The 65,000-nt window shown below is 40.1% G+C and overlaps 1 protein-coding gene and 3 pseudogenes across 1 annotated transcript; 2 read left to right on the forward strand and 2 right to left on the reverse strand.

Annotated features, from left to right (window-relative positions):
- Positions 1-22,394: 22,394 nt before the first annotated feature.
- On the forward strand, positions 22,395-30,539 carry LOC144514107 (Na(+)/citrate cotransporter-like). Its single transcript, XM_078245301.1, has 12 exons — positions 22,395-22,654; positions 23,581-23,709; positions 23,796-23,932; positions 24,181-24,401; positions 24,525-24,705; positions 24,800-24,922; positions 25,065-25,277; positions 25,405-25,511; positions 25,630-25,751; positions 26,501-26,662; positions 27,752-27,889; positions 28,859-30,539. The coding sequence occupies exons 1-12, from the start codon at positions 22,556-22,558 to the stop codon at positions 28,982-28,984; spliced, it is 1,758 nt and encodes a 585-aa protein (XP_078101427.1). The 5' UTR covers positions 22,395-22,555; the 3' UTR covers positions 28,985-30,539.
- Positions 30,540-34,749: 4,210 nt separating this feature from the next.
- On the forward strand, positions 34,750-43,442 carry LOC144512274 (multidrug and toxin extrusion protein 1-like; annotated as a pseudogene).
- A 60-nt stretch (positions 43,443-43,502) lies between these two features.
- Positions 43,503-52,246, reverse strand: LOC144513540 (multidrug and toxin extrusion protein 1-like; annotated as a pseudogene).
- Positions 52,247-55,332: 3,086 nt separating this feature from the next.
- LOC144513556 (multidrug and toxin extrusion protein 1-like) lies at positions 55,333-60,105 on the reverse strand (annotated as a pseudogene).
- Between the last annotated feature and the right edge of the window lie 4,895 nt (positions 60,106-65,000).

The raw sequence follows: 65,000 nt of genomic DNA on the forward strand, positions 1-65,000 counted from the left end.
TTTGACCTAAACCTAACCATGGTCTTTCTGACCTAACCTTAACCTATGATCTATTGATCTAATTTGGATTTAAGGCCTTTTGGCCTAAACCTAATGTATACCTACATCTAATCATGGTCTTTTTGACCTAACCTTAACCTATGATAAAGTCAACAATTAATTTGTTATTCGCTTGAGATATATAATTCTTTATATACGGTAACACTTGCGTTATACAATTTTTCAAAAATGTTTTTTCTTTACAAATTGTGATACTTTCGTGCCAAACAATATAATTGTGCCAAACTATTTTTTTAAATAGATACTAATATACTTCAAACTGACTGTAATCTAGGATAAACTTTGAATTGGCTATAGGACACACTCCAGGGTTTGATCAACCTTGGTGGGCCGCCCTTGGAGGTGGGTGTATAGAAGGTAATGGCCGAAACACCTGATGATTCCAAGGTTCTCTACTGATGATGTGTCCTACAATTTAGCATTCAATTGTATTGATAATATAAAATATAGTCCAAAATCCAGATATGAAACTGAAACACTGAATATCCTGACACTGTCAGCTTGGCTGCGGTGAAGAGTTTACCTCTGTTTCTCCTGTGTTTTCAGGTCGGGCTAAAAAAACTTTGTTGTTTAAATTAATCGAAATAATCACTCCGTCGTGTCCAGTCTCTTATTAGATTCAAAGGGAATGTTCAGGACGTGGTCAGCTTTGCTGCCGCGAAGAGTTTTTCTCTATTTCCCAGGACATTCCCAACTCAACTTTAACAAAATAGGAAACACAGTAGGAATTAGGGTTAACCTCACTTACGGTTTATGCGCGTCGCTCATCTTTATAACTAGTCTCTATTACAGTCAGTCCGAACACCCCTCCTTCCCTCCCCCATCCATCCCTCTCTCTCTCTCTTTCTTTCTTCCTGGCTGTTCTAGCTTTCCCTCTTTTGGGCATGCACCCATTGGCTTTCCCGCCTTCCTCCCTGGCCGTTCTGACGTCTCCCACTCTGTGGGAGCGCCAGGCGGTTATGGGATTATGGGGAGCTGTGAGCTGTTGTTTTTCCGTCTCCCCCCTGCCCATTCCGACGTATCCTGCTTAGGTAGGTGCGGCGGTTGGTTATGGGAGGCGGAAGGCTCCTGATGATGCATACTCTCTCTCTCCCCACCTTCTCCAGACAGAGGGATGGGTCTTTCTCTCCCCCACCTCCTCCAGACAGAGGGATGGGTCTCTCTTTCTTCCTCCCCACCTCCTCCAGACAGAGGGATGGGTCTCGCTTCCTCCCCTTTTCCAGACAGAGGGATGGGTCTCTCTTTCTTCCTCCCCACCTCCTCCATACAGAGGGATGGGTTTTCCTCTCTCCCCCCTCTCACCCCACCATCCCTTTCCTCCAGCAGGAATACCTCACCTCTCTCCTTTTCTCTATCCCTCCTTTAGACAAAGAATTCACCGCTTTTCATTTATTGGGTACAGCGGTCTTTAGAGGGGGAAAACTCTGACATGCGGCGGCCCGTGCACACTTTTAGTCTCCATTTCAACCACGTAGTTGTTGGACGCGTGGGGAGGCTTCTGGGATCCGAACACACCTAACCCATGAGGGTAAAGCAGGCCTTGACTCAGGCTGTGTTCAGCAGGGGAGAAGAACTCCTGACCTTGACTGGGAATATTGTCAAGCGATGGAGGGAGCACTTTAAGGAACTGCTGAACACGACCAACACGTCTCAAGGTGCAGCGGGGGGGTGGGAGATTATCAAGTCTGGAGACCTCAGAATTGCTTCTCTGCTCTTTGCAGATGATGTGATTCTGTTGGCTGCATTGGACACACTGGGGCATTTCGCAGTCGAGTGCCAAGCGGTCGAGATGAGAGTCAGCGCCTCCAAGTCTCAGGTTGTGATTCTCTGCCGGAAAGCAGAGGATTGCTTCCACTGGGTTGGGAGTGAGTTGCTGCGCCAAGCGATACATTTCAAGTTAGCATATTTCAAACAGTGCTACTTGTTTAAATTCGACAACCACCACACTACTGAAACTTTGGAAAAGAGTGCTACGATTTGCAGTGTCTGAGTGCCACGCAAATGCAGGGTCGCAAGGAGCGGCGTCCGCCGGTAACGCTGACGCGCGCAGAAGCGCGAGGGCCTGTCCATCACTGCTTGCAGCTTTCATTTTTTTTTATTTTGAGGTTTCACTGACTTATTGTTTTTATTCAGACAAAATCTATACCTCTCTTTCTTTGTTCTACACACAACTAGGCCAGTCAGTCAACTTGCTCCGCCAAGCTACCCCTGCCAATACAACCTTAACACACCCATCAGCTGCACCTACCCCATCAAAACGAGCCGTCCTCCGACCTGGAGAAATAACATTATTGGTCTCTATGTGCAGCTGGTGGTGAGACGGCAGTGAGACGAGTGTTTAGGGACCATCTACAAACTACAACACTGACACAAAACTATCTATTAATTTAATGATTAAAAAAGGTAGTGTCTCCATATTTTTGTGTCGGTGTTGTAGTTTGTAGATGGTCCCTAAACACGTCGGGTCTGACTGAATGCCGTCTCACCGCCAGCTGCTCATAGAGACCAATAATGTTATTTCTCCAGGTCGGGGGACGGCTCGTTTTGATGAAAATGAGTTTGTAGCTCGTTGTTAACCTTACTACGTTAGGAAAGATGCGTTGTTTGTGATTTAATAACATTTCGCTATAGATAATTGATCCCAGAAGTTCGAATCTGTGAATATCTTTCTAATTTTGCTTACATTTATAAAACCGAAAGCACAGATTATGAATCTGTGCGTACGGTTTATAAAACCGAGAGCACGGATTATGAATCTGTGCGCACAGTTTAGTTTTTTTTTATCAGATGACCCCAGGGGGGCTACGTAGTTTTGCTACTCTAAACTTAAACTCACTCCGGCTGCAGCTAACAATGTTTTCATCATGGATTATTGTCTGGATAAATGGATGAGTTGTTTGGTCTCTCAAATGTTGATCACTGTTTCCCAAAGCCCAAGGTGACTCAAAGGTCTTGTTTTGTCCACAACTCAAAGATATTCAGTTTCCTGTCCCAGAGGAGAGAAGAGACTAGAAAATATTCACAAGCTAACATCACACAAGTTTACCTGTTTTTAATTCAAACGGATTAATGGATTATCCAAATAGTTGAGATGATTCTAAGAGTTGAATGTTTGCAGCTTTCTTCCTAAAGTAGAAACCCCTGATGGTGTCATTGAAATGGTGCACTTCTCCATGTGCTCTGGTTAATAATGCAGCTGCGTCGTTTGGCCACATGAGGACGCTGTTGTCCAGAGTTAGCAGAGTTACAGCAGCAGAAGGTCAACGGTTCGATCCCCAGCTGCAGCTAAGATGGATGTCAGAGAAAGGTTGTTAACAGAGACATGAGAACTGGAAAACAGTGGAAGGTTTAGCAAACCATGTAGAAATATATAGCTGTAGAACACCAACTACAGCAATGTGTAAAATAAATATGTAAAATAAGTACCTTAGCACAGGGACAAGTGGTGAGTGCAACCACTTTGTCACAACCCCCTGCAGTACTACAAAGTACCCTAGTACTCGTATGTTACCCTGTTTGAGAAACACTGCCTTGGAGGAAAGGGCTCAGACTAACTGCTGGACATGCTGTTTATGTTTCTGAGCTGGGTCAGTCTGTTTCTCCTCAGAAAAAAGAGCAAGAATAACCGACATACACATACTTTATTTTTAAATGAAACTGTCTCTGTTCTCTTTCTGGCTAACCACAAACCATCCTTTTTATCTTTGAAAATTAACTCAAACATTTCATCAATTCAATAATCTAAAAATAAGAAAGCTATTAAAAGCATCAACCTATATATGTTGATGAAGTGGTTTCTGTTATTTGTGTTCTGATTGGTGCTCTGCCGGTTGCTGAATGTTCTTTCAAAAAAGGAGAAAAAATATCCATAATGCTCAATCAATATCAGGATCTTCCTTTGTGACCCTCGACCAATCACATTCAGTTGCTCTTTGGCCTTTGAAACCATGAAGCGCAGTCAGCGCTGGAAGAAGTATTCAGATTACTGCAGTAAAAGTATTAATACCACATTGTAAAAATACTCTGTTACAAGTCCTGGATTGAAGGTAAAAGTGTGTAAGGGGAATGTAGTTAAAGTATTAGTTAAAGTATTAAAACATTTATGAGATCAGACCATGCCTCTATTTTTTAATTTACCAAATTGTTTTTTAGTCTTTGGACGGAATTATTTTTGGATTAATTTAATAACACTTTTCACCTCAGCCTTCATCACATATAGCAGAAATCTCCTGTTAAAAGGTTAAACTAAAAAGAAAACTGTTAACATGATTTCTCAGAAATTAGTAGTTGAAAATGGTGTTTTGACTATTTTAACTGCTTGACTAGTGTAACCAACTGATCTCTAACCTGAGTTCCTAAACATTAGGTGAGGCTCTCTTTCATAATTAATTACCTGGACCATCCATGAGCTTTACATTTCACTTAAAAATTGTCTTCTTTAAATTTCACGGGACAAATAAACAAATTGAGCTCAACCAGCAGACTTTCAAATTATCAGTTTAAATCTTTATTTGGCATTGCAGGTGCAGCGGGCAGCTGGGGGGGGTGGCAGTGGAGCTTGGCGGGGCAGGTTGGTGGTGGGGGGAGTGTGGCAGGCAGGTTGGAGGTGTGTGTGTGTGTGTGTGTGTGTGTGGGGGGGGGGGGGTCTGTCTGTAACTACTGAGAAAACAAGGAGCATATTACATTGAACCAATTTATGTAGAACCCAATATGTAATCAGAGTAATGGAAAAGTGTAATGATTGACTCCAATTAACACAAAACTCATAGAATAGCTTTTTTCCTTCTGAGGGTGGAACTACCTTTTGAGCAGTGGCAGGTCAGGTCAGCCTGTCGGCGGCATGTTTGGCTCTCCCAATCCCTCTCTGAAGAGGCTAGGGTTCCTCTGAGCCTAAAAACTTTTTTTTAAATTGGCCAGTTCGGAACACACTTTTCTCATCTGCAAAACATTAAATAATACCTAACCCTGACAATCTGTATGAAGTGAAAGCTTTAGTTTCAGCATTGACACATGCGACTAGTGCCAACACCACTGAGACTCAAAGAGAAAACAAAGAGATGGAATTTAACATAACTTTGCACGTGTGCCATTACCTGGGATAAAACAAAGTAGACATGTTTAGGTCCTTTAAAATTCCCAGGCTCGCTCTCTCTCTCTCACACTCCCTCACACACACTCACACACATGATTTAGTTTTAAAATGGTCTTTATGATTTTACCAGCAGCAAATGTACATTCTTACAGTGGACAAAAATAGAAGGCCCGATTCAACGCAGTCTGTAAAAAGGGACTATAGTCTTTACCCTGAGTGAGGCGGGGAAGGGGGTAGCAGCACCCGATCTCGACCGCCCTCTAGACCAGCACCACCTTGCGTCCTGTCCTCGGTCCAGCTCCGCCGTCCAAGCCAGCCACTGCACGTCGTTTTGTGCACCCAACGGTGCCTCCGCGGGTCCTGCACCACCCCCAGTCTCCTTCACAACTCTTTCTCCAACTCCCCGGTTGCTCTCCCCCACCGTAACATTTCTCCCTCCTCGATATCAACCAGTCATTATTAACGCTTTTCCATTACATGGTACCTGCTTGACTCGCCTCGACTCGCCTTTTTTGGTTTTCCATTACAAAAAAAAGTACCCAATACCTGCAAGCAGGTACTTTTTTTTAGAACCACCTTAGTCAAGGTTCCAAGTGAGCTGAGCCGATACCAAAAGGTGACGTGAAAGCGACAGACGGGGCTGTCCTGAACAAACCTGGCCTGATGTTTCTACTTGTGCGCTGGTGTGTGCGTCAAGCTGGCATAGATGACCAGCCACGCTGAGGCGGTACTAAAATCTGCAGGCGAGTCGAGCAGGTACCATGTAATGGAAAAACGCCATATGAGATGCATTACCGGTGTGCTGGAGCGCGTCCTCATGCCCATCCAGTATCTCCCCTGATTAGGAGATGTGCCTCAGGTGTGCTGGGAGGAGTCCTCAGTGTCTGTGTCAGGCAAGCGAAACACCACACAATAAAACAAAACACCCCACTATGTTCAATAAAAATAGGAAAACACTAAGTAGGCAAGTAATTCAATGTGTTGTAGTAGTAGTACAAGGGAGATGGAAGTAATAATACTACTACTAATAATAATAACAATAATAATAATAATAAGATAGAAGACAATAAAGTAAAAAATAAATTATACTGATATTGACCTGCTGATTTTAGTGTTTGTTTAGTGCCCAATACAAATCGCAATACTAACATTTAATAAAGATTGGGAATATGGTAACTTGTATCTGCTTAATAAGCAGAATGTACTGTATGTTATGATTTTGTTACATTTAGAGGTGTTTGTAAAGAGCTGGGAGCAAATGCGTGCATTTAAAATTGTAAAAACATCAAATGATTGGTTAACCTGGCTTCCCTCTGCCTCTGTTAATATAGTAATAATAGTGATGATGAACTCTCGTACACAAACACACACACTGCTCAGCCTGCCAAAATAATGTAAACACATAAGAAAGATGCATGAAACCCACCAATGTTTAAGAAACAAGTCCATTTTAATATACATCTAGAAATAATTAAATAAAAAACTTTAACAATACATAAATACAAAAAACATTTAAATGAGGTAGAAAGTCATTTTAAATTTATAACACAATAGACAGTGTAGTAGCCAGCAATGTAATGGCCCCGAGAGGGTCCACAATGTCTCGGAGTGTGTCTGTTTTCAAACCAAAAACAGGATCTCAATTACAGCTGCCAACACATACAATCTGTATATCTCAGACAAATACAGAACCGTGTATACCCACACGTATACTTACTCTGGCACAGGACAGGATTTACATGGCGTGGCATTCATCTTCCGTTTGATAACATTTCTGTCGGTGTCCATCTTGTTCTTGCGAGCAGTGAGTTGGTAAATACTGCGTACAAGACCTTGGGTAGCTTCCTGACCTCCTAAAGAAAATAACATTTGCATTACATTTACAAAACTACAATAGCCGTCCTTCCTGTAAAATCCTTCCTGAATTTGGTATTAAAAGCATGGATTAAATCATTGGATTCTCCTGCTCCAAATTGCCTAAACACCATGCATCATTATATAAAAAAAATAAATTAAAAAAATTTAAAAAAAAGCAACAGCCAATCAGAATAGGCCATACTGAATTTAAAAATAGTCTAAATTATGTATATCAAATTGAAATATATAATAAAGTATTTGTAAGTGAAGTTAACATGGAGGAGGAGCAGTTTTCTCCTGTTTGGAGAGGAACTGTAACTTCATGAAATCTACCTGCTCACTCAGCCCTGTTCACCCGGCGGGGAAATCTAATCTAAATCTTTGTCTATATATATATATATATATAAAAATCAGTTATCCACAGAACAAACTATAGAACTATATAAATATAGAAGAGAACTATAGAACTACAGAAGTATAGAGAGCCAAAGTCACGCCATTCTACTTCCGGCCAATGGGACCACTCTTTCTAAATAATATGAACAAGAGTCAATGGAGAGAGAATTTTTTTTATCCCGTTTGAATTGAGCTATGGATTACAAAAATGATGTTCGTCAATTGAAGTCTCAGTTCATTGTTAAACTGTTGAAGTATAAGACTGTGAAAATACGTAATTAGACAGACTACACACTTCAAAGTCTCATGGATGACGTATCTCTGAAGCTACGATGTCTGTATTGTAACGGGGATGTAACGTTACTCAAATGAGCAGAGGATCTTGCCTGTTCTTTTGCTTATCCTGACACACACAGAGACACAGACAGAGACACAGACACACACACACAGGACCAGGTGTACGTACATTTGTGAATGTAGCGTTATCAGCGCCATGGCCAACAAGAGGAAGTGCACACTGTGATACTTCAGCTTATGTCGTATTTACCAAACCTGCAGTTCATTGGGTAATCAGTGCCTTTCTCCGCCCACTATACCATAGTTGCAGCTGACCCGGTGGTACTGCTCCGCACCCTGCTATGCCCTGTTACACCCTGCTATGCTCTGCTGTGCCCTGCTACGTCCTGTAACGCCATGCAGTTCCCTGCTATGCCATGAACTACTACAACTACTATTTCTGGTCATTATTCCATTATCTTTATTGTGACTATTATTGCCACTGTTCATCACACCCCCAACCGGCACCATCAGACACCATCTACCAAGAGCCTGGGTCTGTCCCAGGTTTCTTCCTAAAAGGAAGTTTTTCTCACCACCCAAGGTTTCTTCCTAAAAAAAAGTTCTTCCTCGCCACTGTCGCATTAAATGCTTGCTCTTGGGGAATTACTGAAATTGTTGGGTCTTTGTAAATTATAGAGTGTGACGGCTGAGTGCAGACTGCAATATTCCCACTGCTGATGCTATGACTGTTTGAAATGATCCTGATGCCAATATTTGTAATGTAGCGAGGAGTTTAACAACTGCTGGAATGGAATGTGAACGCTGAGTCTGAGATATGATGTCATCTTTGATTTCTTCCAGTAACTAATATTGCATGACTGCTTAATCTGTAACACTTAATGATTTTGTGTTCACTCAACTGAAAAAGTGTGATCCTTGTTCAGCTCGTCTCCTTGACCTATGTCTTCGTCTTACTCAGATTACTGCTGCCATTTCACCAGGAGGCATATGCCAGGAAACCCACTTCCTGGTTTACACCTGCTTTTAAGAGGCGGAGAGTTTTCACTGCAAAATAGAGGCGCGCTTTCACGGGCGGTTTTTGTACATACCACGGAATACATAATTAGGCCTACTTCACGCTTCCCCTCCCATCTCTTTATGGGGAAAAACTCCCACTTTCCCCTTCAACCTCCTGTGAATGCATATGCATGACACGGAAAAGCGCAATTTGCCATTTTCAGTTCCCGTGACAGGCAGTCTGCGCTTTTACCTCAGTTGCAAAACAAAAATGCCTGAAGTGGGCGCAAAAGCGTTAGTACATCTGGCCCAAGAATGACATCCTGTTGTCTGTTGAACTTCTTCTATCAGATAGGTTTAGTGTTAATCTTCTTCTGGAACTCCTTCTGTGTGACTCAATAACAAAGAAACACATTAAATACATAACTGAACAGAGGGTTAGGGTTAGTGCTTTGCTTTCCTCTTTACACACTAACCTAACACACATGCATACACATGGACAGATCAGCTGATGACCACCCCCAGGAAGAATCAGTGAGATTTGACACATTAAATATTTCAAAAATAGTGTAATTTATTAATACAATAAAACAGTATACTCCTCATGAATCATAAAACATCTCTCTCTCTCTCTCAATAATCTGTCCTGTGCTTTAATTTGAAGAGGTCTATCATGAGTTTTTGTCTGCCAATGCAGAATGAAAATTCTCGTTAAAGTTTGCATTATGGGCAACGTTTATCTAGGCTACTTTAAGGACACAAATGCACAAGCACAAGGTTTGATGAACCTAAGGTGGTGTTTTCTTATTATTAAGAGGTAGGCTAATATAGCCTTATAATAATAAAGCGGTGAGAACATCATCAGTCAAGACTCAGACCCACACACTTAGCCAAACTAATGCAATCATACAGTGTAGCATGCCTACTTCTATTATAGTTGTCATCAACAGTTTGTCCACCACTTGTTTATGGCTCAGTTTTATCAAGGGGCTAGGTGTTTTAAGGGGAGTTGTGCTTACAGCAGGTTGTACCCTCACTCCCTCATCTCTGTCCCTCTCCTCCTGAGTCTCCTCACTGTGCATGCCACTGTAGCCGACACCACTACCATCAGCCACGGGAGCACACCCGACACTGCATGCAGGCAGAAATCCCAAAGAGGGTGCTGTTTAAAGATATGATGTCCTCTTCATTGTCTTGGTTAACGTTATCCTCACCTAGCGCCACTTCACAGCTATCTGCTTGGCTGTCTTTTTCGCTTTTTTCTTTTATTTGAGCCACTTTGGTTAACTTTGTTTCATTTCCGACCCGTCTTGCTTCGTCTCTGTATGTGTACTTCCCATAGACAGTATAAAATGGACACAGCGACCCCATAGACTCTGGACTGTGCTTTGGACGGAGACCAGTCGGTACTTCCCAGTCCTCCTGTCACTGTGTGTTAATCTTTCGCGTCGTGAACCGTTATGGACTAGTCCATTTCATTGTCAAAGTAGGGGGTGTATGTGTAGGTACAGATAACCATGAACTGGACATTTTAATTAACTACTACCTCAACGTTCAACGTATAAGTGTTTTGGGCCAGCCCAGTGTCAACAGAAAAAACAATGGGCCACTGATCTAGGCCTACCACTTTTATGCGCCGGTTCATGGGCCCGACCGAAAAAAGAAAACGTGTAACAAGTATACAGGTTTATTGATTGAAGAACTACTGATTGACAATAATTTGGAAGTTAAATAAATTATATTATACTTTAAAGAGCAGTTGTTTGTGATTATTTGTGTATATGTTGTAGTAACAGTTGGTTGAACAGGTCAGTGCTCCAATTTCACCTTTCCGTTCACGTTATAAATATGAGATCAATTAATTAAGGTGTGTATGAGGAGGTAATAGGGCGGTGGAAGGAGCACTTTGAGGAACTCCTAAATCCGACTAATACACCCTCTATGGTAGAGGCAGAGCTGGAGGATGAGGGGGGGATTGGCATCAATTTCCCTGGTGGAGGTTGCTGAGGTAGTTAAACAACTCCACAGTGGCAAAGCCCCAGGAATTGATGAGATCCGTCCACAAATGCTTAAAGCTCTGGGTGTGGAGAGGTTGTCTTGGTTGACACGCCTCTTCAACATTGCATGGAAGTCTGGGACGGTGCCTAAGGAGTGGCAGACCGGGTTGGTGGTTCCCCTTTTTAAAAAGGGGGACCAGAGGGTGTGTGCCAATTACAGGGGTATCACACTTCTCAGCCTCCCCGGTAAAGTCTACTCCAAGGTGCTGGAAAGGAGGGTGCGGTCGATAGTCGAATCTCAGGTTGAAGAGGAACAATGCGGATTCCGTCCTGGTCGTGGAACAACGGACCAGATCTTTACTCTCGCAAGGATCCTGGAGGGAGCCTGGGAGTATGCCCAACCACTCTACATGTGTTTTGTGGATCTGGAGAAGGCGTATGACCGGGTGCCCCAGGAGATACTGTGGGAGGTGCTGCGGGAGTACGGGGTGAGGGGGTCCCTTCTCAGGGCCATCCAATCTCTGTACGACCAAAGCGAGAGCTGTGTCCGGGTTCTCGGCAGTAAGTCGGACTCGTTTCAGGTGAGAGTTGGCCTCCGCCAGGGCTGCGCTTTGTCACCAATCCTGTTTGTAGTATTTATGGGCAGGATATCGAGGCGTAGTCGGGGTGGAGAGGGGTTGCAGTTCGGTGGGCTGGGGATCTCGTCGCTGCTTTTTGCAGATGATGTGGTCCTGATGGCATCATCAGCCTGTGACCTTCAGCACTCACTGGATCGGTTTGCAGCCGAGTGTGAAGCGGCTGGGATGAGGATCAGCACCTCTAAATCGGAGGCCATGGTTCTCAGCAGGAAACCGATGGAGTGCCTTCTCCAGGTAGGGAATGAGTCCTTACCCCAAGTGAAGGAGTTCAAGTACCTTGGGGTCTTGTTCGCGAGTGAGGGGACAATGGAGCGGGAGATTGGTCGGAGAATCGGCACAGCGGGTGCGGTATTACATTCAATTTATCGCACCGTTGTGACGAAAAGAGAACTGAGCCAGAAGGCAAAGCTCTCAATCTACCGGTCAGTTTTTGTTCCTACCCTCACCTATGGTCATGAAGGCTGGGTCATGACCGAAAGAACAAGATCCAGGGTACAAGCGGCCGAAATGGGTTTCATCAGGAGGTAGAAGAAGTCCTGGGTCCCTGGGGAAGACCCAGGACTAGGTGGAGGGATTATATCTTCAACCTGGCCTGGGAACGCCTCGGGATCCCCCAGTCGGAGCTGGTTAATGTGGCTCGGGAAAGGGAAGTTTGGGGTCCCCTGCTGGAGCTGCTACCCCGCGACCCGACCCCGGATAAGCGGACGAAGATGGATGGATGGATCAAATTATAACAAGAGTTATCTCTACATTTTTTATCTATATTTTTATTTATATAATAAAAATCATAGTATATATAGTATGTCGAAAAAAGTGATTAAAAGACCATAGTATACATACATATACACACCCACACACATACATATATATATATATATATATATATACACACACACACACACATACATCCATGGATGGATGGATATATATACACACACACATACATACATATATATATATACACACACACACACACATATACACACACATATACATATACATATACATATATATATATATATATATATATATATATATATATTTTTTTATTTATTCATTTATTTATTTATTTATCACTAAGCTGATTCACATACTAAGGCTCCTCACCTTTCCATTGATGCCCAACATGTCCATATCTACTATTGAATTAGGGACATATTTCAGCTGAAATATCAAGATTTTGACTATTTTATTGCAACAATTCCTAACTTTGCACTGACCCCTAATTGCCAAATATGTTTTCCCATTGACTGTGTCACCTGATTCATTAGGGATAGCTTTAGGGCATTAGGCTGGTCCTAGGGGGACCCAAACCGAAAAAGTTACATAGTGTTGCTTTAACTTCCTTGAAGGCGGGTACTCTGTTGAAGTTTAAAACTATTGGATCTGCCCAGAGCCACTCTGGATCTGCCATAACCAATCACTAACGTTTGGTCGTGACGTCGGCTTAGCATCGCTAGCATTAGCCTTAGCCAACTCCTTCACCACTAACGGCGCGAGCTGGAAAATCTAACTGTTCCTAAACCCCGTGGGGAGGAGGGCCACAACATCATGGCCACCAACAAAACTCAGCAAAAGTTGTTCTTACTCAGGCTTTAACTTCTGGATATTCGCCAGCGTTGCCACAACGGACTGAATGGCTTCGCTTGCATCTTTCTCTGCCGCCATTATAGAACTACAACTCAAACTAGCGCACAACCTCAACGTCATCGTTCTCAGCCACTCCCTCGGTTTGCTGATTGGACCGGTAAAGATTTGGCTGGAGAAAACCTGCGAATATACCGCAAACCCAGACGTAGTACTGAAGGAAAATGAAAATTGAGCAGAAGTACGTAGGAGGGCGGAGCCAGGCTATCAGCACATGATGTAGGGGGTGGATTGTCCTAATTTGGGTCACTGCCCGATATGCGGCACCTCAGAAAATGTACTGGCTTAACATGATCTGGTATGGGCCATTTCTAGATTTTCCTTCCTCAACATTGCACTGTGCCTACTTCCGAGGGCACTGTTCCCAACCAATTTTGGCCTACCATCAAATGCCTGAGCTCTTTAGAAAGCTGAGACCCTGTAGTTTCTTACGAAACGTTAATAAATTAATGTGTGATGTACTGGCACAGAGGTACAGAGGCTAGAATATTGTTTATTCTTTCCAGCTGACCACATTTCAGCCCAGTCAGTTGAGAAACACAACTGAGGCTTAGCACCAGGTGTGTATAAAAGTAGATCAATATAGAAGAAAAGATGAGTAGATTACACAGTTATTTGTAAATGTATGTCCATGTGTTTGGCAAGATGCCCTACGGACACTTCCAATAAGACTTTTGGTTACCCAAAATGCATACTGACAATAAAAGGTAACCTACCAATACCATCTCCCGACGTAAACTCTCCGTGAAGTAATACAGCTTTTTCATCAACGGGATCGTCGACAAAAGGACATGACATGTTTGAGAAAAAAACGTTTTATAATCTGCCTAACAATAAGTTTTATTTATTAAGTGTTTATTCATGCAGATAACTGACTGATACAGACTGAATGAATGAATGAATGAGGAAATGAGTGAGAATAAACCTCGAGTTTCTCTCAGTCTCCTCCCTCTGACACTGTATGAGAGGGAGGAGACTGAGAGAAACTCGAGGTTTCTTGAAGAAAACCTGCTCCCGACCAGGTTAGGTTCACAGACTCAGTTACCATAGTAACTGACTGAGGTTAAGTTACCTCTCTTTCTGAAACGGGAAACCCAGAGTTTCCCTCATCGTTTCGTCTGAAACGGACCCCTGTTCTTGCCGCTGGAGCAAGGCTGGTGTCGTGAAGCTTTGCACATGTGCATTTCTGCCAAAATAGCAACAGCCAATAAGGGAAATGACTATTCAATAAAGTCTATATCATAACACATATAAATATATATTTAAGTTCTTGTAAGTCAGCTTATGACAGAAATAAACAGTTTTACTACACAGAAGTTAGGTTAACATATAGGTGGAGGAATAGTTTTCTCCAATAAACACAAATAAACTCATTAAATATTTCAGAGCCATTTTCAGAACAATATAACCATACACTATATTAACTCAAGATTCTCTCTTTTACCGAAACAACAAAATGCAGCAGACAGGTGAAGGACTGAACAACAATGAGCAGGTAACGCTGATTGATTAATGAGCTGATTGCTGACTGAACTCAACCTGTTGTTTAAACTGGACACCAACAGTCAAACTCACCGGAACCGGCTTTGTTAGTCTCTTCAGAGTCTCACCACTCAGCGGCTCCGGTTTGGTTCCAATAATCCGGTAACTCAAGGAGGGAGAAGTGGAAATGTTTGTCTGCTCTACAGCTGCTAGCCTCAGCTGCTCTCTAAACTACAGGCTGGGAGGGGCGGGGCTACAGAGGCCTAGAGGAGGGTGCTATGGAGGAAGAGGGGCGGGGCTACTGATGCTGATAGGGGGCGTGGCTACAGAGGGGGGGTTGATCTCAAGTTTAATTAAAATATATTAAAATATAGTATGTCGTAAAAGTAAAAAAAAAAAAGCAGTACATGGAAAAGTCTGTACATGCCATAAATTGCACATACAACATAGTTTCCCTTCCAAAAAAAATTTCACTAAGTAAAAAAAATTAAATACAAATGTGTATTAATTTATTGTTTCTGTTATTATATTCCTGTATTTACTTCATTTTGCTCTGGTAGCAAGAAGGTTTGAACCCAACACAGGTACCTTTCATATCATATTTGACTTCTTTGTTTTGGGTTTTAGAAGTTAGAATTCACTATATATATTCCTCTTAATATCAATATAATTATGCACCATTCATCAAAATAAAAGATAATATCTAAATCCTAATGTCGGCTCCAACATTAGGGGAGGACTCTGAAGAAGCTTTCAGGCTTCCTTCCTCTCCTGCACTCAAGTAGCTTTTTATAAGTTATCATGTTAACTTCTTGGTTGCAGGAACCATTGCACCAGGCATTAAGGATCTTCCACTTAATCTTCTCAAAGAGCTGCAACTACAACATTTATTTTTATCATGTATTAATGTGTGGATTATTGTCTGAATGAATGGATGAGTTGTTTGGTCTCTAAAATGTGGATCAGTGTTTCCCAAAAAGCCCAAGATGATGTCCCCACATGTCTTGTTCTGTCCACAACTCAAAGAACTTCAGTTTCCTGTCCCAGAGGAGAGAAGACACTAGAACATATTCACATTTAACAAGCTGACATCACACAAGTTCACCTGTTTTCAATGAAAAAATTACTTACATGCAAAGTGTGTAATTGCAGACGGTCCTTAGCATATGTTAAGTTAATGTATATTTCTGCGTGATTTAGCGTGCCTGTGGTTGGTTTGGTGGGTTGTGTCGTCCTCCATCTCCACCTCTGTCCCAGTGATTACTAAATGTTAACCCCTCCCTGGTTTGTCATTAATCACATCTGAAACTCAGCTGGCGCCGAGTGATGACTGATGTTTTTTCCTCTGCTGTAAACGTGGAAGATGGAAAACCTCCTAAAAGATTAAAGAGTGGCAGCTTTAATCTTAAGCTTTAGGAGGGGCTGGTTGTGTATTTGTCAACAGAATAAACAGATCGACAGAGAGATCTCTCTGTCACAGTATCTTGTTTGAAGAAACTCCAACACAACGCAGAAGTTTGTCAAGATGAGAATAATTAAGTGTTTATGTTTCCAGTACTACCACTTCATAAAGGAGACACCTGAAACCAAACCAGGAGCCTCTATAGCCCAAACCTGAGGACTGTGGGGCTGTTGAAGAAGAAAACCATCCTCTTTAAGAAGCAGACCTGAGGACTGTTGAAGAAGAAAACCATCCCGTTTAAGAATCACAGGCCAACTGCTTTACAAATCAGAATCAAAATGGGATGTTGAATCATTTAAATCTTTCTGTTCTCTTGTAAAATAGTCTTATTTTTAAAGGCTGTAGAAAGTGAACTGGCTTTCCTGCAATGTGAACACTAGATGTCACTGTTCATCAAGGATAACCCACCGTCATGTTCAAGCTAACTGACTGCAGGAGACTTCTGTCTTTAGGTCTCCTCACATGCAAACTCCATACTGTTTCAATGGAATCACAAGTTGACAAGAATCCTGGGACACTTGACAATTAATCACTTGTGTAGTTTATTTTAAAAGTACTCTTAACAGAGTTTGGAGCAAACTGGAGTTCACTTGGACATCCAGATGTTGGGTTAGGGTTAGAGTGGGTTAGAGTTAGGGTGGGTTAGGGTCAGAGTGGGTTAGGGTCTGTCACAGCATGTTCTAAAACAAAGCCAGGAAAACACACAAAAAGGAGACAAAAATGTAAAAACAGAAAACAGAAAAAGAGGCCTGAAATATTCAATGAAACAAGATCTAGATGAGACACGTTGACGTGTGTTGTGTATTGTAAGCATATACTCTTAATAGAGTTTTGAAGATGAACTGTAATATTATCATACAGGAGAGTGGAGAGGGAAACACTGCCAGTTCCATGAAATCCACTTCAGATTATTGACCTTTTCAAAGCTAAATATACATTTGTATTAAAGAGCAATTTACCAAGCTAAACACGTGAACAAAATTGGCTCTCCCAGCTGCATGAACATGTCTAATGATTACTATTATTATCATCCCATAAATGGACAGAGTAAGGATGAAAATGTTACTTTTGCATCCAGTTGAGGGCATGTTTCTGTATCTTTTAGCTAAAAGTTTGTTAACTACCGTTAACACAAAGATGACTTTGTGTCTCTGAGACATTCTCCAGACTTTTCTTTCTGACTCATAATATGGCAGAAGATTTTATTAATAAAGATAATGTGTTACCTAGGAATGAATCCCATATTCTGTAATCTTCAACTCAAAGTAAACTGTTTACTGAACGGCAGCCAGCCCCTATCATCTACCATGGTCAACACTACGTCTGCTTTTATTGTTGTCAACAGCACTGGAAGAAGTATTCAGATCCTGTACTGCAGTAAAAGTACTAATACCCCACTGTAACTATACTCAGTTACAGTAAAAGTCCTGCATTGAAAATTTTACTTCAGAAAAAGTCTGTAAGTATCATCAGAAAAATGTAGTTAAAGTATTAAAACAGTGTAGAAAGTGTAAAGGATCCAAACAGTTGTGTGTTTAATGGTCTCATCATTTCATCAGGGGCCCGTTTCAGGAAGGAGGTTTAACAAACTCTGAGTCTAACCCTGAACTCTGAGTCTAACCCTGAACTCTGAGTTGATTTACCCTGAGATGGAAACTGGATGAACTGGAAACTGGATGGAAACAGACTAAAGATGGAGTTTTTGGTTCCAGAACATCTGATTAGAGGTGGTTCAATCAACTCAGAGCAGGTTCACTCAGAGTTAAGCGTGTGCACCACCACTATAAAAAGGCAGCATGAATGGAGCCATGATACTATGATTCACCATGGCAACAACCATAAACAAACGGGTCGGCGGAAATACTCATGCGCATACACAACGACTTAAAAAAAACAACACAGCGGCTGCTGCAAGAGAGAGAGAATTTGAGTGGGAAAAAAATTGCTGCAAGAGTAAATGCCATTCCAATATAGTGTATTAATATAATATAATAAGTATAACAATACTGGTGAAATGGTATTGAACCTATAAACTATTTCATTTCGGTGCAATCCTGCAGGTGAAAAAGTCCTACGCCTACTACTCCCATTCTGAGGCTGCAGCACAATCATTAACAGAATTATAATTCATAATCTTTTATTTCAAGGGTTTACATCATTCACCTGCAATCCTGTGGAACTCCTTTTTAATGTCTCTTACTGGTTTGTGTCCAGGGAACACTACAACAACGTTTAAAACACGTTTCAGAGCGAGTCACACTCTTCTGACGGCGCTTTGCTATACAGTGGCTTTACTAATATGCTCCGCATCAACAATGTTGTAAAGAAAACTGCCGTTTGCAAAAACAGACATAATGTGACACAAAGAATGTGCTGGGATGTAGAGCATATTGATGATGGGTGACGTTAGTGATATGAGGATGGATAAGGTTATGTAGGATACATAACTGATAGACTGGGAAGAAAAACGATACCACTCAAATAGGTAGTTATCTGGAAATGAAAATACATCTATAGTCAGGCCTCAATATCATCTCCAGACATATGTTTAACTCCCTGAGAAGTAATCCAGCTTCTTCATCAACGGGATCCTCAACACAAGGACATGCCATGTTTTGAGAAAAAAAAACGTTTTATAGTCTGCCTAACACGGTTAATAAACCAACCCTGTTTTTTTTATTCATGTAGATAACAAACTGGTCTAAAATGCGCCTGATACAGACTGACTGAATGAATGAGGAAATGAAAGAGCGCTGTGTCAGAGGGAGGAGACTGAGAGAAGAAAACCTGCTCCCGACCAGGTTAGGTTCACAGACTCAGTTACCATAGTAACTGACTCTGAGGTTAAGTTACCATAGTAACTAACTCTGAGGTTAAGTTCCCTCTCTTTCTGAAACTTGCTGGAGTACCCCCTCTCTCTCAGGATTGATTAACCTCCCTTTCTGTTTCCCTCATCGCAGGGTTAACAGACTCCTGCTTTCTGAAATGGACCCCTGGACTTGTAGGCCGTTATATTGTTGGCTAGTTTCATTTCTAATAAAATATCAGATTTTATAAACTAAATGTGTTTTGTGTGCAGTAATCGTAATGTGTAAAGTCAATAGTAACTAAAGCTGTAACAGATTAATATAGTGGAGTAAAAAGTACAATATTTCTCTCTGTTTATGTCTTGTAAACCAATAGAAGGCAGGTCCGTCACACATTAGGCCCATATAAGGCCGTCAATATGTCACCTGAGGGACAACAAAGATTGTTTATTGTGAGGAGAGATCACTCGAAGTCAGAATAGTAAGATGTGACCAAAGATCGTCTATTACCATTCTAAACCGTTCTACAGAGAAGAATGACATCATTGTTTTGAGTTTTGGTGTAAGTTTGGGCCTTTTTTGAAGAAATGTAAAGAGTTTGTCCTTTATATGAGTTACAATGTTGACTGTGCACAACAGGGTTGATGTTTTAAAAAGCTTTTTTAGAAAATAAAACCAGACGGACCATGAGTTGTCAAAAATACCTAAGGGTGCAGAGGGTTAACCATTGGTAAAAAAAAAAAGAGTCTATAGCTATGAATGTTGAAATTCCACACTGGGTTGTAGACTCACAATTACAGGGACAAAATGTAAAGTGTTTCTCATCTCAGCATACCGCCAATGCAGCATAATTACTGTTAGCACTTTTATAGAAAGGATACAGCCAAAAACATGACATTCCTTGGCTCAGCATTTTTTATGTCTTCTCTTAGTTCTGCTCTTAGTAGTTTTATAGTACTGCCAGGCACAATGACTGTTATGGCCCAAAGCACAGTGTTGGTTTTGGTTTAAAGCATTCACTGCAAATAGTGTACATTTAGAGTACATAACAATAGGGCGGACACAATAAAGCATACATTGAATTATATTTAAATTATATAGAGTATCACTCCAATAAATACTATTTGTACTTTTGTATAGTGTCATATCACTCAAAATATTTTTTACTGTCATCTTATAAAAGCACTAGAAGAGAAACATAGTTCTCTATCTCTATCTCTAAGTTTGCCATGAAATGAAAACCAAACAACACAGAAACCACAGGGTTACATTTGATGCAAACATAGTTGTGTGACTTACACAATACAGAAAACCACAAAATATGAAGACTGCTGATAAAGAAATGTATTTATATTGAATTTACTGTCATACATTTGAGAAAGCCAGGCTTTCCTCTGGCATGAGGGGGGATTACATTGATTGTTACCAAACATACTATTACCAAAAACACACAAATCACTTTGGCTGGGCATTCATGCACCCTGTGGGTTTCCTATAATGTTTACATAATCATGCAAACAAAGCAATACATTTATTAATACCCACAAATAAAGTCAATCTAATAGATTTACCTCTGGGGAAGTGGTGGCCATTTGCCGACATGCCCAACATAGTTCTCCCAATTTGCCTTTTAGTTAGTGACCTATTCTTAAATCGGACTGAAACTAACAAACTCACAGTGATAGTTTATGTGTTCTGGGAGACACAGGCATTTGAAAGGCTGTAAAGATGTTTCTTTTTGGTGAAGGGTAGATGGGCAGAAGTATTCAGGTCAGCAGAAACACACAGAAGAATGTGTAATTACTTAATTTAATGTACAGAATACAGGCATTTTGAAATTGCAGCTACACATTTTTAAGGTGGGTGCTCTCGGCTCTCAGGAAGCAACATGCTGCTTAAAGGCTTATCTCCCTGTCTCAATTCAATTTTGCTTAACTCTACAGAAACTGTCATTGTGTCATTAAGGCAGGCCCGCTATCAGGGGGGTTTACAGCATGCAAAGGTCTATGGTGCTGAAACGGTGTGGATAAATTAGGGACCAATTTGGAAAATGTGTCCCCCTGTTCATAATTTCTAATGGCAGGCCTGCATTAAGGTTACATAATGGAGCGTTATTATATTAAAGGTGCTCTAAGCGATGTTGGGTGAGGGCACTTCTTGTTGACGTTTGAAGTATTTTCAATATAACGAGGGTAGCTCGCCCCTCCCTCCTCCTCATCCCGTCCCCTCCCCCTCCCTTCCGTGCTTCCGCGCACTAATCCCCCAACCCCCACCCCCAAATCCTTCTTGTCGGTTATTGGCCGGAACGCTAGAAGACTGTTTGTTATGTTTGGTGGTGCAGGTTGGCCAGTTTGTTTTTGTTGGGGTTTGTGGAGCCCGGGCTGATGTTTTTACAGTGTATTCAGGGGACAGGCAGCTAGCGGATAGTGAGGAGATGTTTTTTATAGTGTGTTCAGGGGACAGGCAGCTAGCAGATAGTGAGGAGATGTTTTTTACAGTGTGTTCAGGGGACAGGCAGCTAGCAGATAGTGAGGAGATGTTTTTTACAGTGTGTTCAGGGGACAGGCAGCTAGCGGATAGTGAGGAGATGTTTTTTACAGTGTGTTCAGGGGACAGGCAGCTAGCAGATAGTGAGGAGATGTTTTTACAGTGTATTCAGGGGACAGGCAGCTAGCAGATAGTAAGGAGATGTTTTTTACAGTGTGTTCAGGGGACAGGCAGCTAGCGGATAGTGAGGAGATGTTTGCTGTATGTGACAAAAAATGTTGTAGCCTAAAAAATGTGTGACATCGCTTAGAGTACCATTAATATCCACCTTGGAGTGGCTACCATGCTTGACACCAACCAATTGATTTTGATATTTAATATATCAACAATCTTTACATTTGACTTTTTTTCAATTTCAAAGGCATTTATTATTTTTACATCACACTTATATCCTTGCAGTGTATGAAACAGCATTTAAACCATCATCACAAGCTTTTTTGATGGCTAGGTAAATATGTCTCAGGTGTGTGGGGTCTCACTGAGAAAAGCTGGACTCATGACCTCAGTATTTATGAAATCCAGGTTACGGCCCTGGCTGCCCTTTATTTATATTTGTCTGATAGAACAGCAGTACTTATGATGAAGATAATTTCAATTCACTGGCCCATTCGTCAACAAAAATAATTAGGTGGAGCAGTAGTGATTCAAATAACCGCCCCTGTGTAGTCATATGAGTCACCTTTATGTTGAAATCTATTGCTTCTGGAAAACATTGTGTGAGACATTGTGATCTGCAAGGCATATCTTGTTCTTTTCAGATTACATGTTACTTCACAACACAGTGCATCACAGACCACCTCTGCATTATGCAAAAGCTACAAGTATTCAACTTATCTTCCTTCAGACATGAATAAACGTAGTCACTATTGCCTTAGAGAAGTTCTTAACAGTCATGACTGACATAATCCTATTCACTACACTAACTAAGTTAGAACCAAGTTAATGAAGTAATGGCTCCAGATCAAAGCACCTGTCAATATGCAGGAACCTCAAGTTTACTCAGAAGTTCAGCCAGTAGCAATAACGTTTGTGATTATTTGTGTTGATTCTGAGAAAAATCAGTCAGCTCTTTTGTTTTGGGTGTGAGCATCCAAGCAAATCTCTCTCTCTCTCTCTCTCTCTCTCTCGCTCTCTCTCTCTCTCTCTCTCTCTCTCTCTCTCTCTCGCTCTCTCTCTCCTTTATATGCTGTGGGATTCCCCCCTCTTCCTCTCCTCTGTGCCTCAATAGCGCGACCCATAGTGCGAAAGCCTCATTTTCTCCGTTTTCTTTCACGATGGCATTCTTCAAATATCTTCGCTCTGTTAAGAATGAGCTTATCCTCTTCTCAGCTCCATTTCTTCTTCTTCCACTGCCTTTAGTGATCGGGACATCGGTAAGTCACTGATTGAATGAATTAAATTAAGATTAATTTAGATGAAAAAAATTGCCGCAAAATAGCCGTAAGCCTACACTTTAAATATTTTTTAAAAGTTAGTTTAATTAGGGAAACATTTTACTTTGTGTGCATGCAGTTTTAACACAGTAAGCTAATTAACTGCCTACATTCAGCGCGTAAAACGCTACTGTTGCGTAAAAATGCCGTTTCAATGAATGATTCTGATTTGCACTCATTCTCTCTTGCACCTGTTGATGAGGCTCACGAGTGAACAGCGCACTTTAAGCAAATTGCATGTCTAGTGTTGCCTGAGGCTGGAGCGCTCTGAAGCCTTGTTATTTTAACTCCTTTTTGTTAACATGAAGGGCCATGTCCAGCGTGGGAACACGAAGTCAAAGGGCTCAGTCTGCGTTGCTACCGCTACATGTGACATGGAGGCATGCATAAAGACTGCAAGCATGTTATGATAGACATATACTTCAATGCAAAGCAGCCATGAACAATGGCAAAGAGCAGAGGAGGGTGACAGAGGATGAGGTCTCAAACTGATAGAAGACGAAGGTTAGGAATATTTGGCTGCAAAAACTGAAGACAATTTTTTTTATCAATCTAAAAGCAGTATGATGTACGTAAATGTACACACCGGTGACCAAAAAACAATAGAACAACAAGCACACACACACACACACACACACACACACACACACACACACACACACACACACACACACACACTTATCTTTACCCTTTGAACCATCATAATGTCCAATTTTGAATTATGTGATACTCAGTGATCACAGAAACAGTCGTGTGTGTGTGTGTGTGTGTGTGTGTGTGTGTGTGTGTGTGTGTGTGTGTGTGTGTGTGTGTGTGTGTGCACATTTGCTGTATGTTTTAAACTTTTTTTACATGTTTTTATGCAGGAGGCAGAATGTGCCTATGTGATAGCCCTGATGGCGGTTTACTGGTGCACAGAGGTGCTACCACTGGCTGTAACAGCTCTGCTCCCAACCCTCCTATTTCCCGCGTTTGGCATCATGAAATCCAAAGATGTAAGTAAAATAACTGCAGCAGTGTGTAGAATTTGCTCAGCAGGGATGAATGTCTGTTCACACACATCGTACTCTGTATGACACAGGTGTGTATGCAGTACCTGAAGGACACAAACCTGTTGTTTGTGGGGGGATTGATGGTTGCAGTAGCCGTGGAGCACTGGAATCTGCACAAGCGCATCGCCTTGAGAGTGCTGCTCTTTGTTGGTGTGCGTCCAGCGCTGTGAGTGGCTCAGATGCACACCCCCACAGCAGATTCTCTGTTTGGCTTCTCATCTTTCAGACCTACATTTCCAAAGCATATCTATTTAGATAGCAACCTGATATAGATAAGGAAACTATGTGAAGTTGTCTATTGCTATCATAAAATTATTTTTTCCTCTCTCTTTATTGATGATTGTTGTAAAACATTTTGGGCCCCCAATCCAATCCAATTCCACTAAAAGTTTTTTTTTTTTATCTACCTGGCAGTTTGATGTTGGGTTTCATGGGTGTGACAGCCTTTTTGTCCATGTGGATCAGTAACACGGCTACCACAGCCATGATGGTGCCTATTGTCCAAGCAGTGCTGCAGCAGCTTAACGACAGTGAGGCAGAGATACCTCAGATCCTCAGCTCAGAGGAGCAGCTCCAGACATCAGAGCCTGACAGCAAGCAGCTTCCACAGACAGAGAAAAAGAGTGAAGGACAAGGTAAGCCACGGTCATTTTCAAAAACGGTGTAGCCAAAAAAATGTACAGTATCATAGACTTTTTTTTCTGCCAATAAAAACTACGTTGCTAGTAGCTCTTTTCATCTTTGCTCTTTGTTTAAAGGCCCAGTGGTGGTGACTTTCTTGGATGCCACAGTGGAGGCTGCCATGCATAAGGATGCAGCAGAAAAGCAGAGAATGTGTAAAGGGATGACCCTGTGTGTTTGTTACGCTGCCAGCATTGGAGGCACCGCCACGCTGACAGGAACCGGTCCCAATCTGGTGCTCAAGGGCCAGATGAACCAGTGAGTGTTTTCTCAAAGCTTTCTTTAGTCATTCTCTATTACTTTCAATCTTGTTCAATGCAATGTTATATTTTCTTTTGTTGTTTCCCCTTAGACTCTTTCCTCAAAACGGAGATGTGATTAACTTTGCCTCCTGGTTCGGCTTTGCCTTCCCTAACATGATCCTCATGCTCACACTGGCCTGGCTTTGGCTGCAGTTTGTCTTCATGGGATTCAAGTGAGTTTGGTGATGGGTAAAGCTTAATTACAGTGACAGAGACTTGAATCCACATCAAGAAACTTTTACTGCATCAGGAGTGTGATTAAGTATAAAGGTGACACAAAGGTTTTTTTCCCCCACCATTGTGTGACCCCTCTAGCTTTAAGAAGACGTGGGGCTGTGGTGCTGTGAAGACAGAGAAGGAGATTGCTGCCTATAATGTGATCCGTGAAGAGCATCGCCGGCTGGGGTCCATGTCCTTTGGAGAGATAAGTGTCCTAGGTCTCTTCATTCTGCTGGTGGTGATGTGGTTCACAAGGGACCCAGGCTTTGTTGGCGGCTGGGCGACAGATATCTTCAACTCCGAAGCAGAGTTTGTATAAAATAATACACTTTATCGTCACTCATACAGTAATCTAGTTTAGGAGTATTACTTATTTGCTTTGAGGACACTTTCATATATCTAAGTTTGTTCATTCTCTCATCACTCCACTTCTCAGGTATGTGACAGATGCCACAGTGGCAATCTTCATAGCCGTCCTTCTCTTTGTTCTGCCCTCTAAACCCCCACAATTCTGCTCCTGGAGGACTCAAAGTTTTGACCCAGGTGAGCTGGCAGAATTATGGAAAAATGTAGATTACATCTCATACAGTTATATCCAAGTTTTGAGAGCTGGAGACTGTGCAATGATGCAATACTTACATTGAATTTATTGGATGTGTAGCACCCCATCAGATTGCTGGCCCAACTTCACCTCTGCTCACCTGGAAAGTTGCCCAAAAGAAGTTACCATGGGGCATTGTGCTTCTTCTTGGCGGAGGTTTTGCTCTGGCCAAGGGCAGTGAAGTAAGTGGCAGTGAAATCGGGCCAAAAGCTTAAACACAATATGGCAAGACTAATAATATCTCAGGTGGGGGAAGTGCGGTGGTGGCTTCATTGTTGGCTGTGTTTAAAGTTCATGAAATGAAACTCTTTTTATACTATTTAATGTCAAGACTTTTTTTTTCATTCAATGTATTTACATTCTTTAATTACCTCTCTGTATAGCATTTTTTATTGTTGTTTCGCCTTTCACACACTGGATTCAAATTGCTTTCCTATGCACAAGGGATTCACAAGAAACAGCACAGCATGTAACCCAGCGTTACGTTTAAAAAGAAATCAAAATCAGCCTCATTGTTTGCGGCTTATTTTTCTAATGCCGTATCATTTAGTTACAGCTTGGCAAACCGAACATTTCCTACTGCTGCTAGATCAAACGTTCCCCTCAATGTGTTGCTTTTGTTGTATTTATTTTGCATATTTATGCTGCAAATACACCTGAGTAAGATTTCAGAGGATGCTGTCCTTTATGATGCACAAAGCTGAATTAGAGTAAACTCACAGTAAATGAGCAAACGTTGACTCAGCTGTATAGATAATTACTGTTTTCATTTCCAGAAAAGACTCTAACCCTGTATATGTTTATGTCATATATATCTAGCCTGGTCCTACCAGACTCTCATACATTTCATTTGTACAGAGAGGAAAATGAAAATTGAGCAGAAGTACGTAGGAGGGTGGAGCCAGGCTAATATATATCTATCTCTCTTTAGGAATCAGGACTCTCAAAGTGGATGGGAGATCAAATGACTCCCCTGCAAAACATCCCTCCCTGGGCAATTGCTATCATCTTATGCCTGCTGATTGCTACCTTCACCGAGTGCACCAGTAATGTGGCCACTGCAACTCTCTTCCTACCTGTCTTAGCCTCAATGGTAAGTTCTCGGAGAGAGACAGAGAAAGTATAATGTGTGAACAAAGCAGAAGCAGGGACAGGATCTCAGACTGCAGGAGACAGATCATTATGTTTGGCAGCTGTGGTTCAGTAAGGTGAAGTGCTACATAGTGTAATTTCTTTTGAACTGATTTCCCCAATTGGAGTCCAGCATTGAAATTACTCTCAGTGGGAGCCGGCCTATTTTCCCCTGTTTGGTTACCCATCGATTTGGTCATTCAGGCTGAATGTGTTTGGTCCCCTTCCCCGGGCCCCTCCTACCATTTATAACCTGCCAAACACACCAATTCAGCCCAGCGCCTTGTAATGCTGCCCACCCCGCTGCTGCTGAAGAATGGCATCACTGTGCCCGCTAGTCGAGCACTCCAGAGAACGCCAAGGCTGGGTTGCGAAAGACAATGCCAAGCAGGGGTATTCAGATAGATATTTATTGAGTGTGAAGCAAAGTGGGTGCACAGTGGTGTCCAACGCTCGTGTGAAAATAGAGATAGGAAGAAAAGAGCATCTGAACAGTCATATGCAGTTGAAAGTGAGGAGATGAAACCGCAATGGCTTGTGGTATGTCACTTTATGTCATCCTGTCAAGAGAATCTTTCTTATTTGAATTAAACACAAACCATCAGACAAGACAAAACACTGTCATCGTGGTGACCTGATATGCAGCCTATAGTTTAAAGAAGACTAACTATAAACTACGTTTTTTCACCCCTTGTTTATTTTGAGAACCAGAAATTACTGTGCACTTGTAAGCTACTGTGCTGCAGGATATGTAATTCAGACGCAAATTCCACAGAGTAAAGTTTTCTGCATCTCAGTAGTCTGCCATTATCGCTACATATGTAGAGCGCTTTTCATTTCAGATATCATGACTCAGCCCAGCGCTTGCAGGAATTACATCTTAATTACACCCACCTAATGAGAGTTCTCACTCTGCACAGAATTGCACACTTTTCACTCTGACATATGAGTCAGTGATTATGGTTGCAGATGGAGGATTGGTGGATTTTGTGATGAAGGCTCTGTTCATCCCTGTCTCTGACTGTTGAAGCTTTCTGTGTGATTATTGCAGTCTCAGTCCATTGGAATCAATCCACTGTACGTCATGGTGCCTTGTACTCTGAGTGCCTCTTTTGCCTTCATGCTGCCTGTTGCTACGCCTCCAAACGCTATAGTCTTCTCTTATGGATACCTCAAGGTTGCTGACATGGTGAGTATGGCAGCGGTTGGTTGTGTTTGTTCAGTAAATTACATGTTGAACATGCAAAGTTGTCAGGGTTAGGGCCACTGTTACACTGTAAGGATAGCTGAGTTTCTGTGTTCATAGTCACTTGCAGTTGTGATCTGAAACGGTTAAAAGAATAACTAGTTTGGGATATCTGCTTATTTGCTTTCTTTCCAAGAGTCAGCTGAGATGATCGATAACGTTTCAAGATGTGAAAATTTGAGCATTCTATGTTGCTGTGCCCCAAACAGCCAATGTACTGGCTGTCTACGTTATATTACATAACGCTGAAAACAGAGGCACCAACTATGTGTATGAGAGTGTGCCTGTGTGTTTGTGTCGCAGCTCATGCTCTGACTGATCGATGAACTCACCAGGGACTTTTTGGTTATTTCCATCTGGTCTCCCTCCTTTTTCCTCTCATTAGTATGTGTCTGTAAAGCAGATTCATAAGCCCTAGAATAAGAACATTTTTTGTTAAAGCTGAAACAATGTCAACTCGCGAGGACACGTCTCGTCCATTTGTGATGTCTAATCAAGCCTCTTTTGACTTTATGCAATCACTTTGCTTTCTGTCCAAACACACCTTTATGTCGTTATGGTAAATATGGATTAGTTTAACTTACTTCACTTGTGAGAATAAGAAATAGTCTAGCACATAAGTTCCAGATTTTTTATACAGATAATTGATGAGATACAGCATGTTAGTGAGATTTAGAGGTGCTGGTAGGTGGATTCTGTCACCTTTACACAAAGCAAGCTGTTTCCCCCTGCTTCCAGTCTTTATGCTAAGCTATGCTAACCAGCTGCTGGCTGTAGCTTCATTTTTAATGGAAAGACATAAGAGTGGTATCAATCTTCTCATCTAATTCTCAGCAAGAAAGCAAACAAGCATATTTCCCAAAATGTCTAACTATTGCTTTAATACCACTACGTATTCTTCTTCTCCATCAGGCCAGGACAGGAATAGTCATGAACATTATTGGCATCCTTTGTATTACACTGGCCATCAACAGCTGGGGCAAGGCCATGTTTGACCTGGACTCATTCCCCGCCTGGGCCAACGTCACTGGGGTGTGAGCCTGGTTCTGCCATAGAAGATCCACGCACACCCTGCCCTCTGTATCCACAGGTGCTAGACAAAGACCTCTGGTCACAGCGACAGCACATGACCACACGGTGGACCGCATGCGTCCGATTGCTGTTAGAATACACCGCCCTCAAGGCTTGTTTTCTTTGACACCTGAGTCTTGCTTGTGAAAGAAAGTGGTGGTGAATATGATTGGGAATGGAAGAAGAGTTGGTTGAAGAATGCAATTAAAACCGTTTTTTCATTTATGTTGTATCAAAATGAAGTTACACTTTAAAGAAAGAGCCCTTACGCTCACACACATCACATAAATCCTACTGTCAGTATTTATATTCTCACATAGAGAGATTTTATAATCAATTAACCAATTAATACCAAGTCTAGAAACACTGTTCAATTCTCTTTTTTATCACAAGAAATGGAAGGGCTATTCATAAGGTGAAAGTTATTAGAAATGTTTTACATAGTCACGTGTAGCCACATCTAAATAGCAATAAGCCATATGATATAATATAAGAACGTAACTTTGCACATTTTCGCTAGTACTGCAATTAAGTACAATTTTGAGGTACTTTATTAAAGGATTTACATTTTTTGCCGCTTCTGCTTTTACTTTACTACATTTCAGAGGGGAATATTGTCCTTTTTTACTCTACTAAATTTATCTTACAGCTTTAGTTAGCCCACTAGTACCTATCAATATTAAGATAATATGAAAGTACAATGCTAAAAAACGTACATACAAATGAGCCCCATCTCAACCAGATACAACATTAAAATTTCACTTATGTGTCAATACATTAGTCATAATAATCCAATAACATTACATTTACTATAACACTGACAAGGGCAATCCAGCTGCCTAATGAATACTTTGACTATTGATACATTTTGGGTCAAAATCTGTACTTTTCCTTAAGTGAAATATTGAATGCAAGACTGATCGACTATTTTTACATTGTGGGGTTGCTACTACTACTAGTACTAGTTTACTAAGTTAAAAAAGTCTTCCACTACTGCTATCAAGCAGTGAATGTTTTGCAAGCACATCTCTCTAAATAGATAATAGGTAACAAGCGCTGTTGGTTAGGTTTGCCATTTTGGTATTTATAGATAATGGGCTAATATGTACAGTATAGCAGAGACTTGACAATAAGTAAACATGTACTTTTGACCATCAGGATGTATGGTGGTTTGTCATGGTTCCAGCATCAGCTGAACTTTGAAATGTGTCATCACTACAATGCAACGAAACCTATATGTGCCTTGAACAAACACACTGACCTATTGTACTGTAAACACATTTTCAATATTTTGATCGATACAGTATATGCTGGCATTGGTAAATGTCTCACTGCAATAATGAATTCTGTATTAATTTCAATGAAGTGTTTTTCACGAAGCGATGCATAATTTTTTTTCTCTTCAATTTCAAGACTTTTGTACTGGAAATTATGAATAAAGTATTTTGTGGCCAACGGGCTGAAGTAAACAATATGGCATTGGTTTGTGACAAACTATTAAAATAAAATACATGAGTTTCAATATAGTGAGTTTTGATGTTTCTTTCTTGTTGCATTGCTTCTACAAACGTGGTTTAATAACACTGGATGAGCACAACGTACTGACTAATTCATTCGTTTTCCATACACAGTGTAATTTAACGATCAAGGCGTGATATAGTCACACAATATTTTTCAATTCTACAAAAACACGATTTAAAATGTAAGATACTAATTTCACAGCAAGCTCTTAACAGTGTTCACTAATGGCTTTTAAACAAGTAAGAGGCTTTAATAAAGCAGGTGGAAATAATGTTCAGTCTTAGCTGTAAGAAGCGCATTGTCATCCCATAATGTCATTCAAAACAAAATAATCCCACTTTCATCACCAGTCGGCTCTTTCTCAACTTTACATGACAATTATTTGTGTTTTAAAGTGCACACGTTTCTCTGCCACTTGCTTAGTGACCTCTTGTCTCGTGCGTAAAGCTGATATAATCCTGTAAACACAGTGTGCAAAGCCACAGTAATCTTGGACTAAAAGGCCACACCTAATGTACGTAAGCAGGAGCTCTGTGTCATTGTCCTGTTGCCGAGACACTGCATGAGTCAAGGGTCAAGGCAATCATATTGTCCAGTGTTGTCTTGCGTCATAAACATTATGAGCTCAAAGAAGATATTTCACATGTCTCCATTTAAAGACCTCAGAGCACTTTATTACAACCCTATCCCAAAGGGGATCTATTGCCATGATGAGAACGATGTTTTACAGCAAGACAAAAGATCATCCATCATATGGCTCAACATATTTGGCAGCACCAAACCATGTCAGTGGTATCGTGTGACAGAGGAAAACATGTTACACTTCAGCAAACGTAGCAGGGAGAAATAAATGAAAGGATCACAACAACGCTTTGACCTCAGTTCTGTTGGACAATTAAAAGACAGTTAGACGGTTTGAAAGTGACTAATAAGCGGTTGGGTGCATGAAGCAGTTCAGATCACTATGATCTTGGCTCCCACTGGGGGGAACAAGCTTATGTAATTACAGTGCATTTCTCTCCCTTTGCTGCCTCTCAGCCACCCACTCATCATTCAATTGAAACACATCCTCACGTATCATAGCCTCCATTATTGGCTATATATACATGTAAGGCTTCAGTAGAGAAACTGAACAGTACAAGTCTTATTGCTGGGGTTTCATGCACACACACAAGACCTCGGGTAACCCCAAAAACACATTCCTATTAACTTGCTAGGCCTACTTGTTGCAGAGTAAGCAAGTAGAAAGATTAATAAGTTACTACCATACTGTTGTTTGGGATTCAAGATCATTTTCCAGGCACACAAGAGGTCAAAAAGCATGTTTTGTGACTCGTCCACCTGTTGCATTTGAGAGTATTTTGTGGATGGGAAGGCTCTTTAAACCACATTGGCCTTCCACCTTTTCTCTATCACTTACACATGAGGACAATATGTAGCCTGTTTGATAAAATCGATCCTTCCTTGCACATAAAGACTTGTGTGTAGAGATGGTTTCAGTTAGCAACGTATCCAATTTAGCTGTGGACAAGAGCCAGGCTAAAAGCTTAAAGACTCAGAGAAATACAGAGGGTCTTTCTTTGAACTTTTTAGGTCAAAGTACATTCATACAGACCACGCTGGCTAAACTAATAACGCCTTTACAATCATCTAGTAAAATGTAGTTTTAGAATCCTCATTATTTCTGTTGATATTGTGCTTACATGGTGCATATTCCTGAATTAATTTGTTGCGTCAAATTACTGTAAAACAGCACAAACATGGAGCCATATCATATTCCAGCATTGGAAGGAATACTAGGAGTTGTGTCTCATTTTTAGCTGGGGCCCCTTAGCAGGTTAAACTGGCCATGCATATCAATTTTTTTTCATGCTTATTAGATCATTCAGTGACCAGTCAGGACGCCTGTAGATTGGTGGCCCTGCCATCGAGGAGGACTGCTCTCATTACATAATCTTACAGAGTCGCTTCATGTTTACTGGTTTACTGATTCTTGCCAGAAAATGCACCCAGAACCCTTAACCTTAGGGAACATTCTCATTCTCACACAAGACTTGTTTTGCAAATACCACACATGTGCTCCAAAACAAGGTGAAGGATGACTCATTGGACTATTTGACCACAGTTCATGTGTTCTTTTCACCGCTTTACTCCCAAAAATTGCATTTTTTTTGGTGTAATAAGAGGCTAAAGCAGTGCAACCCTACTATTGTGTCCCTCTCTCTGAAGTTCTCAATAGACTGTTTTGATGAAACTGCCTGCTCACTGTGCCACGACATGAGATTTACAGTCAGCTGATTCAAAGTTTCCTCTCTGTTTTTCCTCTTGCATGTCAAAACACAGCACATTTTGGTGACCGAATAGCTTGCGCTTCCATCCCAAATTGTCTCGATGTGATGTCTTTGCTTCAGACCTACAGGAACAGCCTGGTGCTGAGATTGTTTGATGTAACACCTGTTGCAGGTCTTTGTGATTGTGTTCATGCACTGGTGGCCAGAATAAATAACCAGCCACCACATGACTTCTTGGTAAAGTTACATAATTTGTTATTGAGATTACACCTGTGTGAATCCAACCTCCTTCAACATACTTTGTTTCCATACATTTACATTACCTGAGTAAGTTGGTGGATAAAGATTTGGACTTGTACTTATCTTACATAGGAGAGTTCTAAAAACCTTAAAAAAACAATATTTTAAAGATTCAAAATAACATTTACATGTATTCATTTGGCAGTGGCTTATTCTACTTTACAGTTGATCTCCCCTTAATTAGCCTGATTCCAAACCCCCCCTGAAATTAGACTTAATGGCATAGGAGCATTGTATTCATTGGATTCTACTTTTTGAGATGACACCTTAATTTCTGACTGCTAATATAATTAAACGGAAAGGAAAACAACCTTGTTCTCAATACCACTTATTTCTCAATTTACGGGTACATTAAGGGACTACTGATCATTGCAAAAAGTAATTGAATTTGTCTATAATTAAAGAAATCAACTTTCTTAATTAATTTACAAAAAAATGTATTGTTAACTGAAGTACAATTTCAGGTAATCATGTAGGGGCTATTTAATGGACCTTTTTTTATATGGGTCTAATAATTACTCATTGTTAACCTTGTAAATCATTAACAAAGGGTATACAAACCATGAATTACTTAATAATAAATTTAACTTTAAAAAAAGTTATTTAAGCTATGACATTTTTAATGAATAAAACGCTAACTAATTATTTAATAATAATGTCATAAAAACAATGAATTAATCAAATATAATGACATTTAGAGAAACATGTATTAGTGTAGATCAAACCATCTCTTCAGTATAAAGGTTAAGTGTTTAATAATTGATGTTATTTCCTTTGTAATATAAATATAGAGATCTTGAAATGCACTGATATACAGTATGATATGTGTTGCATAATGGCTCCATCTGGTGGTACAATGAAGCACTAACGACAAAGTCTCAGAACTACAGGGATTATTGAATGCATGATCCAGTTTCGTCGTTGTGTGGGATGAACGGCAGAGATTTCTATGGACCCATTTTAAATAAAAATAGTGTAAATAATAAATAATGTTAGAATAAAAAATATTGCAGGCAAATTCAAGTCATTGTCATTATACTTGCGTTCAGTGAATAGTCATTTCAAGATAGTATACAGCCTGCTAAAAGCAGCCTATTATAATACAAAATAAATAGGCTAAATGCAGCTCAATTTCAGATTCTAAAACATTTAATCATTTTTTCTGGGGTTTTTTTTGTTTTGTTTTGAGGCAGTAAGCTACTTTGGTTTCACTGTTCGCTTAGTAGGCCTATTTCCATTATACTCTCTGCTTTTTCAGCAATGTCTCCTGATCTATGGCACATGACCAAACATGATCAAATGTGGCTGCGATGTCTTTGACTAATGACCCGATCAAACAAAGGAAGGTAGCCTACTCGCGGTCTTGGCGAAGCTGAAAGTTCATAGATCTGTTGTCAGGTTTGAGCTTGGATATTGAATGGTCCAGAAACCACATGTTATGGTTTGAGGCCGCTAAACGACTCACAGGAAGTGACCAACAATGTCACTGACTTTCACGTGACTCATATGAGTTTACAACATAAGACAGGTTTACAACAGCTTGCATCATCGCACACTGACAGAGAATCTCTCCCAGCCACACACAGAGGTGAATAGAGCAATAACTGTACTTACTGAATCATGGCGAGCAGCACACAGAGTGCCCCTCTTTCTTCATGGAGTGAATGTTTGCTATTAAAGCAGATCTGCATGTTGGTACCTGTTGGTTTCAAGACAGAAATAGACTGGCCGGACCAGTGGTGCGTAGCCTGTATTTAAATGTACTGTCAGTGTCTAATCATTGCTGATCGAAATAATGATGGAAATGAAACAATAATACTTTTTTAAATGTTTTTTTATTGGACTGTTATTAATTAAGCTTGTACCATTTAGTGTACATGCCAAGTTGAAGTACAAAAATAGGCCCACACTACTAATTACCGTTTTAGCCTATTATATTATTATGATCAATATCTTACCAGCTACTTTTTCTCATCAGATGATTGCCCAGCTCATGGTGTATACAGTGGGTTTTGTCAGTACTGTACTGACAAAAGTACTGTTTTCTGTGGCCATCTGGGGAGGACAGAGCTGGCAGGGGTGGCTTTGGCCATATCAGTAAGTGCAGGATAGTACTGTTCTTACAGTATAAGTTAAACCAATAAAGCGACAGAACATAATCCACTAATGTTTGTCTTATACCCTCAGGTTATTAATGTGACAGGCATATCTATTGGAGCTGGTTTGGCTTCAGCCTGTGATACTCTGATTTCTCAGGTATGAGCCTGTCATATACCTACGTATATATGTACATGTGTGTATGTTTGCGGGTGTACACATGCATGTGTATATATGTGGTCAGGGATAAGTGTATTGCATATTGATGTGATTTTACATATATTCTTGTAATGGAATGTCTGTGATAAAATGGGTATGTATTGTGGGTCTAGTGTTGACCCCAAGAAGAGTAGCTGACTGCTATGGCATCAGCTAAAGGGGATCCTTTTAACAAACAATAAACAATATACTATTTTTCAAAAGGTATAAAAAAAAGTATTGAAAAACATAAGACAATACTTTCTGGTTTTAGACCTTTGGGGGCGGTAACCTCCTGGAAGTTGGGGTCATTCTGCAGCGGGCAATCTTCATTTTGTTACTGGCGTGTTTCACCTATTGGGCGATCCTCGTTAACACTGAGTCCATTCTGTTGGCTGTCAGACAGGAGCCAGAGGTGGCCATTTAAGCTATGTCAAAAGTCAGGTCTTCTTCTGCTTAATCAATGTATTTATACTTAAAATAAAGTGTCTTTTTGTAGTTGATATTGATGAGAAATCGCTCTCTAGGTTGTCTCAGATATATGTGAATATCTTTATGCCAGCACTTCCTGTGAGTATTTCAAACCTCTCAGTATGCAATATGCAGTATCACAGTGCATGCTGGGATAGGGTGCTCTGAGTAGGAATACGCAGTTCCAAAAACAAAAAGTGATATATTGATGTCTGTTGTGTTCAAAAGTAATTTTCTTTGTTGTTCTGTCTAGGCTACATTCATGTATTCATTAGAAACAGGATATCTGCAAAACCAGGTGAGTCCATTATTATTCAGCATCAACTCACTCTCTGATGAGCTGAAATAAAGATGGGACAGGTTCATTATTTGAAATATGTTATGTATCCTGTGGTTTGCTTCCTGCTATCCACCAAAGGATAAAAGTTCAGTAAAGGGTAGGGCTGTAGGGCTGTCAACATTAACGTGTTAATCGCGATGCGATTAAGGGCAGAGCATAACGCGTTAATTTTTTTTAATCGCATTAATCGCATGCCGCCATTTATTAATTTATTTTACACTTCACTCGGCTTCGCGTCATGCCTAACAACGCCCCTTAACTGTTCTAAAATCACTAGAATCTAGCTAGGCTACTATTTTGACCCTTTGCTGCACCTTTACTTAACATCAAGCTGCCACTTCCTCCTAACACATCCTGCTGCTGCAGGCTGCAGCATGATGGAGAAACACAGCAGCAATAACTCTGAATGGAGCTTTTTATTTTCCAAAACTCCCGGATGGCTCGTAGACAAGTCTAAACCATATGCACGTTGTGTAAAGCTGAATTAAAATATCACCAAAGCACGTCAAGCTTGAGCTACCAGCTACGGAGCTAAGCATAGCTAGGCTAGCGGGCCCAGGCAAAGCAGTATTTTGGAGAGTGCTACTAGTCGCCGACCTGTGGATGGAACCAAATCCCAAAAAATTACTACAGCTCTTGCGAAATGGTTGGCAACTAACTGCAGACCTGTCAGCATTGTAGAGGACTCGGGTCTTAAAGACGTACTATGGTTGGCATGTTCTGAATTGTGCAATAATGACAGATTCACAATTTTTTTTTGTTTACAGTAAATAAATAATAAACAAATACAAATCTTAAAGTCAAGTTCATAAAGCAACTTTCTTTGCATTCATTTGATTCCCAATCAAGATACACTAGTAAGAACTGCTTTCCATTAATATGCACTTAAAAACAGTTCTGAAATGCAAAATAATAGAATTTTAATTATGTGATAAAACATGCGATTAATCGGGATTAACTATAGAAATGAGAAAAAAATTATCGTTTGACAGCCCTAGTAAAATGATATCTGTCATACTTCTATTTGTTTGGTTTCAGTGTCGCTCCAGATCTGCATAATGATGTGACATTAGAGACATCCGAATTTAGACTGCAATAAGGAACTTTTTCATGTCAAAGACCCTAAAATGAATGTGTATGAAACCACAAACCTCCAATTGGACCAAATGTTTTGATTTGTGTTTGTTCGTTAGGTAAACCAATTAGTGTGCAAAACACATGCACATCTTTCTTGTCCAGGTACTGAGTAACTGTACAGTAAATTCTGCATCCCAAGGACTCAACAGCACGATAGAATGGTCCCTTTATATTTTTATTTTATTTTATTATATTTAGAAAAAAAGTATAAAGGCTCTTTACCAGGTTCAGAGGTATCTATTAAATCATACGTCTTTTGTCTGTTGATGCGAGGATAGTCTGGATCGACGAATTTACCAGATAGTTCGACGCCCCCTGAAGTTCTGCCGGATGTCCCTCACCTTTACATTTCAGGGAATGATTGTAAAGATTTACAAAGAATATATTTACGGCATTTTTTATGGATAAAATACACACGGAGATACACTGGTAAAAGCTAATTTATATAGCTCACATTACTGTATTGTGTGAACAGTTAACTTCATTTAATATTGTATGTGGCGTTTTCTTTTGCAGGGTGCAAATGTTCCATAAAAACAATTTCCTTCCGGAGGCTATTTTACACAGCCACCATCTTTGTAATCGGAGCTTAGTGCCGCCCAAGACGATTGTGATTGGTTTAAAGAAATGCAAACAACCCAGAGTTTTTTTTTTTTCGGTGTATGTGTGGAGAGGCCAGACCTTCCTCCGCAGCACTGTGGAGGAAGGTCTGGCAGCGCGAGACTGGTGGGAGGGTGACAGTGGTGGAAAACCCATAAAAGCTCCTGTAGTCATCTTTGGGTTCTCACTGTTTCTAATAAGAATAATATGTGGCTCTTCTCTTTTAGGGCATCATATGGCCGGTGGTAATCACAGGCGTTGTGGTCAATCTTCTTAATGCTCTCATCAACTACATCTTCCTTAATGTATTAAATCTGGGAGTAGCATAAGTATTACTTATTGACTCTGTCAGTAACATCACTATTGCTCACAGCATCTATAACAAAGTACTCTTTATAGAGGTTCTGCTGTTGCCAACACCATTTCCCAGTTCTCCATGGCTGGAATTCTTTATGGTTATATCATGTGGAAAGGTCTTCATAAGGCCACCTGGGGAGGTGAGTACAACATTTGCATCTACCCTGAATTCAATCTGAGGCTCTAAGTTTTCCCTCAAGCAGGTGTTAATGAGCTATGTCAGTGATGAAGAAAGCTCAGAGTGGGGAGTGTGGTTTTAATAATGCAGTTTGAGAAGATTAAAGTTTTGTATTAACACATGCATAAGTATTATAGTTCAGTATGTAGTGCTCTCACTACTTAGTTATTTCTAGTAATGCTGTCAGAAGCTATGTCGTTGGAAAACAAACATCTAGTTAATTGTCTTTAAGGCATTTTAAGAAAACTTAATACCCATCTTCATCTTCAAGGCATCTTTAAATCTGATTCTTGAGACAAAGACACTGACCTAATCTGACCATATTTCATATGTTTTAGTAATAGAATGATTTGTTGATTGATTCAGGCTGGTCTAAAGAGTGCCTGCAGGACTGGGGCTCGTAGATCCACTTGGCCATCCCCAGCATGGCCATGATGTGTGTTGAGTGGTGGATGTATGAGATTGGAGGCTTTCTGGCAGGTAAAGTCACAGGCCACGTTGTGGTTTCAAAGCATGTGTGTGAAGTAAAGTTGGTCTGAAATGTAACTGCTGTGTGTCATTGACAGGTCTAATAAGTGAGGTGGAGCTCGGAGCTCAATCAATTGTATACGAACTGGCAAATGTTGCATACATGGTAATCTTTCCTCCACCAAATACTGAATGTACATTAGATTGTTATTGTGTGAAAGGAATCCAACAGCATGTTTAATGTACTATTTTTGTTTGTTTGTTTCAGTATAGCAGGCAATGTAAGAGTTGGAAATGCCTTGGGAGCTGGAGACACAGAGCAGGCCAAGAGCTCTGCTAAACTTACAATGTTCTGTGCAGGTTAGTTTGCTCTGAAACACTATTTCTATGCAATACGTTAATGTCTTATCAAAATAACGTACTATTTGAAGTTAAGATACTAAGAGAATAATTGTTATATAATGAAACACATTTAGAGCAGGAGTAGCTTTGAGCTTACAGTTTTTTACGATCGCTATGGCACTTTTTTCAATACTTTTAACAACTTTCCTAAACTCTTAACACAGTTAGCACAACATCCGTCTGTGTAGGCTATTCAATTAACACATTTCTTGTTGCTTTGACACAAAATGCATACAGTTAACACACATTTTAAATGCTTGAACTTCTTTTACACACAAGCTCCACCAAGACCAAAACAATGGATCTTTACTGACCAATTTACAAATGCTTTCACACTGTATGTCAGAACAGATAACATCATGTTCTTAACCTAACTTAAAGGCTAAAGTCAAAGTGAACAGCTGATCGTAGTGTAAATTGAAACACAAATATATCCCCTGCATTTTATACATGCATTTATTGAGAAACAGCTGATTGAAGTTATGTAAATAGATCGATCACAGCTGATTCCCATCTAGGAAACACACTCAGGTGTTGAGGTTCTTTCAATCGCATGATCATATGGTAGTACATACACGAGGACTTATTTGAACAATATACTGTAAATGAACACAGAAAATAAGAAAAATGCCTTCACGAGGGAGAGGAAGAGGAGTACCAGGACAATTCTGTCTCTGTCTCCTTTTTTTCATAAACCATACATTCTATAAAGCTACTCTGAGATGGGTCATTTTTTGTATTGAATCTCTGCAGCAAAAGAAACAAAACGGTGGCTGGGTAGTAGGTAGAGCAGGCGCACATATACTTGGAGGTTTATGCCTCGACGCAAATCCGACTATTTCCTAACCCTAAAGCCCAAAAAATAATCTTTAAAAAAAAAATAAAATATGCATGCATTTACTAAACCCAAAAAAACAAAAATGTAGAGAGGCTTCAAGAGAAACTGCAATCCAAAACACAATCTATGATCGATACAATATACTATTGTCTATTGTATAAAGGCAGACCTGACACATTTAAAATAATGCAGTTTCTGTAATTCCATGGGATGTTAGTGTTTTGTATGACATTGTTCTATGATTGACTAAATGTTCCTGTTGGGAGAGAACATGTGTCAGTGTTTTGGAAGAATTATTTGACTTAGACACATGATTGCATTGTTTTGGTAAACACAGTGTATCGTGGTAGTGTATTATTGTATTTTGAAAATCAGTGTTGGAGTTTAGTTTACAATGTGTGATTTTGAGCATGAAATTAACTGTTTTGCCAATCGTGTGTTGTAGGTGTGTTGGTGCGTTAAGAGTTTAGGAAAGTTGTTAAAAGTATTGAAAAAATTGTCATAACGATCGTGAAAAACTGTAAACAACCAGAAAAGCTCCAGGAGATCTACTCATTAACAGTAGGAGACTGTGGCTGTCCTACGTGTTACATAAGTCAGTGGGTTTACAGAAAAGTAATTCATCACCTTTTGAATGGTGCAACTGATGGGAAATTAAGTCTGTTCCTCTTCACGACAGGGTCAGTCTCTGTATGTTTGTCAGTTCTCATTGGGAGCCTGAAGGACCATATCTCTTATGTTTTTACATATGATGAGTGAGTATATTACGCATTTTTGCAACCATAACTGTATTCATTACCTTTGTACAAAACGCTGTGTGTGTGTGTGTGTGTGTGTGTGTGTGTGTGTGTGTGTGTGTGTGTGTGTGTGTGTGTGTGTGTGTGTGTGTGATTGTGTGTGATTGTGTGGTGTGTGTTTGTGTGTGTTATGTTAACACATACAGAGTCAGTGTCAAGACTGGGAGAGATAACCAGTCTCTCAAATGACCTTTCACCATTATTTATTGCCTACCCAGAAAAACTGTGTTTACATATTCTTTTAAATATTAACTTGAGTTAGGCGTTACGCTCAGCAATTTACTGATTAATCTATGGTCAGTGATACTAGAATGATACAACGTGTCACAGTGCTTAAATATGACACACAAATCTCATGATAATGTCATTTTTCACCAACATTGTATATTTTGAATATGTCTTCTTTCAGACAAATCAGGCAAAGGGTTGCTGATGTTATAGCTTTATATGCGCCATTCGTCCTCCTAGATGCAATTTCAGTAAGTATCTCTGAAATTCACGTCCAAACAACATCTCATGATGTACCCATTTACATGTACTATCACATTTGCAACACACATGCTTTTTTTGAAAAGTCTAACCACATCGTTATTCTGTTTGCGTGACTAGGCAGCCTCGGGAGGCATTATAAAAGGAGAGGGTAAACAGAAGTTTGGGGCTGTTTGCAACATTTTGGGATATTATGGTGTGGGTTTTCCCATTGGAGTGTCATTGATGTTTGCAGCCAAATTAGGAATCAAGGGTAAGATTTACAACATGTTGTTTAGCCTTCAGCTGTTTTTCTGCGCCATTGCTGCCTGACTGGTCATTTTTAAGTTGTGTTCCCAGTGTCTTTCTGTATTTAGAGATCCACCTACTCTTTAAGCTAAAGATGTATTAAAATTCTTTATTTCCTTCAGGTCTGTGGATAGGCTTGTTTACCTGTGCGTCTCTGCAGTGCACATTCCTGATTTTCTATCTGGTAAGAATGAACTGGAAGAAAGCTACAGACAACGTTAGTATTCATAGGTTAATCTTCCCATTCTTAATGGCCTAAGGCTACTTCTTTATGAATAAATGTTCACACATTGTTTTTGTTCCAGGCTCAAATCAGAGCCGGAGTGTGTGGGAGCTCCACAGACCCAAGTAAGCATTTAAAGCATTTTATATTGCTAAAGGAAAAAAAAACATCTATCCTGTTCAGAAATGATAACTTCTTCCCCAGGTGCCAGTTTAGACTGTAGGAAATGTTGGTACATAGTGGTACACTGATATTGCTTAAAGTGTTGCATGAAGCACATTTTAAGTCTGTGCAACAGCTCAGTGCTGTCCATCTGTCTACTGTTTTTTTGTTGTATTTATTCATTGATTCATTGTTTGAACTAGAAATCAAAGTGAAAATATTTAGTTTACCATGATATAAAAAAGAGAAAAGCAGCTAAATGTCACATTTAAGAAGCTGCAATGCGCAGATGTTTTGGGATTTGTGCTTGATCAAATACTTTAAACGCTTGCTCGATTGTCACAACAGTTGGCAATTAATTTTATGTTAATCGATTAATTAATCATTTGTTTCAGTGCTAGTTAGATCACTAATCAGCAGCTAGCTGGCTAGAAGCTGAATTTACCTCAGATTCCTACATATTAAATATATTTTATTTGTTTTAGCCATACTGCTGTCATCTCTGAGGTAGTCACAGGAACGTTGAGTAACTAACAAAAACATTAATTCTTGCTAACAATCATTAGCATAAGCTGTGTAGTTGATATGAGCAAGCTAAGTTCTGGTTTCACTTTGGCTTTGATGCATAAAACGGAAAATAAACCCACAGAAAATGTTAGGAATGGAATAAATATAGTGCAATGTGAATAAATTATGTTTTGACAAACATGTCAGATATAATCTTGTAATTCTAGCAATTTCAATGTTCAGTGAAAAAACATTACAGTCACATTTGTATATCCAGGTCCCCAGGGAGATGATCCAGAGAACTTTCAGGAAGAAACCGACACCATGGACCTGGTTGACACTGATGCAGGACCAGCAGTTCAAACAGTGGTGGTGGAGCTCTCTCACAGGACTCTGGTTCTGTGTAGAGGCCTTGCTTTGGCTGTCATGCTATTCATCCTGGCTGCTGGAATCATTATAAACCTGCTGATCACTAACTTGGGGACATGATCATGAGCAGCGGTTATTGCATTCAGTGAAGCAACTCCTTAGGCACCAGTGCACAATATGCACTGCAGTATGTCAAAGCAGGACCTGCAGACGAAAGGCAAAGGTGCAGATGGTCAGAAAATACACCCAGCACAGAAAGGGAAACGGTGTATGATCATTGAATTAATCTCATTAATATTACTCTCAAACTATTAATTCATGAGCGTTTCACAGCCAATCTGCCAGTTTTCGGCTCTCGGCCCAGTCTGTCAAAGAGAATGAGTCGAATTAAAGACAACCTTTTTATTTAATACATTAAACAGAAGCATTGTGGTTATCTTGGATTCTTAACGTCAAACTGACTCTTCATTTGGGATCAGCGCAGTGGTAAAAATCTGATCAGGAGTATATGTCGTATTGATCCAGTTCAAAGTAAAGTTGGCCTCTGAAGGCAGGGTTTCTGGCAAGGGCACAAGGAAGTGCACACTTGCTCCCACAGTCAGAAGTGCAACTGCTGCAAACATAGTGAGGCCTCGCCTGAGGATCAGCTGGGTAGTGGAGAGACGACAACCCTTCAGCTGCTGGAAAACATGTCCCCGCTGTGTCTCCGTCTTCCCATCATGGCGCTCAGCGCTCACAGACACGTAGCCTTCAACTGACTTGGAGGGAAAAGTATTATATTACTTTATTTTATTAATAGCCACAGTAAAACTATGAAGGAAAGTTGTCAAATATTTGGTTGAACTCAAATGTCCACATATCAAATGACATGTAGCCTTCCACTGCCTTGAAGGAAGAGGTATTATATTATAAAACTTATTTTTTTAACTTGTATGGAAAGCAAGCAGTGTCAAACTTAATTGTCAATTGAATACAAAAAATAAGCTATGAAACAAATTTCAGATGAACTGTTACTAATGTTAAGTTAAGCAGGCCACTTACGTTCCCATTACTCGCTGTCTGGTCAGCAGTGTTGTTACACACAGCGTCTGACAGGGCAGCTGTGCTTAATAATGTCATAGGCGTGTTGATCTGTGCTCGGTTTACAGCCTGCAAACAAACACAAACAAAAGTTAAACCAACTTCCAATGTCTCATACTCTTACATGCAACAAATAGTTCTTGAAAGCACAATTTGTCTCAGTAAATCCAAATTCTGAGGCCATGTTTACCTCCTCTGTCATTCTCTCCCAGTTCAGATTGAAGATGACAATGATGTAGAAGATGGATTGTAAAATGACACAAACGAGCAGTCCCAGCCAAAAACCTGTGGAGAAAAGACAGATTAGTTGGTTAAGTGCAAAGCAGGCACCACACAAAAAATTGGAAATGAAAAATTAAACGTCATTTTGTGTTATAACCTAAAATTCTCAGTTTTGCAATAAATGTTAAAGTAACGCTCAGTGAAAGTCCTATGCAGTAGTATCCAATGAAATTGGCCACAGCTGGTATCTTCTGTTTGCCCGTGCCCAAGAAGATGCCTATGCACACACACTACGATGGAAAGAGACACATCTCTAATTAGTAGCACTCTCACTTCATTGACCAGCATATGCTAACTTCTGGATAGTTATTTGACTTACTCAACATGCTTTTGACATCATAATGCAAATATATTTGCTGTGCTAACAAGAAAAAAAACAGTAAGACTCACCACAAGAGCATCAAAGAACTGAAGGAAACAGTGAGCATTCATCAAATGTGAGACCAGACTTATGATCTTCCTGTAATAAGGTTTTTATAATTAACATCTCTTTTTTCTAGGCCAAATCTTTGTATGTAGCAATAGCACTTTAACAAACTTAAATCAAGTTACAGACAAATCAATCAAATCAAAGACACATTTAATCAAGAAAAATGGGAGTGTTGCTGTAGAGACTCACTCATCAGAGGTGAAGATGAAGCCAGTCACTGATTTAGTAGTGCCAAGCACAGTACCTTCAACAACTGCAATGCTACCTGGAAGAGAGGGGCAGTGAACATTTTGAAGAAATCAAATGTTGATATGTTAATATAAGCTAAAACAAGAGAACATGTATATAACTGACCTGCAAGCACTAATGCCATCTTGCTGGTGAGAATCGCCTTGGCAGTGTCTCCTGCACCGAGAGCATTACCCACTCGGGCACATGCTGCAGCTTGAATACCAAGAGGGAACTATAGAATCATCATTTTGCAAAGAATGATTATTGATAATTTTTTAGAAAAAGTATTAAAACGAGTTGGCTCCTGAGAGTGTTCAGAAGTAAACTGACTCAAGGTGAACAAACACCGAGTTCAATAATGTCTAGGTAAAGTTTTTAAAGTGAGAATATAATGCTCTGACTTTTAGTTAGTACCATGTATGTTATTAAAGCCACCATCATCATAGCATGTTGGGCTGCCAGCTCATCTTTACTCAGCATTCCTGATCATCAGCGACAAAGAAGAAAGTCATGAGTCAAAGTTTGTATCTGGTTTGTGCAAATCAAATGTGTTACCAATATCTAAAAATTGGATTACCTGCAACAAATCCACCAAACTCATAAACCCACCACTCAAAGCACTTCATTAATGTACTGGGAATGGCTAGTTTCATGTAGGAGCCCCACTCCTGCAGTGATTCTACAGACCAGCCTGCATGGGGAGAGATAAACTTATTTATGTAGTCTAAAAAAAATTGAGGCTGAGCAGAGTGATGCATGAGATCATACGGAGCCCCTAAAGGGACAATTTTTGTTCTCCTGTGGTGGAATTTCCAGAAACACCATAACGTGGTAGGATGAGACAAGGGAAAGCTTAGACATCATCAGGTCATTCATAGGTCACAGGTCAGGTGACGAGAATATTCGGCCAGTCTCTAATAACCAAACCTCTTCAGGTATAAATATGTTTGTGTCTCTACAGAGAAGGGAATCTAGGCAGCTGCATGAAAAGGGAATATTTTGTTTCAGGACTGTCATACTTCCCAGCATATTTCCCGGAGAGAGAGATATGCTGAACTAGGTTTTAGGTAAGCATCTTTTTTTGGCGCTATCAAGATCTTGATATGACATAAACCTGACAGCTTGGGTGAGAGAATTATGCATCTGGGAAAAGACAGACCTGGGCATCAGGGGCGGGGCTATAAGGGGGGCATGGGGTGCCAATGAAGTATGATGCCCCCCCTACCATAAATCTCCCCGATCGAGATCAATAAATGCTTATGTATAAGTCATCAAAGTCTCTCGAACCTTCAGGTATCCAGAAGTCAAGTTTTTCCTTAACATCCTGCGCACAAGAAACTTTCTCGTTAGCACCAGAAATTAGGACAAAAAATCCCCATGTCCCTTCAGGGGCTCCGTAAGATCATAAGGTCACCACAAATCTACTAAGTATAACTGTCCCTCACCTCCCCATGTTTTTACATGGAGCTTCTTCCACCAAATGTAAGCAAACAAAAAAGTGCAGATGTAAATCTGAGACAGAGTGTTGGCTGCTGCAGATCCGCTGTAAGACATGCACACAGACATATTGATATATCAGTGTGTGATATAGTTTCAATCAGATTCAGAAAAGGTGTGAGTACACTTACCTAACACCCAGATCCAGCCAGTAAAGAAAGATGTAGTTTGTCATCACGTTTGCTATGTTTGCCATGGCAGCAGTGTACATCTGTGGCAGTATTATACCCTGAGTACACAAACGAGGTAATATAATTACCACTACCACTTATACCTGTCCCCTGAAAAATTCCATTAGATTTACAACATTTGTATACACTGAAATTGGATGAGATAGAATGGGACCAACACAGAGAATTGGTCTTGGGTTTAGGCCAGCAATGCACCTGGTTCTGCAGGTAAGACACCTGGAGATGTTGTAGAAACATTGCCTACAGAGAAAGATTATTGTAATACAGTATTTATTAAGCAGCTTATTGAGCAAAAAAACTAAATATAACAGAAAATATTTATGACTCACTGGTACTGCAGGAAGGAAGGCTGTTATATACAGCTGGGCTATTCTGAAATCAAGACCAAAGAGACATGTGGAAGATTTCATATTTAATGAGAAACCTTTAATTTAAAGCTGCATTGCATGACCATTTACTTATTTTGAAAATTTAGTTCAAAATAAAAGCCATCCTATAATATTTCTGTATGGTGGCCTAAGGCCTTTACTCACAGCGTTTTATGGTGCATACAATACTAAGCCATTGAAATAATGTTTAACATATTCATATATATTTATATGTTTTAATGTTAAACATACATGTGGCACAGGGAATACTTAACTGTATGTAACTAGATGACTACCTTAGTGGCTAGCTTACCTATAAGCCAGTAAGCCTATCATCAATGTTGTTTGTGTTTTCACCCTCACAAATAAGCTGGTTTATCTTTGCTAATAACATGTTGGATTCATGTTAATGTATATTTTCAGAAATTTTTTTCATCAACTTTCTGAAGAATCATCAAACAGTTTGGTGGCCACCCTGCAGTAACTCTGAGGACCCCTTCGCTCTATTAGCTTAGCATCAACCGGCAGAACCGGTGTTCTGACGATCTATGCTGCCTTGTCGAAAAATGCTACCATAGCGCAAATCGATAGTAGAGTCTATCAAGTCGCGCTGCCCTATCAAAATATGCTTCCTTATGTGCTCCCATTTCCAATTGTGCAGGCAGGCTGAATCCCATAGAGGTATAACTCTAACAGTATTGACATCTTATGTTTATTTGAGAATATTTTGATACTCCATTATATCTTTACTGGATATTTCAGTGGTAGTGTATTCTGATAGACAAATATACCCTATCAAATAATGCTCCCCCAACAGAATCATTATATATTGCATCACTACTCACTCCATGTGTACTGTCAGGAGATAAGGAGCATATTTTGATATTCTATTAAAACATTTATTATTACCACAAATACAGTACATTGTGTTATTTCTATAATGTAAACGTAACAGTATCGACCGCATGTCCAACCGCAAGGTTGCATAGATTTATGGGCGGGGAATCAGACCACGCATGCGCAGAACCGCTAAGTAGCACATCTCGATAGGTAGCATAGATCGACAGAACACCGGCTAACAATGTTAACGAGTTACTACTGAAGTCAAATATCTGGCAAGTTAAATACTCAAAGATTTCTTTAAGGAGTTGGTTAAATCAAATGAATATCGGGTTTATAATCAGTCTCCGACCTGAAACATACAACTGATGGGATAATACTGTGGCTCTGTGTCTGCTGCAATTGTTTGCTTATAAGTTAGCCCTGTAATTAACTTTTTTAAAGGGCAACTATTATATAGCATTTTCAGGATTACAGTATACTTGCATTTTGTGTTTGTACTAGAACATGTTTACATGCTTTAATGTTAAAAAAAAACACTTTATTTTTCTCATACTGCCCATGGCTGCTGCACCTGTATGAGACGCTTTGTTGGAGCGCCGGCTATCGGCTAGTAGCTATTAGCGGTAGCTAGCATGGATGTCTTAAGAGAACAATAATACCATAATTAGCTATATGCCTACATAATGTTACTACAGCCATAGCTAGTGATTACATGGCCTTGGTTCTCTCTTATGATACTGCTGGGTTGTATGCGGTAAAGCTTGTAACGTGGATAAGGGATGAAGCCATGGATGAGCTCTGTTCACGAAACTGCAAGCTAACCTTAACAGCTAGCGTTAGCGTTAATAATGATTAAATCTCCTTGGTTGTCTAGCTAAATACATCTATCGTTTATTTAGCAGGAACAACGAAAACGTTTAACATTAGTGAATATTTTAGACAATAAAACGGCGAGTTCATGAGTTCGCCACTTGTAAGAGACACGAGAGAGGAGCTCATGAACGAGCATGTTGCTACTGGTTGCAACCAAACTGTTGCTGGTGCGCATGTCCATCGTGACGTCATGGGCCAGTCAACGCGGAAGGGCCGAGCTCCATGTTTGTTTTATGCACTTTTGAGCACTCTCATTGGAACGTACGGGGCTTCCCGCCAAACGCTGTATCCAGTTCTCTTAATACATCCATGGTTTCACTAGCTAGTTGAAGCTGGAGCTACTGCAACACAGGATATAGCAGGACTTTGTACCATGAAAAATTACCAATAAAGGCTTCTAAACCAAATATTACACAACCAGACATGTCCCAGCAGTAAAGTGACCCGAATTTGAGGAGAAATGACCAGCATTGGCCAAGATTACAGCTATGTCGCGGTAGCATGTAGTTACTTATTCGTTAGCAGTATGCTAACATTAGATTGTAGTGGAACGAAGCAGCACTTTACCATCAAAAATCGCAGATAAAGGCTTCTAAACCAAACACCACCCAATCGGACACGTTTTAGCAGTAATGTGACCCGGAATTCAGGAGAATTTAAAAACACTGGCAGCTAAGATGACATATTTTACTGTCCTGTTACTGCCATGTTAACATTGTCGCATCACAGTGGCTTTTAAAAAGAAAACACTCCAGTCCTGCCTACTTGGAGCAGATGACCAATCAGAGAAGGCCAGCTTAGAGTTGCGTAAGACTTAGCCGAGAGTAGAAAAAACTGTTGAAACCGGAGCGTTCAGAATAGTTGGAAATCTGAACGTTTTAGCTCACAGGGATTTGTCTAAAATATGTTTATATCCTTATTTTGGCCACGTTTAACATGAAAATCCAACATTATAACATTGTACACTACCGGTGAAAAGTTTGGGGTCACTTACAAATTTCCATTCCACTTCATTACAGACACCATACCAGCTGATCTGAGTGGGTGGCTGATCTCAAATGCAATATCTACATTGTCCATTATCAGCAACTATTCATCCAATGTTCCAAAGGCACATTCTGTTTACTAATCTGATATCACTTTAAAAGGCTAACTGAGAAAACATTGCAATTATGTACATAGTGTAATCTGAAAACTGCTGCCCTGGTTAAAAAAACAATGCAACTGATCTCAGCTGGTATTCTGTCTGGAATGGAGTGGAAAAGAAATTTCTAAATTTTCTAAGTGACCGCAAACTTTTGACCGGTAGTGTAGATGAGACAGAAAACACGGGAAAGCATAATATGTCCCCTTTAAGGCAATAACAGTTGTTGAGTTATTTTGCCTCTTTGTGACCAAAATTCAATAATGGCGCTTCAAAGACACATTTTATATATAGGCTATTATTAAATGCAGGCACAGCACACATTGTGTCAAAACCTTTAATATGAAGGTACTTTAAATAATTAAAATTACTGGAGCACAATTGGTGCACTGGAGTGAATAGGTGGAGACCAGATTTGATTGTAATGCAAAGATGGTGTTTGGCAAAGTAGAGAGGATGTTTTCAAGTGACGTTTGGTGCTGTTAGTTACCTGGCCACCTCAGGGTCCTGGCCCAGACATAACAGGACGGCCTGGGCATTAATGAGCAGAGCCCAGCAGGGCAGACAGAACAACAGCAGGATGATGATGCCTCGCTGAAGGATCACTCCCACCCGCAGCAGGTTTTTACCACCAAATGTCTGCACATCATAATTCACATTTTAGAAAGCAGGGCATTAATAAACAGGAGGGGTCATTGAATAATTCCAATGTATTATATCGTCATATCAGAAGGGGTTTTCAAACCTGAGACACCAAAGTATCGCATGCCAGTGCCAGACCACATCCTGTAGCTGCAGTGGTAATATTAATGGTCTGAAAAGAAAATGAAACATACTTGAATGAGTCTGATGTACACTTGAGGACTCTGATGTAAGCAATATTTATATTACACAAGAGTAAATTTACTTAATCTTGATATAATCATCAGACCTGTGAGACAATTTTAAAAACTATCTTGCTAACGTTATAATTTTCTTCCTTGAAAATACATGCAATTTTCAGCATAAAGATAACCACTTACAGCAGAAGCTAATCCATAGCCAGCCATAACTTCATTTCCCAGACGCCCACAGAACATTGTAACCACAAATGGAAGCAGATAATTGAGGATTCGAGAGAGCAGCTAGAAAGACAAACATGGACAATTGTGCAGTTGATACAGCTACCAGCAAACAGATGATACAGTGTAAATTACAGTAAACACAAGTTACAATTAATTATAATGGCTCTCTCTGCAAATGAGCTACCACACTTTTATCACTTCGTCAGGTTGCAGCCACTGTTAAGACACTCTTTGAAACCTGGCGAGCACTGCTTTGAGTTAATCGATTTCTGCTTCTAAAACTCAGACACAATGATTTTTCCTGTCATTTCAAAACAACCACTCTTATTAATCTTCTGGTCTATAAATCAACTTATTACATATTAACCTCACACAGCTCCTGACAGACAGAGCATGATGTGTAAACAGTGCCAGTCCTTACCAGAGGCCCTGTCATCTTCAGGATGTGGTACAGTTCCTCTCTGTGGGCCAGGGGAACCCTGAGGTGCACCCACCTGCAGCAGAAAAGCTTTTCACTGAACCCCTCCATGTCTGCAGGATGAGATGCCAATGCAGGTCCTTTGCTGGAGTGTCTGTCTTTTCTCTCGTGGTCTTGTCTTAGTTGCTCTTCAGGAGGTTGGAAAGGACAGAACTGTTTGCTGTGGTCACAGCTGACCTGGAATTAAGCCAAGGCCAGCTGAAACAACAAACTTTGTGAAAACATGAGGGGTGTAAAAAAAAACCCAGACTCAGATGGATGATTAAAAGCAAAATGTTCTCCTGGTCAATAATTCAATGAATAGATTTTCTTTCACTCCAAAGGCAAATCATTTACAAAATGGCAGACCAGACTATGGACATGGATGGAGACAATTTAATAATTCATCCCTTTTACATATTTTGGACTTCTACCGTCTAACATCGAATTTATTGGCTAGAAATAGTAACAGAAATAAAGTCTGGGTTTAGATATTGATGATTGCTTCAGTACAATGATGCAATAAGGTAATTTCATTAATTTTTGTAAAGAGTCAAAGAGCCTCCAACAAAATTGGAGTAGATAGCGGTTGTAAAATACATTTATGGAGACATTCAGACTGTGTATTTGTTAAGTATTGGACAAAATAGTGACATGAACATGAATATAGTAGAGAAAGGAAGAATTTTGGTCCACCCAGCCCTTTTTGTATATGATTTACCTTGCGCTGGGTCATACTACAACACCAATGCTCTCTTTTACATTTGGTGGCTATAAGGAGTTGTAATAAACTTGAAGTGGCCTTAGCGGGCAGGATTTTCATTTAGTGATCGACATGTACATCGAAAATTGGGAAAACAACCCCTAACAAACAGTAAACCCGCCCATAATTTGTATGAACTTGTTTATAACTCCCGGTAACCTGGGATCTTGAACCCAAATGCAGACAAAATAATAGTTTATTGTCGAAGCAAGGCTAAATGTTGGTTTACAGACAGGTGCAGGTGGACGTTCAATAATTAAATGGAGAAGATACATAAGCTAACAGGCAAGGGTTAAAACCAAGGCAGACTTACAGGTTCTACAGGATTACAGGGCTCAGAGGCTCCAAAGCAAATGACAAGAAGCAACAAAGCAACTTTGACAAACTGGTAGTGGCAAACAGTAATGAGTGGAAAAGGGCTGCTTATTTATTCATCTTGCTCTAGATTCAATTCAAAAAATTAAAGAAACTACACAGGGTTGCAACTGTAAGTTTGGATGTATACAGTACCATACTCAGAGGGTGACTGGGACAGAAGAATAAGTCAGAGTGCACCTGGTGGACAGGAAGAGAATGACAATAAATGTGTTTGAGGAAATGGGAGTAAAGGGACAGAGAGCAAGAATGGGACAGTTTTTATACTCCCATTTAATAGCGGTTCAGTAAAGGTTCAAATATGAGTTTCTGTGGGAGACATCAACTGATTTAAATTAAGTAATGCATAAGCACATATTCTGGCAATTCATGTATTCTTTTGTATTCTGTTTTGGTTGATATCTAATAATCTGCTATTATTATACTTAACTTGCTTGAGTATTAATGTAGTGAACTGAATGTGTACTCTTTCTGGTGTGTAAGGCTTCCACTAGCCACCCATAACTCTGCTAAATTCCAACTATCTAAGCTATCTAAATTACATACACAGCCACTGTAATATAAGCATTTAGCGCTATGATGTTGAACAATGTTAGCTAAGAAAAGATAGCATATGTTGTCTTCTTTTATTCCTTAAAGATATAGTGCATAGTTTCTGTCTGCCCCCCATGAGGAATTCTAAGTAATGACAACACCACTGTTGGCGCGCCCACATGATACAAGCCTTCCGTGATCGTGCACCGCCCCCACCACTCCTCCACGCAGTTGCTAGTAGCCAAGAAGGACATGATGGACTCTTCATTAGAGGTAATTTATCTAAACTGGAGTTTCTGCGCGGAAAGTCACCTGACGCCATAATCTTCTGAACATGGCCATGCTGAGAAATCCAGAGAGAGTTGTGTGGAGCTGATAGTCTTAATTAGTTTTGTAGCAACTCATTTGGCAATGGCTTGAATGTAACGGAGGTTCATTACAGTTTTTCACGATCGCTATGACAATTTTTTCAATACTTTTAACAGCTTTCCTAAACTCTTAACGCACCAACACACCTACAACACACGATTGGCAAAACAGTTAATTTCATGCTCAAAATCACACATTGTAAACTAAACTCCAACACTGATTTTCGAAATACAATAATACACTACCACGATACACTGTGTTTACCAAAACAATGCAATCATGTGTCTAAGTCAAATAATTCTTCCAAAACACTGACACATGTTCTCTCCCAACAGGAACATTTAGTCAATCATAGAACAATGTCATACAAAACACTAACATCCCATGGAATTACAGAAACTGCATTATTTTAAATGTGTCAGGTCTGCCTTTATACAATAGACAATAGTATATTGTATCGATCATAGATTGTGTTTTGGATTGCAGTTTCTCTTGAAGCCTCTCTACATTTTTGTTTTTTTGGGTTTAGTAAATGCATGCATATTATTATTATTTTTTTTTTTTAAAGATTATTTTTTGGGCTTTTCCGCCTTTATTTGACAGGACAGCTAGGTGAGATAGGGGAGAGAGAGAGGGGCAAGAAATGCAGAGATTCAATACAAAAAATGAATGACATGACCCATCTCAGAGTAGCTTTATAGAATGTATGGTTTATGAAAAATGGAGACAGAGACAGAATTGTCCTGGTACTCCTCTTCCTCTCCCTCGTGAAGGCATTTTTCTTATTTTCTGTGTTCATTTACAGTATATTGTTCAAATAAGTCCTCGTGTATGTACTACCATATGATCATGCGATTGAAAGAACCTCAACACCTGAGTGTGTTTCCTAGATGGGAATCAGCTGTGATCGATCTATTTACATAACTTCAATCAGCTGTTTCTCAATAAATGCATGTATAAAATGCAGGGGATATATTTGTGTTTCAATTTACACTACGATCAGCTGTTCACTTTGACTTTAGCCTTTAAGTTAGGTTAAGAACATGATGTTATCTGTTCTGACATACAGTGTGAAAGCATTTGTAAATTGGTCAGTAAAGATCCATTGTTTTGGTCTTGGTGGAGCTTGTGTGTAAAAGAAGTTCAAGCATTTAAAATGTGTGTTAACTGTATGCATTTTGTGTCAAAGCAACAAGAAATGTGTTAATTGAATAGCCTACACAGACGGATGTTGTGCTAACTGTGTTAAGAGTTTAGGAAAGTTGTTAAAAGTATTGAAAAAAGTGCCATAGCGATCGTAAAAAACTGTAATATAAAGAAGTTACACACTAAAGCTTTAAGGATGAACGTCCAAATAATACAATAGCACAAAAAGTTCACCCCAAAAAATACAGTACATACTTTTTTTATTGACAATATCATCTAGTCAAACACCAATATTTATTCAAGACGAGATTTGGAGACACTTACAAATGCTCTAAAGAGCCAGTAAAAACATCCTCACTTGAGTAAAACACTTGTATGCTCTTGGGGGAATTACTGAAATTTACAATTATCTTTGTAAATGATAGAGTGTGGTCTAGACTTACTCTATCTGTAAAGTGTCCTGAGATAACTCTTGTTATGATTTGATACTATAAATAAAATTGAATTGAATTGAATTATCATGCAGAGCTGCATTACAGGTCGATAACACGTGCAGATCTGAAAGAAAAACAGAGGGGATTGATTAAAAAATCAGTGTTTTTAATGACATTTTTATTACATGACAAACAATGATTTTATGACAAAGGCTCACAAGGTTGCATTTCATTTGGGATCAGCGCAGTGGTAAAAATCTGATCAGGAGTATATGTCGTATTGATCCAGTTCAAAGTAAAGTTGGCCTCTGAAGGCAGGGTTTCTGGCAAGGGCACAAGGAAGTGCACACTTGCTCCCACAGTCAGAAGTGCAACTGCTGCAAACATAGTGAGGCCTCGCCTGAGGATCAGCTGGGTAGTGGAGAGACGACAACCCTTCAGCTGCTGGAAAACATGTCCCCGCTGTGTCTCCGTCTTCCCATCATGGCGCTCAGCGCTCACAGACACGTAGCCTTCAACTGACTTGGAGGGAAAAGTATTATATTACTTTATTTTGTTGAGTGATATGGAGAACAAGTACGGTAAAACCTAGAAGGAAAGTTGTCAGATAATTGGTTTCTTGAACTCAAATGTCCACTGGAAATGATTACACAGAAAACAACATAGAAAAGTCCATTGATAACAGTGTCAAATGAAAAGCCATTTAGGTTGTAAGTGTAAAGAATAACAGACCACTTTCTGTCAGGTTGTCTGACAGGGCAACTGCGCTTAATAATATCGTTGGTCTTTACCTGAGCTCGTTTCACAGCCTGCAAACAAGCAGATACAAAAACCCAACTGTCAATGTCTTCTTATTCATACATATAAGAAATAGCTTTTGAAATGTGTCAGATTTGTCTCAGCAGCTGATGCTGTAGAAATAAAACAAATTCTGCCGTTATATCTGAACAGCTGAAGCCTTGCATGATCTCGTCGGATTAGCTAGCAGCGTACCTCCTCTGTTATTCTCTTCCAGTTGAGATTAAAGATGACAATGATGTAGAAGATGGATTGTAAGAAGACAGAAATTAGCAGTCCCAGCCACAAACCTGTGGAGAAAAGACAAAATAGTCTGTCAAGGGCACAGCAGGCTTCACTTATAATAACAATAACCTGCTCTTCCTCTGCAGCCATTTATTTGTCTTTAAAAAATAACAAAACATTGTCACTTTATATAATTACCCCAAACTCTCAGTTTTGCAACAGACATTGAAGTAACGCTCAGTGAAACTCCTATGCAGTACTATCCAATGAAATTGACCACAGCTGGTATCTTCTGTTGGCCCGTGCCCAAGAAGATGCCCATGGACACAAACTAGGATGTGGAAAAACATATTTCATATTTGACTTTTAAGACTTGATTTTGGCATTATACTGCAAATACATTTTACTGGCTGTTAGACTCACCACAAGAGCATTAAAGAACTGAATAAAACAGTAAGCATTCATCAAATAGGAGACCAGACCTTAGATGTTCCTGAAATGATAATTGTGATTGTGTACAATGTACAGTTATGTGAATGCAGCTGTAGAGACTCACTCATCAGAGGTGAAGATGAAGCCAGTCACTGATTTAGTAGTGCCAAGCACAGTACCTTCAACAACTGCAATGCTACCTGGAAGAGAGGGGCTGTGAACATTTTGAAGAAATCAAATGTTGATATGTTAATATAAGCTAAAACAAGAGAACATGTATATAACTGACCTGCAAGCACTAATGACATCTTGCTGGTGAGAATCGCCTTGGCAGTGTCTCCTGCACCGAGAGCATTACCCACTCGGGCACATGCTGCAGCTTGAATACCAAGAGGGAACTATAGAATCATCATTTTGCAAAGAATGATTAAAAAATACATTCAGGAATCAGAAGTATAATAGACAAAATAAGAGTGTTCAAAAGATAAACCACAACTTTTATTTGTGAAAGGTATTTTTGAACTCATAAATCTGAGACATGTTCAGAGAAGACATTTTAAGTGAGAATATAATGCTCTGACATGTATGTTATTAAAGCCACCATCATCATAGCATGTTGGGCTGCCAGCTCATCTTTACTCAGCATTCCTGATCATCAGAGACAAAGGTGTTCTTCTTTCATATCATACACAAAGTTCATATCACATGGTGGTTTGATAAAAACAATTATCTTAAATAACATAGTTCTGTACTGCTCATTTTTTAAGTCTATAAGAATAGATTCAATGTCATTATGAAAATATAGTTGGATTACCTGTAAATAATCCACCAAACTCATAACCCCACCACTCGAAACATATCACTAATGTACTGGGAATGGCTAGTTTCATGTAGGAGCCCCAATCCTGCAGTGATTCTACAGACCAGCCTGCAGGGGGCGGGAGAAACTTATTCATGTAGTCTAAAAGAATGGAGGCTGAGCAGAGTGATACATGAAAGCATAGAATAACCATGAATATTAAACCCCTCACCTCCCCATGTTTTTACATGAAGCTTCTTCCACCAAATTTAAGCAAGCAGAAAAGTGCAGATGTAAATCTGAGACAGAGTGTTGGCTGCTGCAGATCCGCTGTAAGACATGCACACAGACATGTTGATATATCAGTGTGTGATATAGTTTTAATCAGGATCGGAAACAGTGTAAGTACACTTACCTAACACCCAGATCCAGCCAGTAAAGAAAGATGTAGTTCGTCATCACGTTTGCTATGGTTGCCATGGCAGCAGTGTACATCTGTGGCAGTATTATAAACAGAGTACACAAACACCGGGTATGCGTTGAGTATAGTAAGAAGTATACATTTCCCCTCAGCAATTACATTAATTAAGACGTGTTGATTTTCTGAAATAAAAGAACTGTGCACAGGACGTTAGTGCACCTGCTTCTGCTGATAAGACACCTGGAGCTGATGTAGAAACATTGTCTGAAAGACAAACATTTATTTTTAAATAAACAAAAAATTAAGGGATAGCAGTTTCTCTATTCATCACAGAAAATGTCTCAGATTTGCTCATAAAGGTGAGAGAAAAAACACAACTCACTAGTACAGCAGGAAGGAAAGCTGTCATATACCGCTGGGCTATTCTGAAATCAAGAAGTCGTATTGAGATCCAAGAAAATTATAGTTTTAGGTAATATACACTGTTCAATATCATACTTCAAGCGCATTTATTTCCACTGCCACACAAAAACGTATTCATTTCAAGAAAGGTTTGCCTTTCAGGAGAAATGATGAGGAAATTGTTGTATATGGACTTTCCAACCCTGAAGAAGTGGTGTGAGGCTACTTCCAATCCATTTGATCAATATTTGGAATACAGATTATAGGCCTATGTCATGCAACAATTGAATACCGGAAGAAAATCTCTGAGTGGGGATACGGCTCTTCCGGTTAGCTTTGTACAATGGCAGAGCCCGATAGATACTGCTGGATCAAGTCTCTCCGCTACCTGCCTGAAGTCACCTACAACGATGTGGTTGGGATTGTAAATGAACACTCTCAAAGTAAAAAACATTTTGAAAGTCGCTGTTACGCTTAGGATTGTGCGTAGTGTAGTTTTTCTCCATAAGATTGCAGAAGTTCTGATTCCCTACTCTGCCTTCCAGAAGCAGGAAGTGTGACGTAGGCCATTTCTGCTTAGTCTTACTTATCTGTGGGCACCAGATTTGAATGCAGAGGTGTTTGCTACAGTTGAGAGGATGATGTCTCGAGTTCTGACTGAAAATCACAGAGGCTCTGAGTTCTAGATGCGAGTTTGGTGCTGTTAGTTACCTGGCCACCTCAAGGTCCTGGCCCAGACATAACAGGACGGCCTGGCCATTAATGAGCAGAGCCCAGCAGGGCAGACAGAACAACAGCAGGATGATGATTCCCCGCTGACGGATCACTCCCACCCGCAGCAGGTTCTTACCACCAATGTCTGCACAACAGCACAGACCATGTTAATCATTTAAAAAAAAGGGTGTAATGAACAGTTGGGATCTGGAGTCAGTGTATTGAGCGAAAAAGGCAAACCTGACACACCAAAGTATCGTATGCCAGTGCCATCCCACATCCTGTAGCTGCAGTGGTAATATTTATGAACTGGAATGAAAATGAAATATATTCGAATGAGTCTGACGTGCACTTTGGGACTCTGATGAAAGCAATACTTCTGTGACTCATGCAAGTAAATGTTCTTTACATTACTTAATTTGTCAGGCTTGTGAGACAATTGTAATAGCTATCTTGCAGAGTTTATAGTTGTAATAATTTCTTCCTTAAAATAACATCTCCTGCCATTTCCTTATGCTAGCCTCCACAAGTCTGTGGAGCATAAAGATAACCACTTACAGCAGAAGCTAATCCATAGCCAGCCATAACTTCATTTCCCAGACGCCCACAGAACATTGTAACCACAAATGGAAGCAGATAATTGAGGATTCGAGAGAGCAGCTAGAAAGACAAACATGGACAATTGTGCAGTTGATACAGCTACCAGCAAACAGATGATACAGTGTAAATTACAGTAAACACAAGTTACAATTAATTATAATGGCTCTCTCTGCAAATGAGCTACCACACTTTTATCACTTCGTCAGGTTGCAGCCACTGTTAAGACACTCTTTGAAACCTGGCGAGCACTGCTTTGAGTTAACCGATTTCTGCTTCTAAAACTCAGACACAATGATTTTTCCTGTCATTTCAAAACAACCACTCTTATTAATCTTCTGGTCTATAAATCAACTTATTACATATTAACCTCACACAGCTACTGACAGACAGATCATGATGTGTAAACAGTGCCAGTCCTTACCAGAGGCCCTGTCATCTTCAGGATGTGGTACAGTTCCTCTCTGTGGGCCAGGGGAACCCTGAGGTGCACCCACCTGCAGCAGAAAAGCTTTTCACTGAACCCCTCCATGTCTGCAGGGCCAGAAACTAATGCAGGTTTTTCTACTGACTCCCTGGAGAGCATGAGTACAGAAAAGACCACTGCCTTTCTGTACTCATGCTCTCCAGGGATAGAATTCACCACTGTTGTGCAAAGTATTTAAGGTACTTAATAATTCACTTGTGTTAGTTTCACAATTTACACTGTTACAATGAATCACTATCTAACTATGTTTTTTAGGTGGATACCAGAGATGCATTTCATTTAAAATTCAGACATAGTTAAAATTTAATTTTGCGTTCCATTGCATTCACTTTGTGAATGATTATAAGTCCAATAGATGCTATTGTGGCAGAATATGAAATCACCATAACCTGCCTTGGTTCTAGCTTAGTGTTGTCAGATATGATATGTGAACACACAGAAGGTGTGAAGTAATGATTTTTAATTACCTCTTTTGCATATTAATGACTGCACAGGTTTCCTTTGAAGAAGTAAAAAGCAGTCCAATTAGTCTCCATTAATTTATGTAGACATGTTCATTAAAGTGTTTGGGGGTATAAAACATTAACATGTCATATGGTTCTGTGTCCTACTGAAGAGCAGAAAGGTTAACTGGTCAGTGCTCTGGAAACATCCCAAATGAAATGCAGCCCTCTGCTGCTATCAGGCAGAAAACATATTTAGCTTGCCATTTGTAGCAGAGTGATAGCATGTATCAGTGCAAGTAAGATTCCTGTTTCATAGATCGAAAAACTATTTGCAGTTAAGGCACGTGGTGCCTCAAAAGCTGGTGTAGAAATTGGTGTGGAAATAGATAGATAGATAAATAGACATATAGATAGATAGATGGATAGATGATAGATAGATAGATAGATAGATAGATAGATAGATAGATAGACAAATAGATAGATAGATAGATAGATAGATAGATAGATAGATAGATAGATAGACAGACAGACAGACAGACAGACAGATCGACAGATAGATAGATAGATAGATAGATAGATAGATAGATAGATAGATAGATAGATAGATAGATAGACAGACAGACAGACAGACAGACAGATCGACAGATAGATAGATAGATAGATAGATAGATAGATAGATAGATAGATAGACAGACAGACAGACAGACAGATAGATAGATAGATAGATAGATAGATAGATAGATAGATAGATACTTTATTCATCCAAGGGGAATTCTAGGCATCCAGTACCTTATACAAACATAACACAAACAACACACACACACACACACACACACACATATATCTCACATACATAAACATCACTCACAGAAATTTAAATAGTTAACAATTTGTGAAGTGATTACAAACGTCTGGTATGGACTGACCATGTGATGAAATGATCATGATAAGGTATCATGGTAGGGCTATGGTAGAGTGTGTGCAATGGTGGTAGTCAGTGCTTAATTTGTAAAGTGGGAGGTCCCGGAGTGCAGAGGGGGGTGGATCCGACGACTCAAAACGGGGGTTGGAGGTAACGGAACAAAAAAAAATTACACTGCCTACGTAGATTCTCTGACAAAAAAAACCTAAACAACGCTGTGTTGTACATCAGGGCAATGTTTATTTTAATTTCAGAACATGCACTGCATGGGTATGAAATGTAACGTCTCCACATTCTTAATCGGCGGAAACGATTTTTGTTTGTTTGGGACCCGACTGGCCAGCGTATTTGAAAAAGTTAAGCAAACTTTGTTGTCTTTTTGACATTTTTCCCCTGAGTGAAACGAGGCTAACAGCAATCTCAACCAGCACAAGCGCATGTGTCACTTGAAGTGTCTCCCCTCCCTCCGTCCCTCTCCCCCCTCTGTCTCCCCTCCCTCCATCCCTCTCCCCCCTCTGTCTTACCAAAGCCCGTCTACGGAGATTATTAGAAATTCTTTGGTTTTACCCTGAAAATGTACCTCAAAACGCATCGAAAATGCAAACATAAAATTTCGGAACTTCAATGGGGAATAAAGACTAACAAGACAGATAACAACATTGAACACTACACAAACAGTAATTGATTTTTTTCATTTAGGTGATTCATTTTTCATAGTGACACAGGAGGTGTAAAATAAATAAAAAAGGTTCCGGATCCAATGTCGGAGGTGCCAGAACATGTTCCCGCGTGTTCCGGCTCAAATTAAGCCCTGGTGGTAGTGCAAAAGTAAACAGTGCAGGGATTTAACAGTGCAATAGCTTATTATTAAATATTAACAGAACAATACATAACAGGGAATAAGTTATAAGATGTAGATGTTATGACCAGAGTCCAGCCTAAAAGACAGTCAGGTGTACAGCAGACAAAGTGATATAATAGTAGGGGCTGAGTCCCCTCCCCCTTTGTGTGGTATTGAAGAGTTGGATGGCCCTGGGGACAAGGGACCTCCTCAACCTGTCTGTTGAGCATGACAGTGACAGAAGTCTGCTACTGAACATGCTCCTCTGTTTAAAGAACGTGCTGTGTAGTGGGTGGTGGTCATTGTCCATAATCGCCAGCATCCTACTCATGGTCCGTTTCTCTGCAGTTGCTGTGAGTGACTCCAGCTCAATGCCAACAACAGAGCCAGCTTTCCTTACCAGCCTGTTCAGTCACCCAGCGTCTATCTTCTTAATGCCCTCCCCAGCACACCACAGCATAAAACAGGACACTGGCAATGACATTAATAAGTGTAAATAAATTGTATTTAATTGTAAATAAGATTACACACTTAAATTTCAGCTGATTTAAAGAGTTAGTCCATACAGAGGAGCTGCCTCAAAATGTATGTCTACATTGCCTATTGTGGACCAAAAGTGATTTGAACACTGAGCTCTAATCTTCTTAGTAAATTTGTCTTTCTTCATTAAAAAGGGAGGTGATGATTTGGTGCATATGTTTGGTGCATCCATGATTTCCATTGTGGAGGGAGAAGGAGTTTAATTTAGCAGGAGTTTAACACGCTTTTATTTTGACACATTTACTTTTACGTCCAGTCACCTGTCTTGATAACTAGACTTGTTCGAGATGAGCCAGGCCTGCGCAGAATCGATTTATGAGGACTCTTCCTCCATACACCTGTCTGTCCCCTCCGCCCGTCTCACCACCACGGGGAGCAGAGCATTCAGCCGCTCTGCTCCCTGTCTCTGGAATTCATTACCACCCCAACTCAGAAACATCGATTCATTCCCCCATTTCAAATTGCAACTCAAAACACATCTGTTAAAACTGCCTATTTCACTTGATGTCAATTGCTCTGCCTCTTTCTGTTGTTTCTATTTTATTATTTATTTTTATTTTTTATTTTTTGTTTTTGCTGCTTTTAAATGTCTTATGTATCCATGTACGGTGTCCTTGAGTGCCGAGAAAGGTGCCTTTAAATAAATGAAAAAATAAATAAATAAATAAAAGATCTCTGCAGGGTAAATCCAGACAGCTAGCTAGACTATCTGTCCAATCTGAGTTTTCTGTTGCACGACTAAAACTATTTTTGAACGTCCACATGTTCCACCAACACTAGTTCCTTCCTGAGACTATTTAGCAGAGGCACCGTCCAGCTCTTAGCACCGCCCAAGAAGATTGTGATTGGTTTGAAGAAATGCCAATAAACCAGAGCAAGCTTTTCTGCTTTTTTATGCTGTGTGGACCCTCCTCCGCAGCGCTGTGGAGGAAGGTCTGGTAATATGAGACTATGTCCAACTTGACTATGCCCCGACTTGCTCTGACATCATGCACACATGGTCAATGATAAACTCACGAAATCAAGCGGCCACAGTTTTTTTACTTTTTTTGAGTTGCTCCCCACCGACTGCAAGTCGAGGGCATGATGGAAAATTCCTGGCTCTCAGCTGATTGGTTCACAGCGACTCAACAATTTGACTTTTTAGATAAACTTTTTATTGTTTTTGAATTAGAGCAATTTTGATTGTCTGATTTGAAGGCTTAATCTGTAAGGAACACATGTTGTGTGGGTGATGGTGACATTTAGTAGTGAGAGACTAAATATGTTCAGATCATAGACTGTTAATATTAATGGACAGAGCATGTGTGACGTCACCCATTGGTTTCTGGAGATCTGCTATGAGTCGTCGAGTTTGCCGTTACGGACGCGGCCATCCTGGTTGCGGATGTGACAATTTTAGACGAGAGGGAGGAGTGAGGGAGGAGCTCTTACACTCTACGTTACGTTACACACTTTCACTGGCAATCACATCATAGCCACGCCCTAAAACAACCCCTGCTTTATCGCCGATTTTAAAATCAACGAGAAAGAAAGAAAAAATGATCATCATTCTGTGTTGCAGAAGATTTAAAACTATCGATTGAGACCATAAACTCATTATGAAAGTGTTTACTGAGGTAATAAATCAAGTGAGAAGTGGATCACTTTCTCATAGACTTCTACAGAAACCAACCTAGAACGATATCTCTGCGCCCAAGTAGCAGTGCTTCAGCGGTACTTCCACCCAATATAGTCCCAAATCAATATTTGCCTAGGAAATCGTCTAATCTTAATCTGCATTGCTATTTGTACTCGTTGTGAATACACAGGCCACAAGAAGTAATTAGGTTGTTTTTTGTTGTTGTTGGCTCACTTTTACTCACGACATGCTGCCGGCAACAAAGGATTCCATTCACTACGCTAAACTAAGCTAACGGCGGAGCTGCCGGACTAAAGGCCTTTTTATGGTTGTGCGTTGAATCAACGGCGTACCCCCACAGACCCCTCTGCGTCTATGCCGGACCCTATGGTGTAGCCTGATGTGCACCTCTTGAAAAATGTAACTACACACACACATGCCGGCTCGACGCACACACCAGCGCACAAGTATAAACATCAGGCCACTTACGTAGGCTATGGCAAAAGCTCTGCGTGGAGCTCTGCAGAACCATAAAAAGGCCTTAAGGCAATGCATGCACTGTGACTAAAAATGTTTTGCCCACCTATCTACATCTAGGGGAGACGGTGAATAACCCTATTTCAA

The sequence above is a fragment of the Sander vitreus genome, chromosome 3 (assembly GCF_031162955.1).
Source record: "Sander vitreus isolate 19-12246 chromosome 3, sanVit1, whole genome shotgun sequence".
NCBI lineage: Eukaryota > Metazoa > Chordata > Actinopteri > Perciformes > Percidae > Sander > Sander vitreus.

What these genes read in the sequence shown, in the direction of transcription:
- LOC144514107 (XM_078245301.1), top strand. Translation starts at nt 22,556, where the DNA reads ATGGCATTCTTCAAATATCTTCGCTCTGTTAAGAATGAGCTTATCCTC. An exon ending in GCATCATGAAATCCAAAGAT is followed by an intron (nt 23,710 to 23,795) that starts GTAAGTAAAATA and finishes TGTATGACACAG; the next exon opens with GTGTGTATGCAGTACCTGAA. An exon ending in TTTGTCTTCATGGGATTCAA is followed by an intron (nt 24,923 to 25,064) that starts GTGAGTTTGGTG and finishes TGACCCCTCTAG; the next exon opens with CTTTAAGAAGACGTGGGGCT.